General features: G+C 38.7%; 3 long non-coding RNA genes across 3 annotated transcripts in view; 1 reads left to right on the forward strand and 2 right to left on the reverse strand.

Annotated features, from left to right (window-relative positions):
* LOC116599642 overlaps nucleotides 1-5,265 on the reverse strand; it is a 16,010-nt gene extending 10,745 nt beyond the window's left edge. Inside the window, exon 1 of the long non-coding RNA XR_004289437.1 lies at nucleotides 5,189-5,265. This is a non-coding gene — a long non-coding RNA (uncharacterized LOC116599642). The remainder of the gene's footprint in view (nucleotides 1-5,188) is intronic.
* A 3,088-nt stretch (nucleotides 5,266-8,353) lies between these two features.
* Nucleotides 8,354-25,693, forward strand: LOC116599641. Its single transcript, XR_004289436.1, has 3 exons — nucleotides 8,354-8,451; nucleotides 18,185-18,516; nucleotides 25,606-25,693. It is a non-coding gene; the product is annotated as an uncharacterized LOC116599641 (long non-coding RNA).
* LOC116599640 lies at nucleotides 22,360-55,679 on the reverse strand. The gene is made up of 4 exons (XR_004289435.1): nucleotides 55,467-55,679; nucleotides 54,840-54,928; nucleotides 32,054-32,146; nucleotides 22,360-24,226 (listed from the first exon to the last, which is right to left on the reverse strand). It is a non-coding gene; the product is annotated as an uncharacterized LOC116599640 (long non-coding RNA).
* Between the last annotated feature and the right edge of the window lie 16,410 nt (nucleotides 55,680-72,089).

Raw genomic sequence — 72,089 nt, forward strand, 5'->3', positions numbered from 1 at the left:
GCTTCCAAGTATTGGAATTTCTTCCAAACTTTTTCTTGTGATTGAGTCCAGTTTCAAAACATTGTGGTCTGAGAATATGTAGGGAATAATCTTAATCTTTCGCTATTAGTTGAGACCTGATTTGTGAGTCTCTACTGTATTCAGTATGTGGGGTCTATTCTGGAGAAAGTTCCATGTGTACTCAAGAACAATGAGTATGCTTTTGTTTTAGGGTACATATCTATGAGGTCCATCTTGACCAGTGCGTCATTCAAAGATCTTGTTTCTTTGCTGACTTTCTGCTTATATAATCTGTCTATTGCTGAAAGTGGAGTGTTGAGCTCTTCTAGTATTAAAGTATTATCAGCATGGGCACCTGGGTGGCTCAGTGGGTTAAGCCGCTGCCTTCAGCTCAGGTCATGATCTCAGGGTCCTGGGATGGAGGCCCACATCGGGCTCTCTGCTCAGCAGGGAGCCTGATTCCCTCTCCCTCTCTCTCTGCCTGCCTGCCTACTTGTGATCTCTCTCTGTCAAATAAATAAATAAAATCTTTAAAAAAAAAAGTATTATCAGCACTATGTCTCTCTATTTTGGTTATCAGTTGGCTTATGTAGTTGGTGTTCCCATGTTGGGGGCATAGAAATTTATGATTGTTAGATATTCTTGTTGGATATAGCCTTTAAGAATGATACAGTGTCCTTCTGTATCTCTAACTACAGTCTTTAGCTTAAAAGCTAATTTGTCTGATATGAGAATTGTTACCCCAGCTTTCTTTTGAGGTCTGTTGGCATGAAAGATGGTTCTCCATCTCTACACTTTTCAGTCTGGATATATCTTTAGGTTCAAAATGAGTCTTTTGTAGACAGCATATGGATGGGTCCTGTCTTTTTATCCAATCTAGAACCCTGTGCATTTTATGGGAGCATTTAGGCTGTTCATGTTGAGAGTGATCATTGAAAGATAAGATTTTATTGTCATAATGTTGCCTGTGAAGTCCTTGTTTCTATAGATTGTCTCTGTATATTTCTGTTCTGTATCACTCTTGGAGTCTTTCTTCTTTTATAGAATATTCCCTTAATATTTCTTCCAGGGTTAGTGGCCTCAAATTCTTTTAGTCTCTGCCAGTTCTGGAAGCTCCTTATCACTACATCAATTCTGAATGACAGCCTTGATAGATAAAGAATTCTTGTCTGCATTTTCTTCTCATTTATTACCCTGAATATGTTTTGCCAGCCCTTCCTGGCTTGTCTCTGTGGACAGGTGTGACATTATTCTGATGTTCCTCCCTCTGTATGTAAGTAATCTCTTCCCTCTAACTGCCCTTAACATGGTTTCCTTGTTCTAAGATTTGTGAGTTTTACTATTACATGCCTGGGAATTGGTCTGGTCTCCTTGATCTTGGGAGGGGCCTCTCTGCCTCTAGGACATGAATGCTTGTTTCATTCCCCAGACTAGGGAAATTCTCAGCTATGATTTGCTCAACCATATATTCTAGTCCTCTTTCTCTCTTCACTCCCTCAGGGATCCCAATAATTCTGACATTGGAACTTTCATGGCATCATTTATTACTCTAATTCTGTTTTCATGGATTTTAAGCTGTTTGTTCCAGGCCTCCTTCTGCTCCTTCTTTTCTATCAGTTTGTCTTCAAGATCAATAATTCATTACTCTGCCTCATTTACCCTGTTAGAGTATCTAGATTAGATTGGATCTCATTGATAGAATTTTTAAGTTCTTTAGATCCACTCTCATTTCTGCCCTTAGTGACTCTATGTTGCAATTGATAGGTTTCTCCAGCCTGACTATTGTCTTCATAACTCCTATCCTGAATTCTATTTCTGACATCTTGCTTAGATCCATATCCATTAGATCTACAGGATAGGCCATTGTCTTTGGGTCTCTTCTTTGTTGGGAGTTCCTCCTCCTAGTCATTCTGTTGAGTTGTGGTTGAGGGAATATACTACCAAAAATACCAACCACAATCCAGGCAAAGTGTACCTTGTGAAGATTCAGCAGAATTAGAAGTTACCACCAAAAACAAAACAAAACAAGCAAATAAAAAAACAGCCAAAATGAAAACAAAGAGTAAGATTTATAAAGTAGAAAAACAAAATAAGCAAAAAGATCAAAAACAACAACAAAAAAGGAACCCAGAATAAAAGGGGTGAGGGGTGATGAGAAGGTGGTTATAATCTCTTGATGTGGGCGAGGAAGTTCTGCCTGTGTGTATTTTGTTCTTTTTGCTAGAGAACGCTACTTCCCAGAGATACAGGGAAATTAAAACTGGCATATATATAAAGTTAGTATTAAATAGGAAAGAAAGGACTGCCTTGAAACTTATATATATTTAAAAAAATGAGAAAGTTCAAGTTAAAAAGTTACTGTGGAATTTGTTTTATTAAACATCTAGTTGAAATGATAAAGTTAAAAAAAAAAAAAAGAATTTAAAAAAAGAGAAAAGTTGTATCTATGAAACATACAGGCCGTGAGGCAACACCAGGAGTTTAATATACCGTTTTCTCCTGGTTTGGGGGTTTTACAGTTTTATGGGGACCCTGTGGTTGTCGTCCTCTTGTTCTTTCAGATTGTCTTCTGGGGGAGGGGCCTGCTGCATTGTTTTTTAGTCAGTCCTGCTTGGACAGAGTTGTGCTTTTGTTCTCTGGAGTTTGGGCTTTTGTTCTCTGGAGGCTTTTGTTCTTTGGCAACTTTTCATGCCTTTTTGGAGGGTCAGAGCAAGATAACCTGTCCACACCGAGATCTCTGCCTGAGAGATCTGCCAAATCCTCCAGAACATATAGACTCCCCATCTGTAATCACCGAGACCTCTGCTTGTCTCTGTACCCCTGTGCCACCAAAACCACGAGTGATACTGGTCTCAGTGAGCCCAGCCCCCATGGCTGTCATTCCCGGGACCATGGGCTCCAGTCCAAGCTGGGTCTTCTCTGGTGCAGGTGGTGGTGACAGTGGCTCCAGCAGTGGCAGCGGCTGCCACCAGGCCCAAGGACTGCTGACTCAAGTCTGTGCCAGGTCATTTCGGGCATGGGCATTAAAGGAATCCAAAATGCATCTTCTTGTAGTTATTGATAATCAACTGTTTAAAAATAATTGGAATCATCACATTTTTATCTTACTCCCCTGGGACTAGGCAGTGTGATAAAAATCTCTAGTGACCTGGCATTCTGACCTCTTCCTTTATGTTCAAGAAAGCCTGGGATAATGCCAAGGAATGAGTGTGAACTTGTTTTAGGGTATAATTTTGAATTGGCTGTAGTCAAGGAAAATAAGTGAACTATGTATAAGCTAGCACGTTTTAAGTTGTTTTTAATAGAAATGATTTGTAACAGCCTTAACTCCCTGCCCCATTGCTCCCCAAACTGCTGTATTTTAACATCATGACTGTACTGTGATCTGAGAAGTATGTGATTGGAGTAGGAGTCTCTAACAGCTATACGTTGTAGGATAATAATAAAAGCCAAAAATTATTACCTTAATTGCCCCAAATCATAGAGTACTTAAAATATTTTTATTCCATTCCCAAGAACTTGAAAATATTTTTACACTTTTTATTTGTAGCAGGTTTGAATTTTGCAGACCTCCTCTTGGTCAGACTGCCTTTAGAGAGATGTTTAGCTGCAGAACACATTGCGTTTTGTTGCTAGTTCAAATTGATCTCCCTACCTTGGTAAAAAAAAGTCACCAGTCCAGCAATTAGGAACTGCTGTGCTCTTCTGTTTTTAGCTGATGTCCCATATTGAGAAAATTGCACTTTACTTTGCTTGAGTTCTATTCTTGAGTGATGCTCAAGTTAAGAGGCAAGTGTGGCTGGTAGCACTTAATTTTTTCAGTGAATAAAGTACTGTAAATGAGATGGCCCATATAGTCAGACTTCCAGTAAACACAGAATCATTAATTTTAATTTTCTCTTCCCCCACTTTCAATGACCTTTGGCTTTTACCTGGACTCTTTCAGTAGCCTCCTAACTGATCTCCCTGATCCAACTCAAGTGCTCAAATCAATGACTGTAGTGCTGCAGTAGTGATTCCTCAATAGACAGCATCCTCTCACTTCCCTTTCATAAAACCTTTAAACAACAGTCCTGTTTTTGAGAAATTAAAGTTGAAAGTTCATGATTCAGTCCTAAGAATTCTTTCAAATCTGTTAACTTGAGCTTTTGCTCTTCCTTCAACACACCAATCTAAATCTCTCCCCGTCCTATGCCTTCAACTATGTTCTCTGAAATAAGTTGCTTCCTTAAATGCCCTCCTATCCCTATTGGCTTTATCCTTCAGGATAAATTAAGGTTTTGTGACACCATTCAGTCTCCTCTTTGTCTTTGAAATCTTCTCATTCATTCATATTGCCAATATTTACTGTTTTCCTTGTGCCAGGCACTGTTCTCATTGCTGGGAATACAGAGATGGACCAAGGTTCTTATCCTCATTCATCTTCTATTCCAGTGTAAGTTATATAATAAAGACAATAATTAAATGCTTGAATGTGTAATTCCAAGTAGGAATAAGTGCATTATAAATAACAAACCAGAATATATAATAGAACTATTTTTGATGGTAGTGGGGAGGCTTTTATATATTCTTTAGCTATAGACAATATATACTACTTTGGGAAATTGTTTTGCATGTTTTTTTCTTTGTTATAGCTCCTTAAGGTGATAAATCCTTTTTACCTTTGTCACCTTTAATCCCTTCTGCAAAACGGTCAGTAAGTACATGCTGACCACATAAATGTAAATATGTATGGAAAGGTAAACAAATGAATTATTCTCAGCCATGTTTTATCTTGAATTCATTGGAAAGGAAATCCTTTGTGAAGTAATAAGTAATACTCCCAAGATGACAAATTGATTTCTTAACAAATACTGGGCCTCTAGCCAAAGACCAAATTATCTTCAGCACATGGATTAGAGTAATAAGATATTCTTAGAACTAGGCATCTGGGTCATTTAATGTTCAAGGTATCTTTAAAGAGAGATGGAGTTTCTATTAGCTAATCTATGTTCTGTAATTTTATAAATGAAGAAATCATTTTATTTCCTCAAAAACAATACATCCACTGTACCGGTTTTAAGAATTAGTTTAAACTAAGATTTTTGTTGTAAAACAATTTTCTGGGGGCAAAAATGCAAATTTTGCCTAAAGGTTTGGAAGAATCTATATTGTAGAGTCATTTAAAATGTTGTAATTATAGACGTACCTGTGTGGTGCAGTTGGATAAGCGTCTGACTCTTGGTCTCAGCAAAGGTCGTGATCTCAGGGTCATGAGATCAAGCCCCACAATGGGCTCTATGCTCAGCATGGAGTCTGCTTGAGATTCTCTCTCCCTCTGCCCTCCCACTCATGCTTGCTCTCTCTCTCTAAAATAAATAAATAAATCTTTTAAAAATTGATGTAATTATATTGCCTAAGCACTATATAAAAGGCCACCCTTTTTAAAAAAAATTATTTTTACCATATTAAGTGTCTCTTTAATCCCCATCGCCTTTTTCACCCATCCCCCCACCCACCACCCCTCTGGTAACCATCAATTTTTTCTTTATAGTTAAGAGTCTCTTTCCTGGTTTGTGCCTTTCCCCAACTTTTTCCCCTTAAAAGTCCATCTTTATAGTGGATAGCTGGTGCCTTGTTCCAGGTTGTCCGTTAATTCACTCTAATTTTAATTAAATCTTTTACTTCATCTATTTCTTAGCTTCCATGTCTATATCATGGGCGTCTGCAATCCTGCAGTGTATCTCAGAGCCCCCAGGGTCCTCTGCTCTCTTTATAGATCTATGTAATTATACTGAAGTCCCCTACCCTCACCAGCGGCATGTTCTAAAACAAGAAGAAATCAGAGTAAAAAGTACAGCATAGAAGGAAGCAAGTGTTCCCATAAGGATTAGTTGGTAATTTTTGTTTCCTTTGTCTTAAAAAAACAAAAAAGCACAGTGTATGGCAATGTTTGTTGAAGTTCTTTGGTTATGGTCCGTAGATATCCTGTTATCAACTCTTGTTAATTTATGCTAAAAAGCAAGTTATGGAAAATCTGTGGAATAGCTTCAGAATTAAATAAAACTCTGAACAGGCCTATGAAAGGACCAGGACTATGCCAATTCTGAAATTAACATAAACGAATGAAGATTCTCCTTAGGGCTTCACCATGAGGATGAATAAATCCCATCAATAACCATGACATTCTATTCTGCTCAAAATTTAAAATCTAGGGATGGAGAATTTGATTGGCTTTTCTTGGATCACCCCTATGTCAGGACAGCTGGGTGGTGAGGCATTTTGATTGAAAGATTCACTATGAATGTATCTAATGGAAAAGATGCAGTTCCCCAATGGAGAAATCTGATGCTTTTCATAAAGGAAATGAAAACAGATGTTCAACAAACAAAATGTTTACCTCACACAAGGTTTCAGATCTAGTAAAGGGTCGTCATAATGGAAAGAGAAATGATTTCGGCATTAAATGACTTGGAGTTCAAATCTGAGGTTCCCTACTTAGTAGCTATTATATGGAGATTATTTTGCATTCCCCAGAGGTTTGTTCTCAGTATAAATGAATCTATACAAATTAATGTCTAACTCAAAATGGGTACTTAACCAATTGCATCTATTATTCTTGCTATTTTCAAAGAATGCATGTGTCTAGGGTATTTAGGGACAAGAATGCAAACATTACTGAAGAGCCCTGAATGCCACCTAAGAAGACACAGCTGAAAGACATTCAGGAAGCAGCCTCGGGATGTGTGCCTTTCCTGATATCTGATTGCAAAAGTCACTATCCTAAATTAATCTTAGAGTTGCCGACTGCTGTGTCCTCATTGCTGAGCTGGCCTCCTCCTTTCATTATCTTTGGCCCAAAGATACAGTGTTCAAATAATGGAATAGAGGGAGTAAATTGAAATGTTTGATTAAAATATGAGATGCTACTGTTTTCTCTCACTCTATTATTTGATACTTTCCAAACATAATCCTATTAAAACCAGGATTTTTGTATGTGCAGAGCATACTAAGATGTGTGATGGGCAGGAGGAATCTGTGAGGGTGTAGGTCTTATCGGCAATGGATACGTTTCCTATAGGGAATTTAAAAATAATAATAAAAATCTGGGTGGCTCAGTGGTTTAAGCCTCTGCCTTCAGCTCAGGTCATGATCTTAGGGTCCTGGGATCCAGCCCCGCATGGGGATCTCTGCTTGTCAGGGAGCCTGCTTCCCCCTCTCTCTCTGTCTGCCTCTCTGCCTACTTGTGTTCTCTCTCACTGTCAAATAAATAAATAAAATCTTAAAAAAAAAAAAAAGACTATCTGCTCTTTACTACTACTATGTGTTGGCACTTCTAAACAATGTTCATGTTAAAATAATCTTCTTTCGGTAAAATCTCTCTCTTTTCCTCTTCTTGATTCATCCTTCTAAGTGTGTACTACCTTTCCTGTCCTATTACTAATTTTTGGATAATAATCTCCATATCTTGTTCAATTTCGTAGCCTTAATAATAACAGGCATTGACCTTATGCTCATGTGAGTGAAATGAACCTGGGAACTTACCATAGTGATTTACTTGGTCTATGTTACTCTCTTTAATAAAGATTTTTGACTCAATGAATTTAAATCTCAGGTTTCTTGTCTGAAAAATAGGATAATAACGCTCACCTGTGACCCTGAACACTGTGATGTGGATCAGCAACAAAATGTGTAAAGTCCCTGGCACAATGCCTACCACTCAGTCTTTCAAAAATGCAATTGCCCTACTGGGTATTTACCCCAAAGATACAGATGTTGCGAAAAGAACATCTGTACCCCAATGTTTATAGCAGCAATGGCCACGGTCGCCAAACTGTGGAAAGAACCAAGATGTCCTTCAATGGACGAAAGGAAAAGGAAGATGTGGTCCATATACACTTTGGAGTATTATGCCTCCATCAGAAAGGATGAATACCCAACTTTTGTAGCAACATGGTCAGGACTGGAAGAGATTATGCTGAGTGAAATAAGTCAAGCAGAGAGAGTCAATTATCCTATGGTTTCACTTATTTGTGGAGCATAACAAATAGCATGGAGGACAAGGGGAGATGGAGAAGAGAAGGGAAATTGGAAGGGGAGGTGAACCATGAGAGACTATGGACTCTGAAAAACAATCTGAGGGTTTTGAAGGGGCGGGGCATGGGAGGTTGGGGGAACCAGGTGGCAGGTAATGGAGAGGGCACGGATTGCATGGAGCACTGGGGGTGCAAAAACAATGAACACTGTTACGCTGAAAAGAAATAAAAATTTTTTAAAAAATGGAAGCTACTTATCGTGACATCACTGAAATCATTATTAGGTCAGCAGATGCATAATAAAATTCTATCATATGTCAGACTAAGCTATGGGGAAACAGAGGTTAACAAGACATTTCTCTTGCCCTGGAGCAATCATCAGCAGACATACACTTCAAGGTGGTCTAAAGTCTCTTCTGTCCTCTGGAAAGAACTGGTAAAGAATATAGGGCAAGGCATAGATTGCAAGTTTAAATCCTATGGGGAAAGAAGGCATTCAGGAGAGGTTTCCAAGTAAAAGTACCAATGAAACAGAGTATATACTACCTAGAGATATCATGTGATGGAAAAAAATCAAGTTAATCATTCAAAGTCAGAAGATAATATGAGTTAGAAAATCCTTCTGTAAAGATGTTAAGTAAAAAAATAATAAGACACAAACTATAAATTTCAACGTGGAAAATCACCTAGAATAATTAGTGGAAGAAATCTGTCACATTGTTAAAACTGGTTGTCTCTGAGTGCTGGGATTATAGGCAGTTTTCATTTTCTTTCCTTTATGTATGCAGTTTTTCATTTCAAAAATCAAAAGGTATAACTGTAAAATTAGAAGGAGAATCATGGTCCCTGAGATGTTGAAAACTAAAGGCTGCAATTGTTAAAAATAAAATTTTATTTACTAGGCCCTAGAGCAAATAGCAGTTTCAGCTGAGAAACTTAGAAGAATCTTTGGTTCTATGGATGTCTCTTGAGTGAGATGTGACATGTGTGATTTACTTTTAGATAAAATGGTGCTGAAGGTTACCTTGCAGAAGAGAGTGAAGGGAAGTTGCAGAGAGTTGTGGCAAACTTGTTGGAACTTTAGAATGTGTTTTATAAATACTCAATTCTTTCATAAAAAATGTTGGACCATCAGATAATGAGTCACTGATTTTGAAATAAGCCCTTTCTGACCTCTGACCCTTGCCCTGAATACCTTTCTGCTTTTCTACTAGTGAGAGCCTATTTACCTCCCAGTCCAAGGGAGTCCAGCTCCAAGAAGACAAGACTGGCTCCCCCAACTCCGTTTCCCCCAGCACTGTGTGTGTGTGTGTGTGTGTGTGTGTGTGTGTGCGCGCGCGCACGCGCGCATGCAGGTGCCTTCAAAGCTCTTATCACACAGCCCAAAAATATTCTTTGTGTTTCTCCCTTAGTGGACTGTGTTTACCATTATTCTGCTTAAAATATCTCCACAGAGTGTTTGGAATATGAGAGAAGACTAATAAATTTCTTGTCACCACATGTCATATCCAAGTACCATCTCAGTCCTTATCTTATTTGGCCACTAATGCTGATAATTTCTGTCCTCCTCTACCAGCTACTGAGGATTGCTCCTCAGTGTTTTTCACTGCTGATATCCTGAGTACATATGTTTTCTAGAATTTAGTCTGTAACCCCTTTCTCTTCTGTATAGCTACTCTCCCTGACCAGGCTCATTTCCTTCTCTCAATTTGTCTCCACACATATGACAATGATATCCACATACCTTTTTTACAGCCAGACCTCACTGCTAAAATCCAGAGCCACCCTGCATGTCCTGACCATTTTTACCCATACGCCCTATGGGCGTTCATACTCATCATGGTCACTTAAGGACTCCGTAGTTTCTGGGTACCTCCCTCACCCAGGATCAACCTCCTCTTCCCGAGTTTTGTATCTCAATGAACCTCACTCTTTTTCACCCTCTTTTCTTTCTTTATCTAGAATATGTTGATGACCAATTTCTTCTTATTTTGTATCTTGTAGCAATCCTTCTTTTCCCCTTCTCTATTCTCCTTCTCTATTCCCCCATTTCCTTCCAGTTTTTCACACCTTTATCAACTCTTAATATGGACTATGGCAATAGTCTAATAACTGATCAACTAAATATTATCTTCAAATTATTCTAAGGTAACATTTCTAAAAGCACAGTTGTTACTATGTTACTCTCTTGGTTCATGTCTCCTCATCACCTACAGAAACAGTCCTCAGGTAGGAGGTTCTCTTCTCCATGAAGCAAACTCTGAATGGAGTTAAACATACAGAATCTTCATTAAGAAAGATCTTTGAGGTCAACAGCTGTTGAAGGGAGGAGAAGAAAGCAGGAGAGGGCAGAGGGAAAGGTCAAACTGTGGTGTCAACCTGTAGCAGCCTCTGCTCATCTTCTTTTCCTAATGCTCTAACCTCCAACCAGACTGACTGATTTGCAGCTCCTCAGTTGCTCAGCTCAAGCTTTTCGGTCTTTTCCTTTAGATAATATTGGCCATTCTCTCTTTTATGTCCCACAGTGCTTGGTACTACAGAGTATTACACTTTTGATTTTTATGCCTCTCTTTAGTAGATACTAAGCTTCTTGAAGTCAGGCATTCAACTTACTCATTGTTTATCCTAGGCACAAAACATATATAACGTGTATCTGGCATGTAATACCCACTTAAAAGAACAGTATGGAAAGATGGATGGATAGAAAGAAGGATAAAAGCATTATCGTCATTGTAAGACACTGAATCACTCTTCAATTCTAGTGTAACTTTTCCTGAGAAGATGCCATTCTCTGATTTTCTGGGAGAGGAACAAGGATGAGTGGAGACAGTGTGACTTAAATAGATGAGGCCCAAGACCCAGACAAGTCAGCAAAGCCAAGAATGAGCAGTAAAATTCAATAGACAAGAGTATTCAACCTTCAGGTGGTGTTGGCAGAAGGGATCAGGAATCTGGGCTGAGGGAGAAGAAAAAAAATCTAAGAATACAGAAGCATAGTTTTGTCATAGTATCTCAGAATGCTAGGAAAGATCTTTGAGGTGTTCATCAAACCTTCATTTTTCAGAGGAGAAATGTTAAGGTCCTAGGAAATAAGAGATCAATTCACCTGTCTATCCATCCATGCAATTATCAGTGCATTCAATATTCATTTGCAGTTAATGAGAACCTACCATGTTTAGATAGTGCGCTAGTCACTGGGAATGTAAATATGAATAGTCATGTTCTTTTCTATAAAGTAGTCCTCAATGTGCTAGAAAAGAAAATGATATAATCAAAAGACTGCAATTCAATGTGATAAGTGCATGAATGTAAGATTGTGAATTAGAGATGCCAGGAATGAAGTTCTAATCTTTTGGTGGGGGAATTGTCAAGTGTTATGGTAACTGATAATGAGTATGAGCCCCAAGAAAGAAATCAGGTTTGGAGTCAAAGGTTTTGAGAACCAGCATCTCTCTACATTTTTCTCTGCATTCAGAACAGGTAACAGATACAAGAATCTGGCAGAATCAAGAAGATAGATTAGTCTGAAGTAAAGGAGGAAGAGGAGTTGATTTCTTGCATGACACTATCTGTACTTTCACTTCTGCCTTCTTCCATTCCAGAAGTTGCCAAGGGCCATGACATAAGCAGCACTACACTCATTCTAGATTTTCTTAGTTGAACTTATTTATCCAGAGTCCCTTTATTTGTCTTTCTCTAAGAAAAAGGAAAGAAGGAAGGGGAGAGGGGAGGAAGGAAAGAAAGCCCCTAGAAACAAAGATTGAAAACTAGTACCTCTTTTTCTGAGGCTCCATTTTGAACATGGCTTCATGATAGCTTTGGTAGCCTGGTGATTCCACAAGCCCTTCAGGGACCAGGCATGAAAACTTCTCCTATGAATTACTTCAGTGAATCAGGTCAGACTGCCACAACATTTCTCAGACTTAACCTTAGGAAATAAATTGAGAAGAGGTGTTTGGTATATATTTAATCAGATGAAAATTTGCCTTATAAATAATTAATAATGTTCTATGCAGTCATTTGGATTTGTGACTCTTAAATTTATATCAGCAGCTATTATTTTCCCCCCCCAAAGATACATTTTATTTCTTTTTTTATTTTCAGCATAATGGTATTCCTTGTTTTTGCACCACACCCAGTGCTCCATGCAATCCATGCCCTAATACCCACCACCTGGTTCCCCCAACCTCCCACGCCCCGCCCCTTCAAAACCCTCAGATTGTTTTTCAGAGTCCATAGTCTCTCATGGTTCACCTCCCCTTCCAATTTCCCCCAACTCCCTTCTCTTCTCCATCTCCCCTTGTCTTCCATGCTATTTGTTATGCTCCACAAATAAGTGAAACCATAGGATAATTGACTCTCTCTGCTTGACTATTTCACTCAGCATAATCTCTTCCAGTCCTGACCATGTTGCTATGAAAGTTGGGTATTCATCCTTTCAGATGGAGGCATAATACTCTATAGTGTGTATGGACCACATCTTCCTTATCCATTCATCCGTTGAAGGGCATCTTGGTTCTTTCCACAGTTTGGCGACCATGGCCATTTATCAGCAGCTATTCTAACACTGAAATGCTCTTGCCAGAAAAAGGAGCAGGGTGTGGAAAATATTAAAAGAAAAAGTTTGAAAATTTAAAAATTAAGAAAATAAAATATGCTACATTGTCTAATCTCTGCTATTCAGATATAAATTGAGAATTTAAATGGCCTGTGCCCACGTTAAGCTCAAACTGTACTCAACCAGTTGCACCATAAATGTGTGTACCCTAAAATGCCAAGCAGTTTCCCATATTTCTTTCCTAGTATTTTGTTCTCATTTTGAAACAGAAAAACAATATAATGAGGACATTATTGGGAAAGCAACTACTATTTGTCCTTGGGTCAGTTAGCAGTTAGTTAAATCCCATTGCTAGGACCAGACGCCAAAACTTACTGTTACAACACAAATGTTACCATACTTTGAACATTAGACCACTCTTCCTTCATTTGAACATTATCTTTTCTTAAAAAATTTGCGCTAAGTTGAAAAAAATTATAGATACTCAAAGGATAAGATGTGAGTCTTTATAATATCTTACCATGGACTTCACTTATGACCAGCCATTAGCATGCCCACTGGTAAATCCTTAGTTGACTACAGTGAAAACAAGGTCAGTGAATCACTGAAGGATATTCCACCAACAATGAAGTTTTGCTAATATTCACCATCCTTGCTAAGGCAGGGCCAGTAGGTTCATAGAGACCATTAAAAGGTTTTTTTAAATTATTTTAATTAACATAGAATGTAGTATTTGCCCCAGGGGCACAGGTCTGTGAATCATCAGGTTTATACATTTCAGAGCACTCACCATAGCACTTATGCTCCCCAGTATCCATAACCCAGCTACCCTATCCCTAACCCCCAACGCCCCCAGGAACCCTCTGTGTGTTTCTTGAGATTATGAATCTCTTATGGTTTGTCTACCTCCCAATCCCATCTTGTTTCATTTTTTCCTTCCCTAACCCCCACAATCACCCACCTTGCCTCTCAAATTCCTCATATCAGAAAGAGCATATAATTGTCTTTCTCTGATTGACTTATTTTGCTCAGCATAATACCCTCTAGTTCCATCTATGTCATTGCAAATGGCAAGATTTCATTTCTTTTGATGGATGCATAGTATTCCATTGTGTGTGTGTATACCATATCTTCTTTATCTATTCATCTGTTGATGGACATCTAGACTCTTTCCATAGTTTGGCTGTTGTGGACATTGCTGCTATAAACATTCAGGTGTGCGTGCCCCTTCAGATCCCTATTATCTTTAGGGTAAATACCCAGTAGTATGATTGCTGGTGACCATTCAAAGATTTTAACAAGAATAGAAATTACTTTCTGTCTAATCCCATGTCAAATCCAAAAATAAACTAACCAGCATTTTGACTTCTTCAGTCTTTTAGTTTCAAAAACAAAAACTACTCTAGTTCAAACATCCTCCAAAGAAAATTTAAGGTAAAAACATCATCAGGAACATAAAATAGAAATGACTGGACATTTCACCAAAGATTCCACGACTTCTGAAACTTTCTAGTATCATGTAATGATTCCAGAAAAGACACAAGCTTTCTCAAGTCTAATCTAAATTCCTTTGTACAGATAAAAATTTAGTCTTTTCTGACCTAATTCCAGATATCCTGGGGAATAACTTCCTCCTCTTCATATGAAATACTATGTCTTGATTTAAGATTTAGGGAGTTTACTTTCTGGCTTTTCTTTCTACATCTATGGCTCTACTAATAAAAAGAACATGCCCATGTACACGTTGCTGTCAGAAATAGTTTTGATAGAACTAACATTTAGGCTCCTATGTAAGTAAAACATTACCTGCCTTTCTCCAGACACTTTTTACATTGTTAGGATGGCCTTCAGTCTCTCAGGATGGCTTCTTACATTGGATCATAAATAAGGCCTCTCTGACCACCAACTGCCTGTAATAACACAAGACATTCCTTCTTCCTGAATCCTAAAATCCTTCCAGTCTTTGCTGAGTTCTAGCTAAGATTCTAGCCAGAATATTTCAGACACCCCAGGATTATGGCTCATGGAACCCTGCTGGTGTTATATCTTTCCTCTCATATTCCCAGATGAGGCAATAATAGGGTACAAACATGATTTCTCCATCAGATATAAAGACCTGTCCAGTGGATTCGGCAAGGCCAATTTCCTACTTCCTAAGATCTAAATTCCACAGGGTCCAGGAGATCTATTTATGGGACAACAAAGCTGGGAACCCATTCTGAATGATAGACAACCTGGGATGAGTTGCTATGGTTGGACAGAGGTACTGAGAGATGGAGGAGCCAGGGAAAGAGGAGAGAATAATATACAAATTGATGCCTTTGTTGAACAACAAAGCTATGACTTCTAAGATGTTATTCCTAGGTACTTTGATTATATTTGAGATGAGGATCTTAAGCTCCTTGTGACAGGTCGGGTGATTGTATAACTTGCAAGGGCAAACTCTCAGTCAGCCTGTGTCAAGCCCTATGCAGCTCCCAAAAGGGTCTCTGTGAGTATACTAGTGTTCTCACCCACCACTTGGGGGACCAGTGACTGGGAAGATCCAAGTGCCTTCATCCTTCGTGTTGCCTGGGGTAGCTTTCACAAAGATACTGTTCTCAGAAGAGCTGTTAGTGGCAGCATGGTAAAAACTCCATTTCCTTTCATCTTTCTAAAATCACTAAATACTCCATTTTGCTGCAATTTTTCAGTGATGATATTCTAAGCATTTGAAAGCAAGAATAGTTTCTGCTTCTGATAGATGAAGCCAGATGGACTCAATAATAATTCTTTTAAATATACTCTAATTTGGGATCCTGCCTTTAAGCCACATATCACAATATCTCTTCCAAAATCTTAAAGCTGTGAAACAAATACTTTGTTAGGCTCTCTCAAAAAAAAATTAAAAAAAAAAAAAACGGAAATGATGTCAGTTCTTTAGAATAAGTAAGAAGGAATGAAAGGGTGGTGAGGGTAAAGCTTGGCTTTCAGAACAGAAAGCCACAAAAGGAGCCATGAATAAAATGGAATATTTTTGAAATGAGACAAATGGCTTTATGCTTCTTATATTAGCTATTAACTGCTGGGACTCATTAGATATACTATGCAAAAGGCAATAATTGAATGTGCAAACACTCTGCGGTGCCACAATGGCATTCCTATTTCTAGCGTCCACTATAATTATGAATCCTCCTCAATATATGGAACTCAGAAAAGAAATGCTGCCCTTGAATCAAGTTTGCCTGGTTTAAGGCATTTTTATTCTAACTCTAACTCATGGAGGTAGACATTCCAACTTACTGGATACAGAAAACCTCTTTGGTATTTCTGAGCACAGCACAGGGGATCTTCCCAAAGGGGTTTGAGGAGGGAAGGAAGATGAGAGACTTCTCGTTCTACCAGAGCTCCAGTGCTCCCATCCTTTACCAGGCCTAATAACTGTTCCTCATTGAATCCCACATGGTTTCTAAGTGCCCCACCCTGTCCTGCAGGGTGTTCTCTCACACAGAGTCCCTTCCTCCATCAGGCCCGTTCCCAGGACTTAAAGCTACTTATCAGTCTTTTCAGCCATCGCTGAGCATAACCTCAGCCTGATGGCCTTTTCTGCCTGTATTTAAATTTAACCTACCAACTTCCATCAACTAAACCATTCCTATAACTCTCCATCTTTCAAAAAAAAAAAATTTTTCTCTCCATGAATAGCACAATAGAACTAGCTGTCAAGTCCTGAGTCTCCATTCAAAACAGTCCTATGTGTGCAGGATGCTGAGGTTTCAGTCAAAACGTTCTCAGATTTCGGTTAACAATAAGCTTGGAATAAACCTGGGTAAATGGGCAGCAACTGCTAAACACTTCTCTTAGTCCTAGGTTGCACTGGGAAAAGTATAATGGCCTAACAGAAATAACAGTCCTTGTACATGTGGCATCAATCATGTGTCAGTCAGCATATAACATCTGGAAAGTGTGTTCACATCAGGAATATTGACAAAACAGAGTATATACCAAGAGAGGCAAGCAAAGTACTTAGTGACTTAAGAAATGTGTCCAAATAACAATAGAAACATGTAGGGATATAGAAGACCAGTGGGCCATTTTCCCATCCAGATTGTTCCCCTTCCTATCTTATTTTCTCTTCTGTCCCCATCGTATACCATGCCCTGTCATAGGCACTGAGGAAACCAAGATGATAAGGCTCATCTCTGGTCCATTCCCTGAGGCTGCCAGCCACTCGTCCTCAGAATCTAAACACTGGATGCAATAGTACAACTCTGTCACAAATACCTCATGCTAGTTTAATTGTGAGGGCTGCACTTAACCACACTTGAGTTAATACTGTTAGTTGAATAGACTTTATTGCATAATGGAAAGAACACGGGCTTTCCAGTCAGATAAGACTGGGTTAAAATTCCATTTTGACCAATCCTATCTGTGAAATGTATATTTGGAGAGAGTTTGGCGTACGTGGCGATGATCACGATTCAAAAGACACTGGTGAATGCACCCAGTAAAAGGTCGGGTGCATTGTAGTGACTCAAAAATGTTAGTTTCTAAATCTCTCTATTCTTACTAGTCTTTTTTTTTAATTTTTTATTTTTTATAAACATATATTTTTATCCCCAGGGGTACAGGTCTGTGAATCGCCAGGCTCACACACTTCACAGCACTCACCAAAGCACATACCCTCCCCAATGTCCATAAACCCACCCTACCTTCTCCCAACCCCCCTCCCCCCAGCAACCCTCAGTTTGTTTTGTGAGATTAAGAGTCACTTATGGTTTGTCTCCCTCCCAATCCCATCTTGTTTCATTGTATTCTTACTAGTCTTAAAGCTCCTCTGAATTTTTTGAATTTAGCTTGACCTATTAATCCAGGGCCTAATGCACCTGACAAACTCTTGTTGGGTTCCATGTTTCACTAGATGAGTAATAGTTCTTTGTCTTAGAGGACTGTTGGAAAGATGAGCTACATTAAGGAATAGGCTTGCTTTCTAAGAACTATAAAGCATCACACGTATATGAGACGGGGATAATGATCATGACCACAATAAAAAGGGTACCATATACAATTGTCAAATCCAGTGCCACAGACAGGAAGTCTAAAGAATGAATAACTGTTAATGATAATGACGGTAGCTTGCCTCATTAGGTTTAACAACTGGTTTAATCCTCACAGCAACTCTTTGAGAGAAGTACTATAATTTCTCCCATTAAAACAAAGAAATTGTGGTACCAAGGGATTCAGGAATAAGAGAACACATCTAATAAGTCAGAAAACTGTGATTCATGGTCTGACTTCAGAATCTAGGCTAAGTATAAAAATCCCTTTTTCAGATCAAAACCAGGGTGGCACCACACCTTTGGTCAATGGTCTCTGCATGTTCCATTCATATACATCAAAACAAGCTGCATTATTTTTCACAAATCCTGAGACTGTTTCCAGCTCATTCCGTACATCCTTTGCCATGCAAAAAATAGGTCTCTTTGCACCGTGAGAATAATGGACTGAGCTTGGCAGAGACTATCATGATGAAAGCCACTCCAGCTGACTGTGGTTCTATTCACAGACTTTCAATTCTTCTGTCAAATCCACTTGTTCTGCGCACTTGAAAATGGCTGTGCTTTTTCCCCAGGCAACTCCTCAAGCAAACACTGGTGCTCTTTCCTGTCACCAGGCTTCGTGGATAATTGGAAGGTGTCCGTGAGTGTTGGCATTTCCACAGCAGCCGTTGACTCACTCTCATGCACAACAGGAGAAAATGCCTTCATTTCTAAAGAAATAAATCTTCACTACAGTCCACTCAAATGGATACGGATTGTGACAGTCCGCCAGGAAATGACAAACATACTTACGAAATCTTCCTTCAGCTGTATGGATTCAAATGATCCTGAAAACAGAGCCAGGTTCTGGAGAGGCAGGCTGAGTGTACCTAAAATGACTGCAATATGGCATGTCAGAAAAAAGGTAAAATAGAATTTCCAAGGGTTTTCATAAAAATTGCATTGAACTATTGGAGAAACTATAGTAGTTACTGTTGATGAACTTGTTCTATGGCAGGAACTGAGCTAGGCACTTGCCTCGTTTGTTCTTGCATCCATTGATTCATTCTTTTGAGAAAATGATAAACCACCTACATACAGTGTGCCGGGAGCTGTGGTAGGGGCTTGGAATAAAACAGTAATATACATGGTCCCTACCATCATAGAGCTCATAATCTAGTGGAGGAAACAAATGTTAGACATGTTGTTAAAAAGTAATTTTTTAAAAATGAAATATGATTAACATATAATGTTATATTAGTTTTAGGTGTATAAGGTAGTGATTTGACAATTCTATATATTATTCAAAGCTGACCACAGTAAGTGTAGTCACCATCTGTCCCCATATAACATTATTAAAATATTATTGACCATATTCCCTCTGCTGTACTTTTCATCTGGGACTTATTTTATAAATGTAAGTCTGTACCTTTTAGTTCCTTTTATCTATTTTTCCCAACTCCCCTAACTCCCCTCTGGAAAAATGTCCAGTCTCTGTATTTACGAGTCTGTTGTTTTTAGATTTCTTTACTGGACTCTTTGTTTTTTAGATTCCACGTATAAGTGAAATCATAAGGTGTTTGTCATTCTCTAACTTATTTTATTTTATATACAACCCTCTAGCTCCATCCATGTTATCACAAATAGCAAGACCTTGTTCTTTTTTATGGCTAATATTACATTGCAGATATATGCCACTTCCTCTTTATCTATTCATCTGTAGATGGACATGGCTTATTTCCACATCTTGGCTATTGTACATATAGCTGCAATAAACATACGGGTGCATATATCTTACCAAATTAGTGTTTTCATTTTCTTTGGGTAAATACCCAGTAGTGGAATTACTGGACCATAGGTTATTTCTAGTTTTATTTCTTATAGGATAAAAGTAATTATTTAAATTAAAATTATGAAGTCTGAAAAGGAGAATTATTAGGCCCTCTCTATAATTCTCACTGGAGAAGATAGTTGAATTAAGATGAGAAGTGTAAGTGGAGATCAGAAGGAAAAGCAAGATAGTGAGGAACAGAAAAAATTACCTGGGAGAAATCATTTAAATAACTTTGAAAGGCAAGTGCTATTCTTTCATTGTAGAGCTAAGGACACTGAAGTGCAGAGTGAATTAGTAACTTGCTTAAGATTACACACTAGTAAATACTAAGTCTACTAATTTGAACCCAAGTAAACATTTTTTCCCTAATAATTTCTTTTCCATAGAAATTACATACCAGAAGATCTTTCTACCCATCATTAATACTTCCCCTTTAAAAAGAGACACTCTTTCTGTTGCCAAGGATTTTTTTTTTCTCCATATCCATGGACGATAATAGATGAACGTGACTTTTAACTTCAAAAATGACACCTGTGGGGCACCTGCGTGGCTCAGTGGGTTAAAGCATCTGCCTTCAGCTCAGGTCATGATCCAGGGTCCTGGGATGGAGCCCGGCATCGGGCTCCCTGCTCAGCGGGGAGCCTGCTTTCACCTCTCTCTCTGCCTGCCTCTATCTGCCTACTTGTGATCTCTGTCTGTCAAATAAATAAATAAAATCTTTTTTAAAAATGATACCTGTATTGCTCAAGATATATAACCAAAAGGAACTAATGATATTTGGTTTCTTTTCCATCTCTAAGAAAAGGAAAAGATCTCTTTTGTCCTTTTTAGAATTCTCGTCACTGATAAGGATTTAATTCTGATATATTAAAGATAAAATTTTATTAAAAGCCAGATATCATAGTTGATAGTTGTGTGAGGTCTCGATATCACAAAGATGGAGATACCAATGGTTTGAGTTGTGAGTACCTGAACGTATCAAGGAAATAATTTGCCTTCCATGTTTTAAAGCATCTTATTCCTGGAACTCTTCCCTGTGCCAAAATTTTTTGGCTTACAAAGAGATGACAATGGTAGTAATAACACCAATCACAACAGTAGTTATCATTCAGTGGGAGCCTGTGTATAGGCACTTAACATTTTATTGATGTTTAAGACACACATTTTTTGGTCTTCATAATCAATGACAACTTAAAATTGCAATTTTCTTAGTTGTAAGTGAAACAATGCATGCTTCTTATAATCAATGATTTCTTCAAATCAACATTTGACAACATATTTCTATTTGATCTTCACACCAACCTATGAGGAAGTCCCAATACATTTTATTTTTATAAATGAAGAAACTGAGTCTTCAAAGGTTCAGGTAACATGTCTCAGTTTTGCACAGCCAGTAAGTGGGGAGAATGATTCTGACGCAGATTTGTTTGACTAAAGTTTGTGTTTTCTTTAGTCTTTGAAACACAATTGTGTCTTCGAGGTTTGCCTTAAAATGGCCTAGTTACGCAAATGGTCATAACTGGATCAAATATTGTTTTCTGTGGCCATGTCACTGCATGTGCAAATTTATTACATGTGCCTGATTTCAGATGTGACCTCTTCAGTCACATAACACGAGAACATTTTGGATGGTACACTAGAAAGAAACCTAAAGTTCCAGTTGAATTTACAAAGCAAATGCATAAATCTCTAATTAAGCAGTCTGTATCTCATAACAATTTGAACTAGAGGCTTTTTTTTTTTTTCACGCAATTTGGGTTCAAATTTTGTTTCTTCAACTTTGGAAGTTTGAGCAAATCATGCGCCTTTTTTGAGTCCCATCTCATAGTCCGTTGTATGCTGCATTCAGTGTTTATACAAACTTTTATGATGTCAGCCAGTACAGACTGGACCCAGAGTCAGAAAAATGAGCAGATGCACAAGCGCCCTCCCTTACAACACTGTGAAGAGCACGCTTGAGTTGACCCACAGCTGGACACACCATGGAGCTACAGTCCAGGAAAGGATCCTCTCTCCACACAGTGACAAGGAAAGGGAGTCTCTGTGTCACTGCTAACACTTCTGCCATGAGTTCTAGGCACTGAGGTATTAAGTGATTTGTGTTTGCACAACTGCTGGGATAATGGCACCTCCTCTACCAAAGCAAGGGCACAGAGCCACAAGCTTTACTTAGTACATGCTGGAAAACCAGGATAAAAGGGTCAGCAGTTGCATGAGAAATTAAAATATCAATACTGAAGCTCAGGACTATTTTGAGAATTTAATTAGAAAATACAATTGCTTAGCAGCACGTAGGATATGGTAAGGTTTCTGTTAATGATATCAGTGATAGTAATGATGATGATCGTATTTGAAAAAGACCACTTCATCTTAGATTCTGTTAAAGCACTGATTCTTCACTCTGTGTTAGGCACTATGCTAGTGCTAGGCAAATTATCTTATTTAGACTTCATAAAAACCATAAGGCTATTTCTATCTCCATTTTTTAGATGAAAAAAATGAGAGCTCAGAGAGAACACCAAGGTTTTCTGATTCCAAGTATGCCATGACACTGTCAAGTCTTATTAAAAAGAGTCCTTTCCATAAAAATATTTGTCATAGGATCACTTTTCATTATAAGATTTTCTATATTTTAAAGTATTTTATGCACATTTCCTCAGTATTTATTTGTCACCCTATGGAAACTAATTGTTCAAAATACAATATGTGAATCAGAAACCAGATTTTATTTTTCCCCTTTGAAAACCCAACAAGCCCATTAGAAGAACTTCTATTGAAAAGTCTGCCAATAGCTTATATTGTTGAGGATTTAGAGCAACTGATATTTGTAAATTGCTGGTTGGAAAACCAGCAATTTCTTACGAACATAATATACATCAACCCTGGGACCCATTAATTCCACTCCTAGATATTTATCCAAGATAAATGAAATAAATGTCCAGAAAATATTTATACATGAATATTCATAGTCACTTTGTTCATAGCTGTACAAATTTGTAAATGGCCCAAATGCTCATTAATCACAGAATGGGCCAAGAAAATGTGGTAAACTCATATTATGGATTACTACTCACAACAACACAAATGACTCTTAAAACTCATTTTTTCCAGTGAATCATTTCTATAATAATGGTATTCAGAACAGTGGCTGCGGGGTGTGGGGGATTGACTTAGAAGGGGCATAAAGAAGTGTTCTTAGATGATGGAAGTGCTCACTCTCTTAGTAGAGTGTGGGTTAGGTCAGTGTAGATACTTAAACCTCATTGAACTGCAATAGTTAAAATCTGTACCTTGGACTGTATATAAATTTTGTGTCGTACCAAAAAGAAAACACAGCAGATGCCAGAAGTAGATTCTAGTATTTTACTTCATCTCTTCAGATTGAAGATTGTTTTTAAAGGATATCCATAAGGAGAAACACTGAGATGATTTTTATTAAGTTCCAAGCCTAAGTGCTTTTACCACTATGGCAGAGATTGGTAATTACCCCCTCCTTTATCCAATCACCCCTTCTGCTTGTATAATTCCCAAGTTTAGGTAGACACATGGATCACCAGCTAAAGACCACACTCCTCAGCCTTTCCTGAAGATGGGTGTGGACATGCACGCTTAGGATCTGCCTAATTGAACCTAATGTGTGTAGCTTCTATATTATGACCTTAAAAGGGAGAGAATGTACTTTCTCCTTCCCTTCACACTTTTCTGCTGTGAAAGATATACTTCCAGCAGAAGGATACGGAACCAACCTCAAGCATGTGCCTATGACAAAGATGGAGCATTGATAGAGGAATTTGGATTCTCTCTCATAGTCCTGGAATGCCTACGGAGACTTCTAAAGCAGAAAGAAACTTCTCTCTCATTTAAGCTACTGTATTTGAGGAGATTGTTATCTAGCCACCTAATCCATATCTTAGCATAACCATTCTTTGTTTAGGCAACCTCCTTAGGACCCTGCTTCAGGGATCCACTAACATCTGCTTGAGGAGAGGATTGCAGAAAGGTCTGGAGGGTCTGCCAGATCATTGGTTCTTACACTGGATTCTTGGCCCTCGAATGAACCTCCACTCCAAATGAAGCAGAATCTCTGAGAGAGATACAGCCTACCCCTGTTCTCCAGTTACTCCATGGCTCACAAGCTGCTTCAGAAACCTTCTGTGCCAGGTGCAGGGAACTCAAACAGCCAGCAGATGAACCTTCGTAGTAAACCTCTCAGGCTGCATTTCTCCAGAGGAAAGACTATGGAGCAAATGCAGAATCTTTCCTCAAAGTTTTTTCCTGTGGCTGCCCAGAGATTACTTCCTGTCAGTCAGACCTGGCTTTCAAGGTTTCATTCCATCTCACCAGTTTAGAGTTTGTTTATTTTAGCTTCATTTGCTCCTGGTTTTGACACAGCAAACTTGTTCTCTCTCACTGCTTTTTAATCTGCCTACATGATCACCTCTAGGTCGATGTTGACTTTCCTGAAGTGAACGAGCCCAAGAGACTTAATTAACCTCTTTAGATATTTCCTTTCACTTGGCAAGTTCCAAAGTCAATTATTTTTTCTTCAGTACATTTTATCTTCAAGGAAGCCTTGAGTTAGGCAGAAAGTTCTAGCCTCACCATTTGAAAGATGAGATACTTGAGGCACAGTGAAGAAAATAAATATGTCCAAGATTACATAAAGAGGTGGTACGAAACAGGGTGTCCTGGTTACAAGTCTAATACTTATCTTCATGAAACTATGATCTCTCTCCTTTGTATCTCATTTGGAAGGCAAGATTGTAGATATGAGTGGAGTACCCACTCTCTAGGTGATGACCTGATGAGTAAGGACAAAAAAAAAAGAAGAGTTTTACATTCCAATAATTTAATCCTCTTTCCCTGTTTTGGTAAATGGCACCACCATGAATCCAGCTGTCTGAGACAGAAAAAAATAGACTTGATCCAAAACATTTCCCTTTTAAGCATTTCCCACAACAATCATCTGCCAAGTTTTATTCTTGTGACCTTTTTATTATTTCAAAAGATATGTCCCACTCCTTTATCCTGACCATTACTGAATAAGGCCTTTATGATGTTCAGTCTGATTTAATCAATAACATTAGAACTTTTATCCTTATCTCTATTTTTTATCTCCTCCAATCCATCCTGCATCCTGCTACTTCATGATCTTTTTATAATCTGACACTGACACTTCCTGCTTGAGCTGCTGTAATTACTTCCTTGAATTTTCTGGATGAGATTCAGATTCTCTGTCCTTGCATGCAGGACTCTTCCTATTCAGAAGCCTCTGCAATAGTGCAGGTTCCTTTCTTTCCCTTTGCTGTATTATTCACCCTTCATTCTGCCCCTACCGAGCTACTTGAGGTTTCTCGAATGTGTCATTCTATTTGCTATCTTTCTGCTGACATCTGAAAACTCAATATATTTGGAGACCAAGAGAGTCATAAGTGTGTAAAATCACCTAGGTGTAAGATGATAGGGAGCAGTAGAAAGTGTGACACGTGTGCCAAAAAGCATGGAAAGTCAGATTTCAACCCTGTACTGAGATCACACAGAACTGCTGTGAAACACCATTCCAACTACAGCTGCCAGATTGTTACCCTTGATGCCTCCATGCTTGCTGAGGCAAGTACCAGCAGTGTCTGTCCCCTGTGACTTTGCCTCATTTGGTCCAATGGAGTCTTACAGACTCAACTTCTCATCCTTTCCTCTGATCCCAGGCCTCCTCTTTTGGCATCAGTCTTCTCATGTGTGCCCTTTTACGCGTCTTTGCCATCTCTATGGCCAGCCGAGAGCCATGACAGTAGAGGCTGCTTACGTCTTGTTTTACCTCCACTTCCAGTGCTTACCACACAACTCGTGCTCAATAAACATCTGAGTGGATGGTTGTGTGAGTAAATTAGTCTTTCTGAATGGGAGGAATGCCAAGGAATAAATGGCCTGGATTTAGTGTTCCGGGCTACCAACAGGAATGTCTGTGTTCACAGGGAATGAGTTTTCCTCCGTCATACCTACCCCATTTTCATGGTAGAAGGAATGTTTTCCAGAGCTCTGAGGGGTACCATTTCTCTTTAAGGTCCCCATGTTCCACTTCTCATTTTAAATAGCTAAATGTCAGCAATCTCGGTTTATACAGAAATGCCCTTCTTTTCCTCAAAAATCACAACTAAAATTTTGGTTTGTTTTCTTTTGCAGTTAATTGACTGTCACTGAATGGTATGTAACAGAGAAATGCCCCCTCATCAGAGTTTCATTTCCAAACAAATACCACGTTAGGAAAAGCAATTAAATATTAAGATCGTAATCTCTTCATCTTCAATAATCTATGGGTGTATAATGTAGCAAGTTAGAGAGATAATGGGATCATAATTGGCTGAGAAAATGAGGTTGGAGGAATTCTGACACGAGATGGGCTTCAGGAGGAATGAAGGAGGCAAACGTTCAGTGTCCCTGGACATGAGGAGAAAGAAAGTGGCGACTGGAAAGAATCCTCGTAGGAGGTGGTGGGCCTTATTGAGGTTGGTAAGAAATTGGGGAGGGGGGACATAAGAAAAAACTTACTAATTGCTCCTAGAAGAAAGGAAAGGGCTCACTTTTTCCCTGGAAATTTGAGTGTTTCATAAAAACTGGGTGCCTAATAACTAGAAAATCACAGCCCTCCTGAATAACAAGAAAGCAGAAATAGAAGAGACATCCAGGATTGAAGTTGCAACAGAGCAAGGCAGATTGTGAAGGGAATAGGGGGCATCAAGCTGCTGCCTAGTTAGAATGAGATCATTAAGGGAATGTGATTGTAATCAAGCTACTTCTGTGCATGACACCAGGATCCCACATCTGCCTGAGACAACAAGCTCTGAAGATATCACTGATTGAAGTTGGAAAAAATGGTAATAGGAAATCGGAGCCAGACAAACTGTTTTTCTCTGAATTAAGTGATGAGGGTACCTCAGAACACAGAAAGGCCTGTTATAGAAAGAGTCAAGAGAGACTGTCAAAAATCTTTTGTTCTAATCCCCTGCCTTCAGGAGGGATGACCTCTAAGCTAACATGGGTAGAAGTGAAGATCTGCTTAACTTGCAGCAAAAGAGCTCCTTCCACTAAACCCTCTAAGGAAGGAATTATAGGAGTCTTTACTTAATTGGAGTATTCCTTTTTCCATTTATTGGGGCAAATTCTGAAGACCAGAGAAGTAGCATTTGCTACTTCTCTGTTGTCTATCACTTTCTGAGACATTCAACAGGGATCTAGCTGGCAGAGCACTGGACTCTAGGAGATAGACCATAGTCCTTGGGCACTGAGACTTTTAAGCTGCATGGTTGGGGAAGCACCAGCCCCTGTATTGGCACAACCAAAGACTCGGCTCCAAGCCTTGAGGTTAATCATGTAGTTATTATGACTTGGAAAGAACTTTGGCCCCCAGCCCTTTTCCATGACCTGAGCATTTACAGTTGGAAAAGACACCCACCTCTAGTGTGGTTAGACAGCTGAGGTCCTAAGCCATTCACTCATTTAAAACACTTCAGTGGCCTTCCACTGCCAATAGAATAAAATCTAGACTCTGCCTCATGACATGCATGGCCTTTCAGGGTCTGAGGCCCACCCACCTGGTCAAACGGATCTATTCCACTCTCTCACATACTCATTCTATTTGGGCACAACTTGAAGGCCCACCTTTTCCATGTCCCTTCACCTTTGCACATATATTCATTTTACCTTTAATATTCCCATTCAAACATACCTTGCAAATTCATATCTACACTTTAGCACCTGTTCTAACACATGCTTTTCTTACAATGATGAAATAGATTCCCTCAAAAGATCTACCTCTCCCCTTTCTCTGGCCACCATGCACCTCATGCATTCCTCTATCATTGTACGTGTGATTCAGTGCAAGAAATCACTTAGAACAGCACTTTACAAATAGAAGCATTAGTAGATGTTAAATGGTAGTACTTTTTAATCATTTTGCAATTATCAGTTTATATATGCATCTGTCTCTACTATTAGACGATAGATGCCTTGTTTATCTTCTCTTAGCGCTGTCTCTCCAGCTCTGTCTCTATTTAGAATACAAGTAACTTTTATTTTTATTCTCAGGTGAAAAAAAGCTATTGTGGTATGAAAAGTTTTAAAGGGAAGAAATACTTGAGTTCAAATCCTAACTCTTCCATTTACTCCCTGGAATTTGCTATATAAATCTTAACTACTTAAGTCTTTAGCTTCCTCATTTTTAAAATAGGGGGAAAAAACAGCTACATCATAAATGTTTTCTTAGGCTTATATGGAGTCATATATATTTTCTGGCCCATCATAAGATAACACGTGTGTCTGACTCTGACCTGGAAATAAAAATGAAAATCATGAGGATGCTGGAGATGGGAATGTGTGAACACGAGAAATTTATTAGAAGAGAAAGTTTTTCTAAACTTCAGAGATCATATATTTTTTTAAAATGAGTCATATAAACTTTCTTAAACAACTTTGTTCTTTTACTGTGAAATACAAAAGGATGTAATTGTGTGCAGTTGGCAAAGATTCTTACCGTTAATGTGAAATTTGAGGAAATCCAAGCTGCAATCTAGATTTTTAAAAAATCTGATCCAAAAGAAAAGTATTCATTGCCTTTAGAAAGTGACTCAGTGAAGAAGTACTTGAGCTCGAGGGGAAAGAATTTAGGACATTTAAACTTAAAAGAATAATACTTCTCTTTGAACCTGATGCTGGAGGAATCAGGAAGAATTAATTTTTTGGATAAGTCTGGTACTCCCTCTCTCTCCTATTCCTCCCTGCCTCCCATTCTCTTCTCTTTGCAGAGCAGTAATTATCAGAAAGAATCAGCTTTTTAAGCATAAAATACCAAAGACTTTAATTTACTGTAGAATCACTCCAGGTAAAATCATATTCTTTTGTTACCCATGTCTATCTTTCTGATTGAAGAATAACAGGAGAAAAGAGCTTTATGAAGGAAAGAAAGGAGAATGGCTTCTGGTTATTTAAGAGTCATTACCGGGGGAGGGTAAGAGTCTCTGCGGAGCTGCATGGTACAAAGCATGGGGGTGCTTTGTAATCTTTTAAATCTGTGCATTTGAAATCTTTTCTTCCTTCTGTCAGATTTCCTATGTTTTTAGGCACAGCGTTCAGCCTCATGTATTATTGCCTTGTCATACATTTGTTTGTTTTGTTTCTTAAGGATAACAACCAGATTTTACATTATTCTACCAATTAAGAAGTTTTATTTACTTTGCATTATTTTTATTGATACTCACCATACAAACTTGGTGAGGAAAGGGAGACGAACACAATGCCTTGCACTTAAAAGGAAATTGGAAGGGGAGGTGAACCATGAGAGACTATGGACTCTGAAAAACAATCTGAGGGATTTGAAGGGGCAGTGGGGGTGGGAGGTTTGGGGAACCAGGTGGTGGGTATTAGGGAGGGCACAGAAAATGCAAATGCGGATTCAAGCAGTCAAGTCATTTTGCCCAAGGTGACACAATACACGACTCAAACTAGCATGTCTAAGCTCTGGACGTGGTTGGTGGTGCTAGCAGATATTAACTGTGGGCAGGGCAGGAGCAGCTATGCGAGTGGTGTAGGTTCTTAACTCCAGACCCATCTCACCAAATGTTACAGCTGCTTCATTGATGCAAAAGCACCCTCTCTTGTCTCCGTTGTTTTTCTGCTCAGATGGAAGGAAAGAAGTTTGCTTCTGGAAGGATTCAGAACTCATAAACTGCTCCCCTGCTTCCCCCACCCCAAACAGCAAAATTGCTACTAGTTTTCCTGATCGTAATTTGTATTCCTTTCTTAGCAAGTCTCAATTTCTATCATGCATGCAATGATGGAGTGTGGGGAAAGAGAACTAGGGATATGAAGCTCAGTTGTCTAGATTGAAAAGAGGCATAGCTCACATCCAGACGATCTTTTTTGCTTTTGGATGAATGAATCTGTTTGGTTAAGGTTGGGTCGGTCCCTACAATTAGTCCAATTGCCTTTGGTCAAAACCTGAGTCAGCCAAAACAAATAGTCACTTAGGTAGAAACCTTGAGCGAGTACTGGCAGACAATCCCAGAGAGGGAGTCGAGGGCCGTGAGAGGCCAAACACTAGAAATACTCAGATAAAGGAAGGAGAGATAGTGCTTCCAGTGCAGGATAGTGGGATGTATGTGGGTGTGTAGGGCACAGCGAATCTGCTTGGTACACTGCAGAAAGGACATTTTTCCATTGGCACCTTATTTTTAAGACCTGGAAATACAAGCATGTATGAGATACAGGTTTCAGAAATCTCAAAGACTAGAGAGCATAGTGGCGATGTACATAATTAAATGCAACACACTTGAATATATACAATATGCCTTCCAGATGCAACAGAAAAAAATGGATTCCATCTAGATGGTTAGCAGAGACTTTAGAAAGAAGCTGAAAAAACCTTGGGAAGAAATTTAACTTGATTTATTCAACAATTATTTGATACTCTGTTAAGCTCTAATGAATAAAATAATTTGATTCCTTTACAAAGGATTATTACATTAAATAGGGCAGCTATGGAAGGACTCTGAGAAGAAGATGTTTATGTTGGTATCTAAAGGATAAGAGAGATCAGCTACGTGAAGGGAGGACATAAAGACCATTCCAGGTAGATAGAATAGCGCATATAAATGTCTTGCAGATAGAGGAGACTTAAACTGTAATTAAAATAGGGAGCTGGCAGAAAGCAGTAGGAGATGAGGCTGGAGAGTGTGGCCAGATCATGCAAGGTCTGCCACACAGAATAAGTTCAGGATTTACTTCAAGTGCTGTGGGCAGCCAGTAAGACAGTTTCAAGCAGACCCAAGACATGATCTCAGGCATGCTTTGTGCCAGGGAGCCACACATTGAAGTTCTTATGTCTGAACATAGCATAAGAGCAAAAGAGCTGCCAAACTCTTGCTGGAGAGGGGTACAAAGGCCAGCACTCAGCTGAGTGTGCTCCCTTTTCACCCTGATAATGGAGGGGACACAGCAAAGCTTTTTTTTAAGAAAGCTTAGCTACCTGAGGGGATTTATATTTTAGATTGTTCTTTTTTTTTTTTTTTCAGTGTTCCAAAATTCATCATTTATGCACCACACCCAGTGTTCCATGCAATACATGCCCTCCTTAATACCCACCACCAGGCTCACCCAACCCTCCATCCCCCTCCCCTCCAAGCCCTCAGTTTGTTTCTCAGAGTCCACAATCTCTCATGGTTTGTCTCCCCCTCCAACTTACCCAACTCATTTCTCTCCATATCCCAATGTCCTCCATATTATTCCTTATGCTCCACAAGTAAGTAAAACCATATGATAATTGACTCTCTCTTCTTGACTTATTTCACTCAGCATAATTTCTTCCAGTCCTGTCCATGTTGATACAAACGTTGGGTATTCATCCTTTCTGATGGAGGCATAATACTCCATAGTGTATATGGACAACATCTAACTTATCCATTCAACCGTTGAAGGGCATCTTGGCTCTTTCCACAGTTTGGCAACCGTGGCCATTGCTGCTATAAACATTGGGGTACAGATGGCCCTTCTTTTCACTACATCTGTATCTTTGGGGTAAGTACCCAATAGTGCAATTGCAGGGTCATAGGGAAGCTTTATTTTTAATTTCTTAAGGAATATCCACACTATTTTTGAAAGTGGCTGCACGCACTCACATTCTCACCAACAGTATAAGAGGGTCCCCCTTTCTCGCCACATCCTCCCTAACACATGTTGTTTACTGCCTTGTTAATTTTGGCTATTCTAACTGTTGTAAGGTGGTATCTCAATGTGGTTTCGATATATTGTTCTTTGGTAGAGATGGACTAGAGAGAGACGAGAGCAGATAGGCCCCTGAGGACACCAGGTGTGAAAGTCCCAACAGCAACAGCATGGGCTTGAGCAGCATCTTAGCCTCAGCAACATGGTGATGGACTGATTCTGGTGAATCCAAACATGGGGGATTTTTTCTTTCTCCCTCAATTCCAATCTATTGCTTTCTTGCACTAACACAAAATTTTAATGGTGTGAATTAGTAATAGTAATATGTGTCCAGATTTTTAACATATCCAAGATTCTGGGAGTGATACAATTTTTAAAATTTGGTATAGGTAGGCTTCTCTTAGGACATGTTTATATGTCCTGCTATCCTTCTGAAAGGGAGTTTATCGGAGCGCTTTAGGATGGGAACATGAGAACTTTGGAGGTATCTGCTAGTATAAGAGATGCATTCAGCAGCTGCAGAAAAAATAGATGAAACAGATTCATTCATCCAATAGCAAACAAACCAAGGTTAAAATGGAAGAGAATAGGGGATACAGGGGCATAGGAGGTATTGCATACATATTTGGGGAATTATTTTGTCTTGAGAATTGAGAAAGTACTTGAGATTTCAATTTGCTTTTATAAACTAGATGACCCTGCAGTTAAACTTAATAAAGCAAGGTTGGAGTGCAGAGAGGAAAATCTCTAGCAGTGTAGCCTAAAATACACTCACCGGTCAACTCACGTTACCATTTAAGGGCCTGTTTGTTCAAACTCATTTGATGACTACCACTACTACTACTACTATTACTACTACTACTACTACTACTACTAATAATAATAATAATAATAATAAAAGATATAGTGACATTACCTGTCATACCTTTGTAATATCTCATGTTTGTCCCCCAGCAGGGAACTCCCATGGTTCATGTGTTTCCCTTTTATAGGTATATGACTGGAAATTCTAAGTAAAACATGGCTTGGTTATTTCTAAAATAAATTTAAAAAAATATGTAAAATGATACAGAATAAATAGAATAGAAAAAGGTAAGAATAATAATGTATATTTATATTAAAGGATTACATGAATGATTGGGTTAAAGGCACTTTGTAGAATGCCATATAAGAATATTACTTCCAAAACTTCCAGATAATGTATATTTTGTAACATAATGCAGGAATAATTATGATAGTGGTCATGATACCAGAACTGAAAAATTTCCAAATCAGCATTTGGCAGTCTAGATTTTTCTAATTTGGTTGCCTCGTCATCACCTTATCAATGTGAGGACTTCAGCTATCATTCAACTATAGGGAACTTGGCTTTGCAATTTCTTAAGCATAACGTAATGTTGTAATCAGACATATTCAAATTTGGTATTTCAAGAGTCATTGTCTTCTCATAGAATAAATGGAATCTGATACTGTCTTGAATATCTTGACAGATGGGCTCATCATTTCAGAGCAGATGGCAAGATGATTAGGCTAAACTCTGAAATCTTAAATACTAGACATATGAGCAGCTATACAAGAGCTAAAGACACTGAAAATACCTCTTTAGACAGCCTGCATTTTAGGGGGATATTTGTTTAAAACTCACATATTCTTTTGCTCTGAGGAAACTTAGAGCAAATACATTCTGTTGTTGAAAGAGTAGAGACATTTTGTCAGGTTGCATTAGGTTTGAATCCAGGTTTGCTTTTTGCTAACGTGTGATGAGATACTTTGGCTCAGTTTCCACATCCATGAAGGCTGGGTCAATAGTAACAGCCTCATGGAACTGGGGGAGGAATTTACTGAGATCACGCATGTAAAATATCACAGATATCTACCTCCCACAAATACTTTCCTATATTGACAAACAATTCAATTGTTCTGTATTTATAACTGAAGAAAAAATGTTTTCATAAACATCATTTTCTGGCATTTTAAAAACATTTCACTGAAAAGTATTCTAAGAAACAGAAAACAACAAATGGATAAGTGCATATAAAAATATACCAACATGTAGACATATGTGTGGGAGATACACAGGCACCTTATCTTTATTTAACACTAATTACAGATTTTAAAGCACTTTTGCAATCTTTGCTTCATTTGATCCACACAGTCATTCAGTAAAGCAGCAACATATCCACCTAAATAAGTTCTTAAGGCTAAAACTCAGAAATTAATTGAATTTTCCAACACAACTAAAATTAAAATCAGACCTAAAACTGATATTTACAGATTCTGGGCCCAGATCCAAAGCAAAGGGATTCTGAAGTCCTGCCCAGACACAATTTCTGCTTCCTCCCTCCCCCATATTGATGCAATGAGCATTGTTGGTTATGTTCTCAGCACCCACATCATCTTCCACCCATAAGTATACCCAAAATTTGCATTGGAGGGATCATTACCCTCACATTCTCAGCCACTTAATTTGAATACTATTGATTCTCACCCTCAGATCCAGGAGTGGTTCATGCTCTGCTAAAGCTAATTTGTCTATTTAATCCTCCTGGCTATAATGATAGATTTTGGGAATAGGCGTAGTACTTGGGGTCAAAGAAATGCGAAGTGACTTTTGCTGGAGAACCCAAAATAAAACAGATTCCTCTCTCTTCTTTGAAAACTATTTCTCTGGAGACTGTGGTATACAAATGTCAGAAATGGGACCAGAGCAGACATTTATGATAATTAGGGGAGCACAGGAGTGACCAGGACACTGTAAAACCTGTGGCAGAACCTAACCTTGTAGAGATCAGAAAGTCAGATCTTTGTTGGCACTTAACCCCTAGATCAAGCTTTACTAAACTGAATTACTCCTAAACTTTCAGTTAGATTAGTCAAGGAATTCACTTTATTATTCAAGTCCATCAAGGATTTTCTTTCCTAGCAATAGAAAGACATGCGTAAAATGCTATGGCTAAAATTTTGGCAATAAAAAAGCAATACTACTTGTGATAAACATTTGGATTCATTGGAAAATTTATCTCTGGAATGCCATTTGAGCCAATTTTGAGGAGAGTTTACTTTTGTAAATTTTACAAACAACTTTCTGGGATTTTTTTTTCATGTCTTTAATTTTTATTTAAATACAATTAGCCAACATATAGCACATCATTACTTTCAGATGTAGAGTTCAGTAATTCATCACTTGCATATAACACACAGTTCTCATCACATCACATGCCCTCCTTAATGTCTGTCACCCCCAAATTGCTGGAACTCATACAGGAATTCAGCAACGTGGCAGGATATAAAATCAATGCACAGAAATCAGTTGCATTTCTATACACTAACCATGAGACAGGAAAAATAGAAATCAAGGAATCAATCCCATCTACAATTGTGCCAAAAACTATAAGATACCTAGGTATAAACCTAACTAAAGAGGTAAAGGATCTGTACTCTAAAAACTACAGAACATTTGTGAAGGAAATTGAGGATGACACAAAGAAATGGAAAAACATTCCATATTCATGGATTGGAAGAATAAATGTTGTTAAAATGTCTATGCTACCCAGAGCAATCTACACATACAATACAATCAATATCAAAATGCCGTCAACATTTTTCACAGAGCTGGAACAAATAATCCTAAAATTTGTATGGAACCGGAAAAGACCCCAAATAGCCAGAAGAATGTTGAAAAAGAAAACCAAAGTTGGTGGTCTTCAAGCTCTATTACAAAGCTGTAATCATCAAGACAATATGGTACTGTCACAAAAACACACACATAGATCAGTGGAACAGAATAGAAAACCCCAAAATGGACCCTCAGCTCTATGATCAATTTTTGACAATGCAGGAAGATTATCCAATAGAAAAATGACAGTCTGTTCAACAAATGGTGTTGGGAAAATTGGACAGCTACATGAAGAAAAATGAAACTGGACCATTTCCTTACCCCATACACAAAGATAAAATGGATGAAAGACACCTAACTGTGAGACGGGAATCCACCAAAATCCTAGATTTTGGAGAACATAGGCAGCAACTTCTTCAACCTCGGCCACAGGAACTTCTTGCTAGACACTTCTCCAAAAGCAAGGGAAACAAAAGCAAAAATGACCTATTGGGACTTCATCAAGATGAAAAGCTTCTGCACAGCAAAGGGGTAAACAAAACTGAAAGGCAATCTATGGGATGGGAGAAGGTATTTGCAAATGACATATCAGATAAAGGACTAGTATCCAAGATCTATAAAGAGCTCAAACTCAATACCCAAAAAAACAAGAATCCAGTCAAGAAATGGACAGAAGACATGAAAAGACATTTCTCCAAGGAAGATATACAAATGGCCAACAGACATATGAAAAATGCTGAACATCACTTGGCATCAGGGAAATACAAATCAAAACCATAATGAGGTATCACCTCACACCAATCAGAATAGCTGAAATTAACAAGACAGGGAACAACAAATGTTGGAATGCGAAGAAAAGAGAACCCTCTTACACTGTTGGTGGTAATGCAAGCTGGTACAGCCACCCTGGAAAAAAGTATGGAGGTTCCTCAAGAAGTTAAAAAGAGAGCTACCCTATGACCCAGCAATTCCCCTACTAGGTATTTACCACAAATATACAAATGTAGTGATTCAGGGGGGCACCTGCACACCAGTGTTTATAGCAGCAATGTCCACAATAACCAAACTATGAAAAGGGCTGAGATACCCATCAAAAGATGATGGGATAAAGAAGATGTGATTATATATACATACACACACACACACACACACACAGTGCAGTATTACTCAGCCATCAGAAAGGATGAAATCTTACCATTACATCAACATGGATGGAACTAAAGTGTATTACGCTAAGTGAAGTCAAAGAAAGACAATTATCATACAGCTTTCACTTGTATGAGGAATATAAGAAATTGTGCAAAGGATCATAGGGGAAGGGAGGGAAAATAGAATGGAAAGAAATCAGACAAAAAGACAAACAATGAGATACTCTTAACTATGGGATACAAACAACTTTCTAATAAATGCACTTGACCATCATTCCATCAGTCTACAGGTGATTTAACATGTGCTCTGAGCCAGGTGTACAGAGGAAAAAAATATAAGCCTTGTGACTGATCTTAAGAGGCTTACAAACTAGTTAGGTAAATAGGATAGCAAATATGACCCAGTGAAAAGCACTAGGCTGCATGTGACCATATTAAATACTGTGGGGGCAACTATAGTCTACAGAAATTCTGAACGCCATTGTGGGGCTGGCAGAATTAGGAATGCCCTCATGGAATAGTTGAGTCCAGGTGAGCTCTGACCTGAAACTATAATGTAATAAGTAAAGAAATGTTGACAGAGATGTCAGGACACTTTGAAAAAGAGAAGTAGCATTTAAGATATGTAGAATGTTCTGTATCCCTAATGTTTTATCATTGGCTATTTCCTTCTCTGTATTACATGACTATTGAAAGCTGAGCTGGGACACAAGAGAGATGATGTCTTGTTGTGGTTCTAATATTTACTGCATTATTAAAAGAAACTTTGTTTTGAGATAGAGGTCCACAGGAAATAGTGAGATTTTTCCAGGAGGTCCATATACCCTTCACCCAGGTTCCTCCAATGGTATATACTTCTGTGATGTATTTTCATGTGTAGATGAGGTAACTATCACTTCAAATGAGAGGCAGACCTATTCCATCACCACTAAGGCTTCCCTTAGGCTTCTCCCTCTTATCACCTCCAACCCCCAGCAACCACAATTTGTTCTCCAGCTCTAAAACATGGTCATCTTAAGAATATTATATAAATGGAATCCATTTTTTTTCTCTTTGTTCATTTCTGTTTTCTTTTGCCTGCTTTCCTTTGGGTTATTTGAACATCTTCTAGAACTCCATCCATTTGTAATGTTTTGGAATATATCTCTTCTCATAGCTTTTTTTAGTGGTTCCTCTAGGTATTATGCATACATAACACAGTCTGCTGGTGTTGACATTACATCTCTTCAGAGAAGGACAGAAACCTCACCTCCCTCTATGCCCTTATGACCCTTCCCCATTTATAATTTAAATGTCTTAAATTTTCCTCTACAAAATTCAGCCCTTGTCATGATGAGTACTGGGTGATGTATAGAATTGTTGAATCACTATATTGTACGACTAAAACTAATATAACACTGTCGGTAACTACTGGAAAAAATTAAACTTAAATTTAAATTTTAAAAAAATCAATAACCACATCAGTGTCATAATTTTTGGACCAACTGTCAAGCATAATTTAGAAAAATGCAAGAGAAGAAAAGTCTATTGTCATTATCCAAACAATTTTATTCCTTATAGTGCTCTAGTGCTTTTTTTTTCTTCCTTCCTAGTATTTCTGGAGTCTTTTATCATTTCTAGGTAGAGCATTTCCTTTTTAGCTATTCTTTTATGGTAGGACTTATGGTGACAGATTTTCCTAGTTTCCTCCTTTTAAACTGTCCTGTGTTTTTCTTTCATTTCTGAAGGATATTTTTGCTGGATGTAAGATTCTAAGTTGACAGTTTTTTTTTCTTTTAGTCCTGGGAAAATGTTGTGCCATTTCACTGATACTCCCCTCTTCACCCTCCATCCTGCTGTTGAATCTGTTTACTGAGTTTTCTACCACAGTTACTGAATTTTTCAGTTCTAAAATTCCATTTAGAAAACAAAATTTAAAAATCCATTTGGTCATTCTTTAGATCTTCCACTTCTTTCCTGAAACCTTTTATTTTGATAGTTTGTTTCAAATATATACATGATTATTCACTGAAGAATTTTAATAGTGGCTGCTTTAAAATCTCAGTCAGATAATTCCAACATCTGTGTTACCTCAGCCTTAGTGTCCATTAATATCTTTCTCATTCGAGTTGAGATTTTCCTGATTCTTTGTATAAGTGAGTTTCTATTGAAACTAGACATTTTAAAAACTATGAGATGCTGGGTCTTATTTAAATATTGTTTCAGTGAGACTTTTTTGACACTGCGCCAGCAGGGGAAGGTTCTGCCATGTCATTACTGTCAGATTGAGTAGAAGTCCAGATGCCCCACTTGGTTTCTGTTGGCATATCAAAAAGAAGAAGTAGCTCAGTACTGCTGGGTATGGATGGTAGCTCCTTCTCTCCATTAGAATTCTGGTGATTCCATTCTGGCTGGGAGGAAGAATGGTGCCTTACTGTTCTCCACCTGGCTTCCACTAAACCTACAGAGGTATGGCCTCATTACTATCGGGTGGTGATAAATTCTTGACTCTCCACCAGATACCCTCTGCTACAACCCCAAAAGGGAGGGGAAAGAGCCCTTCATTGCTGTCAGCTGGGTGTGGAAGTCCAGCTCACTAGGTGGTCTCCATTGATAGCAAAGTGGCCTGGGAAGGCTCACTATCACTTACCAGGCTGAAAGCACCGGCTTCCCAGAAGGCCTCTGCTCACCTTGTCATTGGGGCTGGGAGATACAGTTCAATGGTGGAAATATAGGCTTTTCACTTAGTCTGTGCTACTTGGAGTTTCATGTGGAGCCTCAGTTCTTTACTGTGGTGTTTGGCCAGAGCAGCATGGTGTTGTCTACAAAGCTTTTTTTGCTTGTTTGTTTTCTTGCTAGGCTGACCCCTTCCTAGTTCTATGGTGAGAGAGACTGGGTTTTTCTTGGGATATTTTTAAAATCTATACCCCTTGGTGTTTCTGACTTGCTGATTTCTCTAGCATCCAGTCCAGGATATATGAGGCAAAAGAAACCCCAAGAAATTTATTCTAGAAGAGTATTTCTTACTACCTCTGTGTCACTGGGCAGTCACATAAATTCTCTGAAATGATTTTCTCATTTACATAAGCTTGGAAGCTACCACAAGTCTAGTACTGACGCTAAAACTAAGACTAGACAGTAATCCAGAGTTATGGTAAAGATAAAATTAAATAATAGGTAAGTATTCTCCAAATTGTAAAATGATACATAGAAAAGTGATTGTACATATATCTTTCCATATATGTATGTGGATGGTGTGTATATAAAAATATGTGTGTATAAACACACAATTACATCTTTAAAAAGCCCCTAGAGTTTCTCAGGGGTGTTTAAAAAATTGTAAGAAATACCTTAAATAACTAGTCCTGTGGTTAATTCTTTACTATAATGCTTCAAAATTTTTAGTTTCTCATTATGTGATGTGAAAATCATTTCAAAACTAGAAAAATAATGACTCTGGTTATTTAATGGCCATTTGAAAGGGACAAGCTCTTCAGCATTATCTGCTTAGACAGCCAGTGATTCCACAAACAATATAATGGCTACATTTCCAAATTTGCTTTGCTGAGAAATCATAGTCTAAAGAGCAGCACAGGATATAATTTATCTCATCAACTTTACCAAAATTAGTAGGATTCTTTGAAATATAAGGGATAGAAAATTTGACTCCAAAATGTTTTAAACCAAGAGAGAAAATTTATAGACTCCTATAACTGAACAGTTCAGTTAACAGTCTCTAAATAGGGCTTGAAGCAGTGGCCAAAATATCTACAAAAGTCCAAATTTTCCCCATCTCTACTTCAATTTCATGTTCTTAGCTTTGTTCCAATAATATCCATCATTACTCTTGACATCCCTAACACATTCCAACAGCCTTAGCCTTTCTTCTTTGTTGGGGTGAAATATCTTATCACCTTTTTAAAGAAAAATAATGAAGTTTCCAGTAACTTTTTTCACATAGTCTATAATTTATTGTCCCTTATTGGACTGAATTGGTTCTCATGGAACTTCTCTCTGCTAGGCCTGAGATCTAATTAAGTTCTATCTCAAATCCAATACCTCTTGTCAGAGAGCTGAAACACAATGATTGGCATTTTCATCTGTTCATGTTTCATACAGAAATATTTTGAGATAGAAAAGCCAAATTTCCATTTTAGTATGATTTCCATTTTAAGGATGAGCTGGTAGAGCTGGGACTCAAACATGGGTGTTCTAACTTTCAAGACTTGTTGCACTGCATGGCCCTCTGTGCCTAAGGATAAGCTCTCATGGTACCTACAGTTAACTGTACACAGTTTTGTAAAACTGCATGAGGTGATGATGAGCCAACTCTTTCCTATTTTTATCATATAATGCTGTCAAGAATTTGATATGACTCAATAATTATATAGTGGTTTGACAACATGAGACACAAGCAAACAAACCCATATGAAAATAAACCTGGTACTTGTGCAGAATTAGAACCAGGTCCAGAAATAAGAGGAAGAGAGGGTAATATTCCCTAACTCTGGCTGCTGAGAGTACAATGAAAAATCTGTTGTGTTTTAGTTATTATTTTTCCAAAAATTACTCAGGTAGTCATGGGAACAGAGCAGTTTTCTAAAAATCCAGGGTTTGCAGCAGACTTAAAGAAAACCACCAACTAATACTCTGGGAAATTTAATAAAGACCCTGAAGTTTTTCATTTGGCAGACATTATTGAAATGAATAGAGCTCCAAATCCTACCCTGAGTAGTTATACCCATATGCAATTTCTTTTATAATTCCCTGTGAACTAAAATAAGAGTACAAATTCAGATGATAACCCTCCTAATATCCCTACCATGACTGTTCCTTGCAACTTAACCTCCCTTAGTACATCCCCACATCTTCCCTTACCTTAAAAATCCAAAGAGCAAAAACATGCATATGAAAAATGGTGAACTAAAAATTGAGTGATCCTTGAAATACCTCTCCTATGCATCAGCCTGCCTAGCAAATCTTCTATGACCCCTCATTGCCCACACACCACATGGTTTAAATGCTGATTCTTCTATACAGCTCCTTTTAAAAGTCTATCATGTTTACCTGTTGTCATCTCTTGACCATCCATGTTTAATTACCCCTTGCTCGTGCCTCTTGGATCATTCACTGTTCCTTTAGCACATCTGTACCGCTACAGCTCTCTTTGGTTATGCTATGCACTCTGACTTCATGTCCATGATCTTTTCCTCCTCCTTCACCATTCTTTTCAGCTTTACATTATTTTACTTAACTATCCCTTCTTCTCTCTCAAGAATAAGTTCCTCTGAGAATCTCCCATCTCTTTCATCATGCTCCCACTGAAGCTCTACATTACTCCATTTCTAGCACATTTTCTATGTGACCTAATTACCCAAATATTTATAACCACAAACACAGAGCAGGCATGGGATAAAGAGAAGAGAAAATCCCTGCCAGTGAGTAGCATACTTTCCATCTGGGAGATAAAAATATAACCGGAAAATTTCCATATTCTATGGCTAAATGCTGACAAAGCATTATGCAGGTTATGTTATCATAACACAAAATGTGAGCAAGGTAACTCAGGAGGACTTCTAGTGATGACAACATCTTGGCAGAGCTTCGTAGCATGAGTACCTTAAATATCTGTTTAAACGAATGTATCCCCTATTTGAGCAAAATCCTTTCTTGAAATCCTATTCTTATTTTCATAACATTGAATGATGCCCAGCCAAGTCTAAAACAAGACATCAATAAATGTTTATGTGTTAAACAAATGATTAAAGTAATGAAAGGGTAGATTTCTTATTAGGCACATTGCCTCTTGGATCCTGGTAGGTCAAATGGATCATTTCTTATTTTCTCTGATCAGCTCACAACACTGACAAGTGAAGATATAATCAATCAAAAAAAGAAAAGAAAGGAATTTAGCCAAATTAGAGCTGTGTTGTACAGTGTAGTATCACCCTATCTCCTACACATTTGCCCTGGAGGAATAATCTATGTGCCACCTTGCACTGGGATAAAGGGAATTGACAATATTACACAGATTGGAAGTTTTAAGGCAGAATAATGCTATTTAAAAAAAAAAAAAGACTTCAAGTCAAATTTGGCCCTAATATTTTTTTCCTGTATGATTATATTTCACCTCTGAAGCACAATCCCTTCTCTTGTAAAATAGGAACAATAATATCTTCCTCCAGGTTTACCTTGGGATCAAATGAAACAATGCTTTTGAAAGCATTTATCTCAATGGTTAACACACTATAGGTACTCCTAAACAAGTATTTGTTAGCACTTTAGCCAATATTTATTTTTTATAATTTTGAGCAGTCCTTGACTTATACTTGATATTGGAATAGGACATATAGAAGTCTGCATGCAACCCATAATCACTCTCTACTGATACTGCAGACAAAGGCTTTAAAAGAAGATGGGGTGCTGTAATCCCATTAATTGATCTGCCAGGAACAGTGGTCCAGGTTTCACGCAAGAACACCAACCTGGGAAGAGCCAGAATGGAGCCGGCACTCTGATCATCACATAGCTGGCCTGCTTCCATCCAGAGAGAGTACTTTGTAACAAGGCTTCCAGTGGGCTAGCTCAGTCTTGCCTTTTATTTTCACCAAGGGCACAAACATGGACTGTGACAAAATAAGATTGCACATCTCCTGCTTGATTTGAGGCAAATTCTATGAGCAAGACACTCTATTTTTTCAAACAGAAAGCAAATACAGCTTTTGGACAAAGACAGTTCTCACAGTATCTTGAAATCGTTACATATTCTAGTCTCTTACAGAATTCTGTATTATTAATTCATTCGGGATGAGATTTTAGTTCTTAGGGTAAATTAAGTACACTAGGTAACAGTTCTAAAGCTACAGGAGAATGTGGAAAATTGTTAATTACTTGGTCATTTCCAGGTAGTCTTCAGACCTGTAAAGAGTAATTTGACCAACTGTAGCCCAGAAGAGCAGAAAATGCCAGAATTTTCCTTAGCGGCTAAGGAAAGAGTTTAGAGATATTTATTCATAGACAGTTTGGGGGTCCACCAGTACAGTCATTTGCTTTCGCATCTTAAGTGACCCCTACTCACTTCTTCCTATCAGTCATCTGAGACCAGTCCCCATCAAAATCCACTGGGATGGGGTGGGGAGAATCTTCAACTTGTCATTTAAAGACAGGAAAAAATAAGAAATGTCTCATGTTTTAGAGTTTCCCATAAGTGAAATTGTATGTAATCATCAAAACAACCCTTCTGCAGGTATTTTATCTCCATTTACAGATAATAAGCTAGAGCTTGGAAATGGCCCTATAACTGCCAAGAGGCCAAGCTGCAGTCAGAACTGCATTTTCTAAAGTCAAATTCTGTGTTCTTTCCACTTTATCATAGCTTCTGCTGATAGTTCTGACCTGGAGTGTATCCTCAAGGTTTGCTTCAGCTATGCCAGCATCACAAGAGGATTTAAAAAGCCCCGAGGCTATAAAAACCTCTCTTGAGCCCAAAGACATGTTCAGATGAGAGGTGGGGTATGAGCCAACTGACCAGCCTTGTTCATTAGCACAAACCCCCTTCCCTTACCTTATTACAGTGGCCGATGTGGAACAGCTGCCAAATTCTGCCAAACCCAGTGCAGCTCATTTTCCCCACACACAGGCAAGCTTCCTCCCTGTAACTCTGTCCCCTTAATGCCTTGCAGCTGGAGAAGAATGAGAAGTCCTCTCTCAGCAGAGAGAACAAAGTAAGGCAAGCTGGATTCGCCAGGGAAGGGGGGAACTTGGGAAGCTCTCGGGAGAGCGACCATCTCCCTCCCCTGGAATTGTCACCCCTGGTCCTATTTATTTGATTGGTCACATGGGACAGAGAACATAATGTGATCCCATCTAGATAACTGCAAGGGCTCCATTTCCAGCCATTTCAGGTCAACATTCAGTATTCATCACCCTCATCTGTCCCAACACCTTGCATGTGCCTGGTGCTTGTGGCTTCTCTGGAATGACTAATAAGACTTTCATCAATTCAGTTTCAACATCTCTCATTTTAAAGGAAAAGAAAAATGTTGGAATGGGGCCTCTTCCAAAGATTTATGAAATCCTAGCAGAAGAGGAACCACCAACAGAGAAAAAGGTACATTCATTCATTCATCACTAACTCACTGGTGTGTGAAGATTTGGAGGTGAATAAGGCATAGGTCTTGGAATCACACACATGGGCTTCTAATCCTGGCCCCTCCACCTAATAGGGGTTGGGTGAGTTGTTTGATACTGCTATGTAAAATAGAGATCTTACGAATGCATCAGTCATGCTTATTACATTGTGGAAATCAATAGCGAGAATGTGTATGAAGCTTCCAGGACGGCACCTCTCAGAGAACAGGTGACTGGCGACTGCTCGCTCTTGGACGTGCTGCTGTGGTCTGGCACAGACTGGGATGTCAGGAGCCAGAAGTAAGACACATCTCTGACTTGAGGGGTGAGGAATAATTATGAAAGAGAGTAGAAGTGAAATTATAATACCGGAAGTGTTGAGCAACAGATAGAGAACTGGTCCAAAATAGGAAGCACAAGATTTAGGCGTTCCTCCTCTGAGTTCCTTCTGTATCTTACCCGTCCCGTCTGGCAGCACATTCACTAAGAAGGAGCTTCTTCATATCCCTAGGGTACCGAGCCACTTGGAGGTAGGAGGCATGTCTTTTCAAGTTCTTTTTCTGAATACCCATGAATGAATACAAGCAGCTTACATGGAAGGTTCTCAGGATATATTGGACAAAAGAATAAATAGTAGGAGGCGATGTGCAAAACATGTTCTGGTTACAATAAAGAGACCACTCGGGTTTGAGTAGGTTTATATAAAGAGGAAATAGGAAGGCCCCACTGTGGGAGGCCTGGTGTGCTAGAATAAGAAATTGGAGCTTCATCATGTACAGCTATTACAAGTTTTGGAAGACAGAAGAAAAAACAAAAGACATGTTTAAATTTTAGTTTGAATACGGTGCTCAAGGTGGAATGGAAGGATATGGAGAAGACAAACCAGCTAATGCATTCAGGTGACAGCCCAGAAATTAGGTGCTAAGGGTCTTGTTGCTTTAGTAACTGGGATAGAAATGGAAGTGAGGGGACATTTTTTAAATGCCCCCCTGCCCCCCGGAGAGGGACGCGTGACAGGATGTGGTGACTACCTGGATATGGTAGAAAGGAAGGGGGGATGGGGTCATCATTGAGCCTGATCATGACAGTATTTGTGGCAAACACAGTGGGTCTTGAATGCCTCTCCCTTAGAAAGGAGATTTCCAAACTAAAGGCTGCCCTTAATTTCAAGATTTTTCACCTGTTCTTGTCTTCCTTTCAAATAAGAACTGGGATTAGAAACCCATGGAAGTCAGTGACAAGGAGCTCATTCCTAACAAATAGCCAAAGCCAGGATGTTGAGAAAAGGTCACCATTTCTCACTTTGACAACCACCATCTTTCCATTTACCGTCTCGTCCATCCATTCACTTGTCCATCCATCCGTCCTTCCAGCCCAGAATCTGAGCACCTACTGAGGCCGAGCATTTTCCTGCTTTCTAAATATTCCATAATGACAGGCAGTTTGCTGCTCCCCAGGACTCACACAACTGCAATAGCAACTGTACTAAGTACAGAATGATCTCAAAATTTTTTTTATTACATTGATTGGTTCTGTTTCTTCATGGGGATAGCAGTAAATTGCTCTTTTAAATTTAGCTTTGAGACACTATAATTTCAGCTCTAAGTGCAGAAATTGAACTGCTTTTAAGGATAGCAAAATGATGGCAGTATCCTGGTGCTAAAATACAATGACCAGCAAAAATACAATGAACCATTTCATTGCACGATGGGAGCTACGTATCCACACTGAGAAGGGCAACAGGCTTTGTGAGCGCTGTACGTCAGCACACTCCCTGAGTGTCCCCTTTCTCTCTCTCAAGCAGGGATGATAATGCGTGCCCACTGTCTCACTGCCAGGGTTGATGGAAGGATCACGTGTTATAAGGTCTGGGAATGTGCCTTGTGAAATGTACTAATGTAAGGGAATATTATTTTGTCCTTACAGCTTTTGGGGGGGTGGAGAGGACTATTTGTCAAAAATGTTCCCTGAGTCTCTCTTAGAACTTTGCATTCTATTGGAAAAGGCAACAGTATTTATCCAGAAAATAGTTCCATTGACAGGTTAATTTTGTTGCTATCTAACTAAGTGACCCTGAGCTGAATGTTTAACCTTGCAGTTTCTTTATCCTTAAAAGAGAAATGATCATAATACATGTTCAGAAATACTCCAGAAGCTCTCACAGCTCCCCACCCACTCCCTAAATCCATCAGCCTGAAAAATACCAAGTCTCAGCAGCAGCACAGAGCCTTGTTTCCGCTTCAAGCTCCCAGGGGCTCCACCCTGACCTGGGATCCTACACCTTCTGCACACATCTCAGGAGACATCGGCCACATTTCTAAATGGTGCCTGTCATAGACTCTCTCCTGCTTCATCTCCCCTCACACTCTAGGCCCCTTGCGAAGTTGTCCCACTTGAACTTGTGGCTCTAGCGACTGGCCTGGTGCCTATGCAAAGCAGATGTTTAATGGCTGTTTGCTGCAGCGAGTGAGTAAAAGATGTGGAAGACAATGCTTTGCAGACTGGAGGAGAGTTAGCAATTAGTGATAATTCTGAATCTCATTTGTTAAATGTTACAATGTATGAGTGAATTTGTGCCCAAACAAAAATGAGTATAATAGCCCCACCCAGGAAGGACTGGAATTGTCCAGTCTCTATAACTCAGGGTTTCTCAGCCTGGGAGATTTTGCTTGTCACTTTTTGTTGACAAAACTGGAGGGGAATGCTACCAGTGTCTAGTGAAGAGGGGCCAGGGTTGTTGCAGCTAAACACACTACAAGTCACAGGACAGACCCACGATAAAGAACAATTTGGCCCAAAATGTTAGTTGCCAACATTGAGGAACACTACCCTAAGACCCTTTCCTCAATTAGAGGATAGGCTGTCTTTTTTTTTAAATTAATACATTCAGTTAGCTACTGTATAGTACATTAGTTTTGATGTAGTGGTCAATGAATCATTAGCTGCACATAACACCCAGTGCTCATCCTTAATACCCATCACTGGGCTCACCCATCCCCCCCCCTCCGAAACCCTCAGTTTGTTTCCTGGGTTCCATAGTCTCTCAGGGTTCATCTCCCTCTCTGATTTCTCCCCCTTTGGATTTCACTCCCTTCCCCTATAGTCCTCTGTGCTATTGCTTATGTTCCACTAATGAGTGAAACCATATGATAAGTGTCTTTCTCTGCTTGACTTATTTCACTGAGCATAATCCCCTCCAGTCCCATCCATGTTGATGCAAAACTTGGCTATTCATCCTTTCTGATGGCTGAGTAATATCCCATTGCATATACAGACCACATCTTCTTTATCCATTCGTCTATTGAAGGGCATCTTGGCTCTTTCCACAGTTTGGCGACCGTGGCCATTGCTGCTATGAACATTGGGGTGCATGTGTTCCTTCTTTTCACTACATCTGTATCTTTGGGGTAAATACCTAGTAGTACAATTGCTGGGTCATAGGGTAGGCTGTCTTTTAGATTGTGCTGGCGATTTGACATTTCATCAATCAGTTTGGCACTCATCATTCTTGGATTTCACAAAAGGGACTATGTGATTGTTCCACAGACAACAACTTTTACAAAATATGCTGAGGTTTGCTCAAGACAACACTAAGGAGAACTGTCGGCTTTCCGGGGTTTAGCATCCTACGGCAGACTGCCCTGGTTAGTCTTTGACTAGGGCTACAAACTCTGTCAAGAAATCTAAAGAAGAAGCTAGACTTAACTTCTTCTATGAGGAAATGTTCTTTCTAAAACACATTAACTGTTACAATGCTATCTTCTCAAGGACTATGATAGTATATCCATGGGAACAATCCTGGTTTCCAAGGGGGAGGCGGGATATAGATACAGAGATAGAGATAGATAGTAATAGTAGATACTTGAATAGTTGGTCTGTTTTTATTTTTTTTCAAAGTGACTTTTGTTTTCCTCTTAAGGTGAAAACGCTTCTTCTGACTTACCTAATGTCACGTCCCACCTCACTCCCCATTTCTGCTTCACAGTCACAGAGATCTTATCTTGATTTCCTTGAACATCTTACATTCGGGCTCACCCCTCTGTCAGGTGTTCCCATGGGTTGCCTGGTTAATTCCTACATCTGTCAGAGCTCAGCTCAAATTGCATCTCCTATAGATTGCTTGCTGTGGCCCCAGGCGAGACCCTCATCTTGGGCCCCAGCCATTCTCCCTCATTTTTATCATAACTGGGATTAAATCAATTCTCTATGTCCACTCTGTACCAGGAACTACTTCTGTCTTGCAGGTAAGCACTACATGCCGCTGGGATGCAATAAAAATTTGTTTACTTTAAAAAAAAAATAACTTTTGGGGCGCCTGGGTGGCTCAGTGGTTTAAAGCCTCTGCTTTCAGCTCAGGTGATGATCCCAGAGTCCTGGGATCGAGTCCCGCATCCGGCTCTCTCCTTGGTGGGGAGCCTGCTTCACTTCCTCTCTCTCTGCCTGCCTCTGCCTACTTGTGATCTCTCTCTGTCAAATAAATAAAATCTTTAAAAAAATAATAATAACTTTAGAGGTGTAGTCCCCATTTCAGAATTCAAACAATCTTAGGAAAAGAACACACAGAGATAATGTGAATTTAAAAAGTGAGGTTGAGTTGAGAACTAGGACTATAACTTGTCTTTTTCTACATCTCGTTATACCAGGGGATAAAGTCCTTTCTACAATTGGGGGGGGGAAGTTAACTGCTAAAAATATTAAGAAATGTATGGAAAGCTTTGTGAAAATGCTAAAAAAATCTATTGAGAGATCCAAAACATTTTGTAAATGAAGAAACTAAATAGCTCAAAAGTGTCAGTTCCCCCTTAATCAATTTATAGATCATTGTAATCCTGTTCAAAATCCCAGGAATATTTTTACTTATTATAATGATTCAGATAATCACCTGGACTACTTACAGCCTAAAATAGCTAAAAGAGTTTTGAAAACAATTCAAACAGAACTGACCTAGTAAATAATAAAACTTCCATTGATTTTTTTCAACATGGCACTACAATAGAAATCAAAGGAGAGAGCAATAGATTATAACAAATAATCAAAAACAGACCCAAGTGTATATTAAAACTTGGTAAGTGATAAAGAAATCATACAAACCAGTGAGAAAGGTCGATTAATTGACAAAAGGCAACATTGAACATTTTGGGGGAAAATCAAGTTACCTTACCTCTTCCCATATACCAAAATAAATTCTCGTGAGCTAAACATAAAAAATGAGTAAATTAATAATGAAAATAAAACAGAATATAAATGAATTCTTTATCACTTTTCTATGGATGTACACTTTCTGAGCTATAGGAGAAATCACAAAGGATATTTTTTACATGATTTTGACTAACTTATTAAATGCTTAGTATGTTCTAGACTTCATTCTCTGTGTTTTATTTACATATTGTTTGGTGAAAATTCATCACCCACCATGAGCTGGGTGCAATTAATATGCCCATTTTATAGAGGAGAAGGGTAAGGCAGAGAGCTGTTGAAGTATTTTGACCAAGATAACACAGCATGGAGGTGGCAGAGTCAGGATTCAAACCCAGGGATGCAAATATTAGAACCTGTGTTCATTACTGTGCTCTCTGGGATGCTATAAACTATAGATCTAAAGTAAAAATCATTAAAAAACCCATAAAGTAAAAAAAACTTAAACCTCCCATTAAGTAAAAGGCAAATAACAAATTAGGAGAAATATTTTCAAGAGGTAAGACCATAAATATATGTCTTTTACTTTAGTCCCTTCTTCTTACCCCACCCTCCCTACGTCAGTCATCATTGTATAAAGAACACTTACTCATGTGTGGGCAAGTGTGCATGTGTGGGGAATATAAAAAGTTTTCATGAAATAAGAAAGACAACACTCAAACAGGAAATAACAGGCAATCACATGATCTGAAACTTCAGGCAGGCTTAGAAATGGCTTTTAAACAAAATGCATTTAATCTAACTAGTAACCAACTAATAGCGAAAAAAAACTATCAACATGTTAGTGCCTGTCAAATCAGAAAATATTTGCTGATAAATTAGTATAAGTTTTCTGGAAGCAATCAGCTTATAAATATCAAGAATATATTAAAATGTCCAATTTTTAAAAATTTAAGGTATTTCTAAATTCTCTTAGCCACTGATTTTCTGAGACATAACAAGTTTCAGAATAGTAAATTCCTGAAAACAGCAACAATGGAAGCAAATTGTTCTGAATATGCTAAGTGTACAATTGACTGGATAGGTGAGTCACGTGATTCCTACAGCATATGTTTCTGAACAACCCTATCATCATGAAATATTTAATAATGTTGGAAAATGTCCCCAATAGAAAATCAATTAAAATGCAACAGTATTCATCCTATAGAGAACTGGCAGATATTTTAAGGAAGACTAATAACAGCCAGAATGAACCTTAAGTTGCTGCCTCTTTCAAGCTGTGCCTAAAACCCTCATGACAAGAGAGCTTGGATGGCTGACAGAGCTAGGGTTGGCATCCGTTAGAGCTTTTCCATATCAGCTCAGCTAATCGACTAGAATCCCGGTTAAGTGTGGGAAGCACTGGGGGAACCAGAAGGGGAAGGAAAAGGGAAGTGCTCCATCCCACCTAGGGACCAGACTGTCCATTCCCATTGCCACTGAGAATACCACTTAGACTGTAATGGAAAGACCTTAATGCTTTCCTCCACCTCCTCCCCCATCTCTTCTCCTCCTCTCCCTCCATCTTAGACTGAGTTCTTAAACAAAGAGATCCTAGTCTTGGATCTCTTTGCAAACAGCTTCCTGAGCATTGCCCTAAAATGGAAAGTAAAAGAGTGCTCAAAATTTCTAACAGGGCCTTGTTGCTAGGCAACCATTTCCTTTGTCTCTAAGTATATGGAATATGACATTGTTTGGAATGTGTTTTCAGGCCGCACCTTCATACAAAAGAACAAGGTTGGGGGCTAGGAAGGAGGTGAGGGAAGAGATGGTAGATAAAAACCTAGGCTGAACAATATAAACATACAATATGAGGGGAAGAAAAACCCAAAAGAACCCACCATGGACATTTCAACTCACCACCACCACATGGAGCCTGAAGCTGAACAATGGAACATTTTGTATTTGGGCACATTTTCTTTGGTGAAAAAAAGCATATGGTTATAAGCATATTCTTACCTTCATTATGATCTACAGATTTCCTCTCTATAGGAAAATTTAAAGGCATTTTTTATATCTTTCTATAGTCACATAAGAAGAAAGCAGGTAAAGAAATGCTGTACAGGTGGGTCTTCATTACCTACCTGCCTTTGTGACCTCGTTGGCCTAAAGATTGCCTATAAATAGGAACAGGCAGTGGTATCGATTGACCAGAACGAGTTCACAACTCACTTTCAACCCCATTCTCAAAAGTATCTTTTTTTTTTCAGGTTTCCCTTTCTTTTATTAAATGTTTTCATACATTTGATTTCCAGAGATGGTTGGATTGCCAAAAGTATCATTTTTTCTTGATTGAGGGCAAGGATTCTGATTGGGCAGCTTTTACAAAGAAATGGATTGTAGCAGGATATGAACAAGCATACACAGACTTCTCGCTCTGCTTGGGGGCTGGCCTGCTGTATTTAAAACTACTGTCGCTATCAGGGTCACACACAATTCAGGACTTGGACGTAGGGAGAATGGGGTGTAAAGGGCCATTCACCTTGCTATGTTCTAGAGTCTGGCCATCTGCAGCCTGAAAAAGAGAACTTCTCTTCCTGGTCCAGTTTACTCACCAGGGATTGCACTGGGTTTAGGGATCAAGGACTCGGTCAGCCCTGAAGATTTGCTTCGTCAGTCAATAGGACATTTTTTTCTATGCATACATTTCCCTTTAGGACCCTGTAGGCAGGGATGGCTGATTGAGGTCAGGAGTTAGGAATTCTCTGGCCAAAAGCATATCAACCTCATTATGGTTCACAACGTTGTCACTGGTGGAGAAATGGACTTGATGGGAATCCAAAGACTTAGCTTTCAACCCTGACTTTAACATAAATAAGTAGTCATATTTTGGATGGTTCTTTATACTCTTGGTGTCACATTTTCTATTATTTAAGGAATCCTACTTATAGAAACAGGTATAAAGCATACACTAGCAGTTTCAAAAATAATACAATATACAACGATTACCCAGTACTCTGATTCAGAAACAGAATATTCTGAACATGTGAAAAATGTCCCTGTGGCCCTCTATACCCTTGGCCCTGAGCATCTCCCTACTTTCCTTTTCCCTCAAGACCTCATCATTATCCTGACTTTTGTTTTAGACATCCTGCCACATTTTCGGTGATTTTATTTTTGAATGCTTTCAAACTTAAAGAAAATGGCAAGAATACTACAAGGAAATCTTGGATACATTTAACCCAGGTTCAATATTTGTTGACATTTTGTTCATTTGATTTATCATCTTATGTATGGACGAACCATCTGACAAAAGGTTGGACACACTTTCCTCATTGATTTCTCAATGTGCCTATTTCCTAAGGACAAGATCAGTGTGTGTTCCCTAAGCACAAAGACACTCTTTTATGTCATCAGATACAGTTACCCAAAACTGAGAGATTTAATATTGCCATAATATGCTTTCTAATCCATTTTTAGATCTTATCAATTGCCCCAATAGTAGTATGTCAGCCTTGGTCGCCCTAGTCCAGGATCCAACCCAGAATCACCCATTTCATTTATGTGTCACATCTCTTGGGTAATCATCTTTACTCTGGAATCATTTCTCAGTCCTTTTTCACCTTTCTTGACCTTGAGAGTTCTCAAGAGAGTGAACTATTATTTGGTAGAATACTCTCAATTTGGATTTATCATATGTTTTCATGGTTACATTTAAGTTAGGCATTTTTGTCAAGATAGCAGAAGAGTGACATTATATCCCCCACAGGATTTGCATAATGACAGTTGGTCCTGATGTTAGTGATGTTAACGTTATCACTTGATTTAGGCAACGCGTACCAGGTTTATCCAGTATAAATGTGCCATTTTCAATTGCTAATGGGTATTTTGTGAGGAAATAACTTGAGACCCTGTAATATCTTATTACCCATCAAACACTAACCTTCTACTTTTATGTCTCTCTTTGTTGAAATTCTGCTAACAGAAATTTTTTTCCTTTTTTCCCATTTATTTATTCATGTTTTATACTGGTATAACTCATGGATTTGTATTTCATTCAATGGTTAAAAATACATTTTTAATATTATGATTATTTATTTTGGGACCTAAATTGCCATAGATTTGGCCAATGAAGTTGCTATAACTTGTATCTGGTGTCCCTTTATAATGTTCTCATCATTCTTTGAATAATTCCATATTTTCTGACAAAATAGCATGTTTCAAGGTCAATTCATAATTTCCCTGCCTTAGTCCTGGGTCTGTCCATTTCCCTAAAGAATCTTGGTTCCTTTTAATAGAAAATGATATTTAGAAATCAAGATCTGGGCTGATGAGTAATGATGTACTGTACTGTGAGTAATGATGTTATACTCATTGATAGGCCATGCCTTTAGACCATCTTAATAAAATATCTAGGGAATATACATATATTTAAACACACACACAAGAATACTCTCAGTACATAATAGCGAGAAACCTGGCTTCCATTTTCTCAACACAATTACTCATTGGCTAAAACTTGGAAAACACAAAAAGTCATTTCAGCATTGGTATCCCATACCACAGCCCCACACAAACCTAGTAACTGCAGTTCAATATGATTTACATTATTTACTCGGATAAAATTTATGTTCAGTGAACAAAAATCTTAGATATAAAATTTCATGAGTGCTTTGGTGAGTGCTGTGAAGTGTGTAAACCTGGTGATTCACAGACCTGTACCCCTGGGGATAAAAATATATGTTTATAAAAAATAAAAAATTTTAAAAAAAAATTTCATGAGTTTTGACAAATGCATACATATGATTCACACTTCTGTTCATAATAGTACATAGAATACTTCCATAACTTCAAAAAATTTCTTCATGTCATTTCCCAAACACTCCTACCTTTTCAGAGTGTTCTGAACATTTTCAACTCTAAATTAATTGTACCTATTCTAGAACTTTAAATAATTAGAAGATAATTTTCTGTGGTATCTCCCAATCCTTGAACATGGTGTATCTTATTTTTATCTAGGTCTACTTAATTTCTCTTTGCAATGTTTAGTACTTTTCAGTGAATGGATATGTATCAAACATTTTGTTAGATTTATAGCCAAGTATTTTACATAAGTTCCTCTTTTAAGCTACTATGAATATTTTTATTTCATTTCCTAAAAGATTGCTGCTAGTCTATAAAACCACAGTTTTTGCACACTGACCTTCTATTCTGCAACCTTGCTAAATTCACTCATTAGTTCTGTTACTTCCTTTGCAGTTTCCTTAGCTCTTTTTGTAGAGACAATCACGTTTCCTGCAATAAGGATACTTGCACTTCTTTTTTTCCAAACTTAGTGATTTTTATTAGCTTTTCATGCTGCATTGCATTGTTAGAACTCCCAGTATCATGAACAATCAAAGTGTGAGAACAGAAACTACCTTGAACTAAAACAAAAAAAGTTGATAGTGGCTGTAGGCCTTTCATAAATAACTTTTGTCAAATTTAAGGTAGTTCTCTTCTTAGTGTAGAGTTTTTTTTTTTTGATTAATCAGTATAGACAGTTGTATTGATTATATATGTGTGTGTGTGTGTGTGTGTGTGTGTGTGTGTGTGTGACTGTGGGAATTGGAACTGATAAGAAAAAAGAGGAAAAGAGAAAAGGGTAAAATCATTCTTACCACTCAGTTGGAACTTTCATGATACTTCCATCTTTCAATTGATTCTTCTCTTACCTGAACTCAGATTGCCTTAGGAGTCCAAGCTTAATTGTTCTCTATTATGTGTGTGTTGATTTTGTCTTTACTTTCAAAGTAGAAAGAACCTTGAGGGCAGAAATACAAAGTTTTACTTCCTTGTACCCCCTCCTGCCCTTGTATTTAGCTGGACTCATAGGGATTGCCTGATCAGGTTCAGTATTGATTTTTGTGAGTAATAAAATACTAAAATTGTTGACTATTTTAGAGTTCTGTGTCTGAGATCTCATCTGCATCCACGATCTCAAAACCAGAGGTGTATGACTTGTAACTTGTAAGTGAAAATGGAACTCATTTAAAACAGAGCCAGAAATAGAATTTGGGTCCTCTGATCCTTCATCCACACCCCATCTCAGTGCACCAAGCTGGCTGATCTCCCTGGTTCCTCTCAAGACTATCTCTGATGCAGGCAGCCTCAAAATTGGGTCAGGTCATGGTGTACAGATATTAAGCCACCAGTGACCTCTTATCCTCCAACACCATGGTATCAGCCCACCAACAAGCTTGGTGCTGAAAATGACCAGTGGCCAAGCAGTATCTTTTCAGACATTCTGGAACTTGACACAGATTAGGTACTAGTTAGGTACCTGTGATTTTATGTTGTACCTGATTCCTGGGCTCTGTTGTAGATCCTCTCTGGTGTGGGTAACTCTTTCCAGAGAAGTGTCCTCCAAAGGTTCACAGTGGGCTGCAGTTAGGGTCACCATATTAGTTTCAGCTGCTGTACATGCTGCATCTCTGTTGCATTACTTGGTAGGGAGAATGGTCTGTACCATGTTCACATTAGACAGATGTCAGCTTCAGTGAGCAATCCTTAAGACCCCGTCACAGGAAAACAGAGATCAATGGAGGGCACTTGACTTCATTTACCATAATACTGAAGCTGGGTCTCTCCTTAGTTTTTCAATTTTATTTCCTGCCACTCTCTCCTTTGCAGGGTATGGTCCAGCAACTCCAAAATATTTGTCATTCCCTACACACAATACTTAGTTATTTTTGCCTCCATAGGCTCATGCTGTTCTCTCTACTGAGAATGTCAAGAACTCCTCCCCTCCCCTCCCCATCCTTCTCTCGCATACAGCTTTTCACCCGGCATCCAACCATTTCCCAGGTCTCTATTAAGCACTACCTGTGTGTCAGGTACTATGTGAGGTGCTGGAGATCTAGAGGGGAGTATCGTAAAGCTCCTGCCCTTCCAGAGCTCCCAGGGTGACATGGGGCTGACAGACAGGTAAATGAGCGTAGACAGCAAAGAAACTAGTAACAGTGATGGGGGGGGGCGGTGCTGTGAGGGCACAAAGAAGCATCACCTATCCTGGCCTTACTGGTCACTGAAGTCTTCCTGGTGGAAGTTATATAAGCTGAGACGGAAGGGATCTGGGTCTTAAGAGTTAGCCAGGCTGAAAAGAAGAAATATGAGAGCCAAGGCTGTAGAGTTTAGACTCTCATCTTCAAGACAGGGCCCAGCTGTTGTATCTTCCAGAAGACTTCACTGACCTGTCCCCAGAATGTCTGTTGTCTGCTGAATTTTCATCACTTCTTGTGCTGATTCCAGTTATGACACTTGTCATTCTCTGCCATTGTCACTCATGGGTCTCTTCTCCAGTAAGCTGGGAGCTCCTTAAGAGTAAGACCTGAGTCTTATCCAGCTCTGCTTGCAGTATCTCGTGCTAAAACTGGTGCTCTAGGATCTTTAATAAATGTTGGGGGTTGTGAATGAATGAGTAAATGGACCAACCAGTACCTCCAGGGATCTTCCAGTGAGGATACACCAGCTGTGTAGCCCACTACACTGCTCTCGGCTCCAGTACTGCTGTGCAAAACCCGTGACCCCAGGCCAAACCAGTCTAAGCCCTCATGGGCTATGTCCTGGTAGGAAAAGCAGAGTGATGAGGTTGTCCTCCCTTGGTGTCATCATTTGTGACTTTTAGAACTACAGGGACCACTGTTCTTTCCTAGTTTCAGGAAAAGATTGTAAAAGATTTACATTCTCAGAATTGTATTCTTCTGTCTAAAACAGTTTCTGTTTCTCCATTGTCACATAGTTTTCATTCTTTTTAAGACTTGTAACAAAGACCTACTGTACATCACCAACTATCACAAATAAAAATGAAATGACAATCCACATTTGATTCAGCTGCCTTTTCCTACAGCCATGATGGGAGTCATTTTACCTACATGTTGTGGGGGGCAGACACCCCAAGCTTCATGTCCCTTCTGATTGGTATTGGGGAAGTAATCTTAAAAAATCTCCTGCCTGGAACCTGAGGCTGGTGGTGGGTATTAAGGAGGGCATATATTGCATGGAGCACTGGGTGAGGTCCATAAACAATGAATTTTGGAATACACAAAAAATAAAGTTAATTTTTTTTTTAAAAAGAACCTTGGAAAAAAAATTTCCTGCTAACCCGAAAGAAATATCTCTACAAAATATAGAAAAGAATGAAACAGTTTTCTTGGTGATTAAGCGTGAAACCAGACTGCAATGCAGATCACAGGCAATTGCTAAAGTGATTGCAAGGACCAAAAGAAACCTTGCCCTTTAGAACAGCTGGACAGATACATTCCATTACACAATGTTAATTATCTTTCTCCAAAGGAAAATAAACTTTAACTTTATGACAAGCGGATGGTTACCACTTGGAGCCAGGTGCCTAAGCTAATGACACTCACACAGGGACAGGGAAATCTGGCACCATCCTCCCCACACTCACATTCCAGAGAGATGCCAGTAGCCTCCCAGAACACCACTCTTAGGAGCCAGAACAGACCAGAGGCTACTTTCACTTTTAAAAAGATTTACATACATCTGAAGCAGTCCCTGAAAGCATTTGCAACTTCTAAAGGAATACTAGAAGAAAACAAAACAGAGGGGGTAGTTCTCTTTCCCTCTTGGCACCAGAGGACATTTTAAATGTTTCTTTTAGTATTTGGATATACCCTAATATGGCCCATTCTTGTTTATCTCATTCCTGCACCTGATTTGTCTCTCACGTAATCTATGATTATTATCTATTTCAACTTCTGATCCTCTCTCTCTGTCCCTATTCTGTGTCTGTCCCCCATTAAACCTGTGATTTCACCACCTGTCCTCACAGCCTGCACACAGTGATTGATTAGCTTCCGATAACCTTGGGCCCCATCTGTCTGTCCTTTCTATTGACAGTGACCAGGCACATCCTTAGAGCAGTTCTTGAGCTTGAATGTATGTACGGTCATCTGGGGAGTGGGGTAAGACTTGGGTTCTGAATTTTCTAATCAGCTCCTTGGTGAGGCCGTTGGTGCTGCCAAGGGACCACCTTTGGATTAAGAAGCCCCGGAAACAAGACTCATTTTTTTCTAGAGCCTGGGACAGGCTTGTTTATCTGCCCCTCCTGTTGCTTGTTTGACCAACATGAACCGTTGTTAGTAATTTATTCATTTATTCAGTAATAAATATTTATTGAATGCTTTCTTTAGGCGATGTCACCCTCATCCTATTATCCTGCTGTGGCTGGCGCTCCCAGCCCTTCAAACATAACCCTGCAACCTGGAACGGACTCCTTCCTAACCGCTGCAGCCAATTCCCTGTCCGCCTGCAGCATGTTCCTGGGACCACATTCCTTTCCCATGGGGATCAGTTCTCCCTTTGTCTTTCCATGAAAATTAATCTCGAGTTGGAATACATCCCTTGGTCAGAGTACATCCCCCCGCTTGTTCACTTGGAAAACAGAATGACAGAGCATAGAGCCTTTGGCACGAGTCTGGGTCCCTTACAGCCTGCAGCTGTCATTGTTGGCTTCCCGGCAACGGGATGAAGCCTTCTCTGCTTTGCCCCCTGTGGCCGTGGTCCTCGATACATAAGAAATGGGGCAACCTGAGGGGTTCTGAGTGCTTTTCAGCACTAGCCTTCCTTCCTCATCTTACTCTTTGTGACAGGCAGAACCAAAGCAGGGTTCTCTGCACCCTGGATGACATTTTAGCCAGTTCCCCTGCTGACTGCGTGCCCCTGAGCAGAGACCTCCATGATCAGCCGGGCCCTGAGGTCATCACCGAGGGGGGTTGGTACTGAATCCAGGGGAAATGGTTCCTCTCCCCCCCCCCCACCCGCTTCAACTGCCATGTGGTCTGATCCTAAAAATTACTTTCAAAATATTTTCTTTGATCTTCCAAATCACTGTAAATGCTCTCCAATTGGCATTAATTAACATCAAAGCGATTCCTTGCCAAGCCCCACAGGAGTCCACGGCGCTATAGAAGATGTCTGCGTTGCCAGCGGCCCCTTTCTGGGTTCACTTATGCGGGCTACTAATCAGGGCTGCGGTCGTGCAGGCCTGCCTACAGATTTGCCGTCAGCCCAGGATTAGGACCGCTTGCCTGCGAGCCCGAAACAGCCAGAGCCCCGAGTCCGCTCCCGCCACTCTCCCTCACAGTAACGCCATGGCGCTTCCTCGCTGGCCCAGGTGTTCACCTATTGTTAGTCAGGTGCACAAACGTGTGGTCGTCCGTGGACTGGGGTGCTGAAAATTCAGGCAGTCAGGTGCCCAGAGAAGAGTGAAAAAAGTTGGAAACAGGCAGTGTTGGTATCGGTATTGATCGATGGGTATAAGGTAGGGAAGCCCTGCTGAGCATCCCAGACCCTGGCCATCCATCATCTCAGGAGCATTAAGATCATCTGAGTTTGTTTGACAGTTGAGGTCCAGAAGACAGACCACGTGCCACCACAGATGCGGCAGTCCCGAGCCCAGGCACATGGGTCCCAGCCTTCCAGGGCAGGGTTCTGTCCGCCTGCCCATCCATCCATCCATAAGGCAGGGCTGCAATGGCTCCTTATTCAGGTTCTTGGGGTTTCAGCCCTTGAACACCAAGGCCCTGCAGTTCTCTGAATCATCCGAAAGCCAGACTCTGTGCACGGTGGATCCAGAGTTCTGGTAGGAGAGCTCAGGTGGCGGCTAGATGGAGTGCCCCCTAAAGGACTCAGTGTTTTATGACAACCCAGGTATGTTTACAACATGCAATAACTCACGCATCTTAGTAATTCGAGAAGGCCTTTTTGGGCTTAGGTATTTTAGAAAATATAAAGGTTTGTTTTCACTGTGAGCTAGTTCATGTTTCCAAAAAAATTTTATTTGGTTTTAAAGTATTTATAATCCATTGTTATGGTTCACTGGAGATGCTGAACCCTGACAAATTACTAATTGTGAAGGGAGCAGATCATTTTTATATTAGAATTTTTTAAAAATCCCACTACATATCCATTTATATATCTTTGATTTATTGGCAGATACAGTATATTTACATAAAATATGCATGGTAAAATAGATTCAGTGTCTTAAGGTGTGCAAAATGCTTTTTCTTACACTTTCACGTTGGCTTCTATATATGAGATAGACATTTTAGATATGTTAAATAATAAAAATTCAACTGAAAAATTTTAAAGATCTATTTGGCTGAATGAATTGGGTAGCATCCCATCTAGCAAGTACAGGGAAGCTCTAAAGGGCTATAGAAAAGGAAAGGTTTTTAAAGGTAAAGAGGGACCAAAAAAAAAAAAAAAAAAGAGAGAGAGAGAGAAAGAAAGAAAGAAAGAAAAATAAATTATTGGCAAACAATAGATTATCTTAAGCAAGTTCACCCTCCCAAGGGAAATGGAAGAAGCCTGTCAGTAAATGTCTCATGCTGACCAGGAATTCTCATGTTGACTGGTTACAGGTTACATTCCTGGGGGATGGAAACTACATTTAGAAGAGGTATTAAGTCCTGGTTTACCAGCTTGGGCCTAAAGGATGCCATTTGGGGTCTGGGCCTGTGACTTTCTATTTTTTTCTTGAGAAAGAGAGAGAGTGAACATGGTAGAGAGGGGCCCGTGAAGAGGGAGAGAGAAAGAATCTTGAGTAGGCTCTCCACCTAGCATGGAGCCAGATGCCAAGTTTGATCTCATGACCCTGAGATCATGATCTGAGCCAAAATCAAGAGTTGAACACTTAACTCAGCCACTCCAGGGCCCCTGTGGTTTTCTTTTTTTAACAGATACACACACACACACACACACACATTTTTAACAGATAGACATACAAAGAAATACTCCTGTGTGTGTGTGTGTGTGTGTGTGTATAGTAAGATACATATTCCAAAATATCTATATATACACTGCTTACCCCAGTGTGTGTTTGTGTGTGTGTGTACACACACTAAGGTATATAGTACCTATATAGATATATGTAGTATGTATATGTATATATGCACAAAGATATATACTCCATGTGATTATGTAATGTACATGACACTTAGGTATACGCATATTTCTATATCACATATGGTATTTACAAAAAGTGTGATTTATACTGACTATATGGTAATTACCATATATAATATTTTGGACACATACTATCTATGCTAACATAATATATAATACATTTAACTATATAGGACATATACTCATATATGCACAGGAAACTGTTCCTCCTCAAATAAGTAATTGGCACTTTCCCTGAACTGACTTACGTTTTAAAGTTTCAAGGGTTGTTCTAGATAGAAAGACTGTGCCTATAGCCTGAGTAATACATCTCTTTTTGAAGTTGACTTTGCATGTGCTTTTATTTGACTAAATTATGCACATTATAATGCATATTTTGCAATCAATTATTCACTGGTGCTTTAACTTACACAAGCTAAATTACTACCTGTGTGAAAAAAGAATTGCTGTTTTGAACCTCTTCATTACTATCTAAGCCAGAAATTTTCATCATTTTCCTGTAAACCTGCAATCAACTAGAAGCCCATTCACTTTAGAGTTCTTGGCAACAATTCATCCTGCTCTCTGATTAAAGGCCACATTTCTAAGCAGAATCATGGACCTGGAACAAATTGCATTTGATCTTCACCAGAACCCTATGAAGTAGGTACTATTATCTCCATTCAACAGATGAGCAAACTGAGACAGGCAATATGTTAGAAGAGCCAGGATTTAAACTCAGCTATTTCAGACACAAATCACATACACTGCTTGTAGAGCTATGCTGCCCAATATAGAAAGAAGGAAAACGTGCTCACAGGCTTTACTGACATTCCTGCAGTGTAGTTGCATGGGGCTGGCGGGGGACAGGGATGAGCATTTGGACCAGTGATACTACTCTTAAAGCTTCTCACAAAACAATTGTATTTCCAAAATAACTTTGCGTGCTCCCTTTTCTATCTATGCAAATAGTACCTTCCCTTTTAATTCACTCAGAAACTCCAGTGTCATTTGCAAGCCTTCCCTCCCTCCCTGTATGTAGTCACTTAGTGTCCTGCTTTAGAAAGATCGCACACATCTGTTTATCGCCTCACACCTATAGTTCCACCTATAGTTCCAACTTTCTTGTTTAAAATTTAAAAAATACTTTATTATTATAGTTGAAATACTTTATTATAAAGTAAAAATACTTTATTATTATAGTTGAAATATTAATTTCAAGTATACAACATAGTGATTCAACACATCTATGCATTACTCTATGTTCACCACAGTAAGTATAGTCACCATCTGTCACTATAAAAGTTATTACAATGCTATTGACTATTTTCCCTATGCCGTACTTTTCCCTCAGTGACTTATTTATTTTATAATTGGAAGTTTGTACCTCTTAATCCCCTTCATCTGTCTTGTTTGACTCACTCACCTCCTCTCAGGCAACCATCAGTTTGTATTTGTTTTTGTCTTTTAGATTCCACATGTAAGTGAAGTTACATGTTATTTATCTTTCTCTGACTTAATTCAGTTAACATTATGCCATCTGGGTTCACCCATGTTGTCACAAATACCAAAACATTCTTTTTATTTTATGACTGAGTAATATTCTATTGTATAATATATACCACATATTCTTTATTCGTCTATCAATGGACACTTGCTTCCTTATCTTGGCTATGGTAGCTAATTATGCAATAAAAAGAGAAGTGCATATATCTTTTCAAATTAATGTTTTTGTATTATTTGGGGTCAATACCCAGTAATGTTTAGCACTGCTGAATCAGGTTATTTCTATTTTAGGTTTTTTGAGGAATCTCCATTGAACCACCTGACCTTCCCATCAACAGTGAGTGAAGGTTCCCTTTTCTCTGGATCCTCACTAACACTTGGTATGTCTTGTCTTTTGATACCAGCCATTCTGACAGGTGTGAGATGATATTTCATTGTGGTTTTGATTTGCATTTCCCTGATGATGAGTAATTTTGAACATCTCTTCATGGGTCTGTTAACCATTTGTATTTTGGGGGGATGGAATATTTATTCAGTTCCTCTGCCTGTTTTTAAATCAGATTATTTGGGGGGTGTTCAGTTTTATAAGTTTTTTTAATGTATTTTGGATATTAACTCTTATCAGATACGTCATTTGCAAGTATCTTCTCCCATTCAGTAGGTTGTGTTTTTTTGTTTTGTTGATGCCTTCCTTCACTGTACAAAAGCTTTTAACTTTGTTGTAGTTCCCATAGTTTATTTTGGCTTTGTTTCCCTCACCTGAGAAGACATATGTTGTCCAAAAATATGTTGTCAAGGCTAATGTCCAAGAGATTACTGCCTATGTTTTCTTACAGAGTTTCAGGTCTCACATTTAGGTTGTTATCCATTTTGGTTTTATTTTTGTGTATTGTGTAAGAAAATAGTCCAGTTTCATTATTTCAATGTAGCGCTCCAGTTTTCCTACCACCATATATTGAAGTGACTGCGCTTCTCGCATTGTATATTCCTGCCTTCTTTGTCACTGATTGACCATATAGGTGTAGATTTATTTCTGAATTCTCTATTCTGTTCCACAGATCTGTGTATCTGTTTTTATGCCAGTACTATTCCATGTTGATTACTATGCTTTTGTAGCGTATCTTGAAATCTAGGACTATGATGCCTCCAGCTTCGTTCTTCCTTCTCAAGAATGGTCTGGCCATTCAGGGTCTTTGGTGTTCTATACAAATTTTAAGATTATTTGGTCTAGTTTTGTGAAAAAATGCTATTGATATTTTAATAGGGACTTCATTGACTCTGTAGATTGCTTTTAGTATGGACATTTTAACAATATAAATTCTTCTAATCCATGCATGGAATATGTTTCCATTGGTTTCTGTTGTCTTCAATTTCTTTCATCAGAGTCTTACAGTTTTCAGAATATAGGTTTCTCAACTCCTAGATTAAACTTATTCCTAAGTATTTTGTTAGTAATTTTTGTTCCAGCTCTGTGAAAAATGCTGGTAGAATTTTGATCAGGTTGGCATTGAAAGTACCCCTGATGAATATGGATGTTAAGATTCTCAAAAGATCCTAGCTAATATGATCAAACAGCACGTTAAAAAGATTATCCACCATGACCAGGTGGGATTTATCCATGGGATGCAAGGGTGGTTCAACATTTGTAAATCAACCACTGTGAGAGAACAAATCAATAAGAGAAGAGAGAAGAACCACATGGTCTTCTCAATTGATGTAGAAAAAGCATTTGATAAGATACAGCATTGTTTCCTGATTAAAACGATTCAAAGTATAGGGCTAGAGGGAACATCCCTCAACGTCATAAAATCTATCTATGAAAAACCCATCTTCAATGGGGAAAAAGCTGACAACCTTCCCTTTGAGATCAGGAACACAACAAGGATGCCCACTCTCACCACTCTTGTTCAATACAGTACTAGAAATCCTAGCAACAGCAATCAGACAACAAAAAGAAATAAAAAGTATTCAAATTAGCAATGAAGACGTCAAACTCTCTCTCTTTGCAGGTTTTCACCATTGAGTATGATGTTAGCTGTGAGTTTGTCATATATGGCCTTTATTGTGTTGAAGTATTTTCCTTCTAAACCTACATTGTGGAGAGTTTCTATCATGAATGGATGTTGCATTTTGTCAAATGATTTTTTTTTCTGCATCTATGGAGATGATCATATTGTTTTTATCCTCTTATGAATGTGATGTATCATGCTGATAGATTTGTGAATATTGAAACATCTTTGCATTCTTGGAATGAATCCCATTTGATCATGATGAATAATCCTTTTAATATATTATTGAATTTGTTTTGCTAGTATTTTGTTGAAGGTGTTTGCATCTACATTCTTCAGGGCTGTTGGCTGATAATCCTTTTTTTGCAGTGTTTGTCTGATATTGGTATCATGATAATGCTGTCCTCATATAACAAACTGGGACATCTTCCTTCCTCTTCTATTTTTCAGAATAGTTTGAGAAGAATAGGTATTAGCTCTTCTTTAATTGTTTGGTAGAATTCACTAGTGAAGGCTTCAAGTTGTAGACTTTTTTTTTGTTGAGAGTTTTTAAATTATTGATTCAATTGTGTTACTAGTAATGAGTCTGCTCACATTTTTTATTTCTTCCTGATTCAGTTTTGAAAATAATACTTCTAGAAATCGTTCCTTTTCTTATAGATTGTCTAGTTTGCTGGCATATTGTTTTTTTTGCAGCAGTCTCCTATATTACTTTGTATTTCTGTGGTGTCAGTTTGTTCTCTTTCGTTTCTTTTTTTTTCCCTTCCCCCCACCCCCGCCTTTCATTTCTGATATTAAGTCCCTTCTCCTTTTTCTTGGTGACTCTGGCTAACGGTTTATCAATTTTGTTAATCTTTTCAAAGAACCAGCTCTTGATTTCACTGATCTTTTCTATTGGTAATTTTTTTTTCTTAGTCTCAATTTATTTCTGCTCTGATATTCATTCTTTCTTTCTGATTTGAGGCTCTTTTTTCTTTTGCTACTTCTGTTAGGTGTAAGGTTAGATTGTCTGAGATTTTTCCTGTTTGTTGAGGTAGGTCTATATTGCTTTAAACTTTCCTCTTAAAACTGTGTTAGCTGCATCCCCAAGATTTGGGACCATTGTGCTCCCATTTTCATTTGTCTCTATGTATTGTTTTTACTTCCTCTTTGATTTTTTTTCATTAAGGTTGTTTAGTGGCATGTTGTTTAGCTTCCATGTGTTTGTGTTTTTCTATTTTTTTCTTAAAATTTATTTCTAGTTTCATACCCTTGGGGTAAAAAATTGTTTTTGAAATCATGATTTCAGTCTTCTTATATTTATTGAGACTTGCTTTGTGACCTTACATGTGATCTGTTTTGAAGAATGATCCATGTGCTGTTGAAAAGAATAGATATTCTGCTGTTTGGGGATGGAATATTATACACACACACACACACACACACACACACATATATACACCGAAATGTAGAGAGAGAGAGAGAGAGAGACAGACAGACAGACAGAAAATCAACAAGTATACGGTGGTTTTGAATGCTATATTAAACCAGATGGACTTTACAGATTTTATATACACACACACACACACACACACACACGCGCGCGCACGCACACACACACACACACACACATTACTTGTTGTTTACTTGTTGATTTTCTGTCTGGATGATGTAAGCAGGATGTTAAAATCCCCTGATGTTGTTTTGCTGTCAGTTTCTCACTTTATTTCTTTTAATAGTTTCTTTGTACATTTAAGTATGCCTCTCTTGGATGCACAGATATTTAAAATTATTATATCATTTTGTTGAATTGATCTCTTTATCATTTTGTAATGTCTTTGTTTGTTTCTTCTTACAGTCTTTGTTTCAAAGTCTATCTTGTCTGAGTATTGCTATTCCAGCTTCCCCCCCCGCCGCCCGCCACTTTTATTTACACAGAATATGTTTTTCCTCCTGTTATTTTCAGTTTGTAAGTCTCCTGTGGACAGCATTTAGATGGGTCTTTTTAAAAATTTTTAAGTTCATCTGGTCATCCTATACCTTTTGATTCAAGCATTTAGTCCATTACATTTAAAGTAATTATTTAATGGTATACATTTTTTGCCATTTTTTTCATTGTTTTCTGATTGTTCTTTAGTTCTCGTCACCCATGGTTTGATAACTCTTTTTGTGTTATGCTTGAATTCCTTTCTCTTTATATTTTGTGTATCTATTGTAGGTTTTAGATTCTTGGCTATATGGCTCATATGCAACATTCTATATATGTAGCAGTTTACCTTAAGTTGATGATTACTTAAATTTGAGCATGTTCTAGAAGCAAGAAATTTTTACTCCTCCCTCCACATTTTGTGTATATGATGTCATATTTTACCTCTTTTTATTTTGTGTACTCTTGGCTCATTTCTATAGATCTAATAGATTTTACTACTTTTGTGTTTTAACCACCATACTGGCTTTATAAGTGATTTATCTATATACTTACTATATATTTGCTCTTACCAATAAAATATTTTTCTTTATATATTCACTATATAAATAAAATATAATTCATATATAAATATATATGTAAATAATAATATAGTAAATCTAATATATATTTGCTCTTACCAGTTAAGTATTTTTCTTCAGGCTATGGTCTTCTCTTTTCAGTAAAAGAATTTCCCTTACCATTTCTTATGAGGCTGGTTTATTGGTGATAAACTCCTTTAATATCTGTTTGTCTGGGAAACTCTATTTCTCCTTCAAGTCTGAGTGATAACCTTGCCAGCTAAAGTATTCTTGGTTGTAATTTTTTAGGTTTGTTTGTGGTGTTCTTGTTGTCGTTGTTTTGATTTTTGGTTTTTTGGGTTTTGTTCCCCTTTCAGCACTTTTAATATGCAATGCCTTCCCATCTGGCCTGCAAAGTTTCTGCTGAAGAAAACAGCTAATAGTATTAGAGAGTTCCCTTTGTATGTCATTGTTTTCTTTTCTCTTACAGCTTTTAAAATTCCCTCTTTATCTTTAGTTTTTGCCACTTTGAATAGTATGTGTCATGGTATGGATCTCCTTGGGTTCATCTTGTTTGGAGCTTTCTGTGTTTCTGGCCATAGATGTCTGTTTCCTTCCCCAGATTAGGGAAATTTCAGCTATTTATATTCAAACGTGTTTTCTGCCCTCTTGTCTCTCTTTTCTCTTTCTGACATGCCCCTGTGAGTATGTTGTTATGCTTGATATTGTCAGTGACATCCCTTAGCCTATTCTCATTTTTTATCATTCTGTTTCCTTTTTGCTGTTCAGCTTGGTTGCTTACTATTACACTGTCTTCCAGATCACTGACCCATTCTTCTGCATCTTCTGACCTCCTGGTGCTTCCATCTAGTGTATTTTTCATTTCAGTTATTGTATCCTGCCACTCTAATTGGTTCTTTTTTAATATATATTTACCTCTCTGTTGAAGTTCTCACTGTATTCATGCACTCCTAAAGTTTGATGAGTATCTTTATGACCATTGTTTTAAACTCTTTTTATTTTATTTTACTTTATTTTACTTATTTGACAGAGATCACAAGTAGGCAGAGAAGCAAGCAGAGGGAGAGGAGAAAGCAGGCCCCCTGCTGAGCAGAGAGCCCAATGCGGGGCTCCATCCCAGGACTCTGGGATCATGACCTGAGTCCAAGGCAGAGGCTTTAACCCACTGAGCCACCCAAGGGCCCCTGTTTTTAAACTCTTTATTGGGCACATTGCTTACAACTCTTTTGTTTATCTCTTTTTCTGTGGTTTTGTCTTTTCTTTTAATTAGGACCTGCTCCTCTGTCTCTTCTTTTTGTCTCACTCTCTGTATTTGTTGCTATGTATTAAGTAGGTCAGCTACATTGCCTGGTCTTGAAAGTAGTGGTCTTGTTTAGTAGAAGTCCTGTCACACCCTGTAGTGCAATAATCCCTGTTCACCAGGGGTGTCCTCTGTGTGGGCTGTGTGTACGCTCCCCCTATGGCTGGCTGATCCATGCTTGCTATGGGCATATTGTTGGGTGGGGCTAGTCCTCAGCTCAGCTGGCTGCAATGACTGTCTTTGCCCACTGTGAGCACACTGGACAGGGTTCGTGCCCTGTGCTGCAGGAGACCTTGTGCATCTATCTTGGAACTTGTTGGTGGGTGGCATCAGTGCTCAGCCTGGCTATCTGCAGGCTCTGTGACAGCTGCAGGCTCACTGAAGGGCAGGGCTTGTTCCCTGTGCAGGCAGCTAAGATGCTTAGTTGCAGGAACTGTGGATGTGCTATTGTAGGGCGTTAACTGCCCCCTACACAAAGGGTTGGAGTCACTTCGGAGGGCTGCTTCCAAATCCCCCCACTGGGGATTTGCCTGGGGTAAAACTGGGGTTGCCTGCCAGTGTGGTAGGCAGGAAGGTGGGTGCATGCTGCAGCAAGCAGACTAGGTGAGGCAGGTCTGCAGGGGAAGAGTTGGTCCAACAAGCATATAGTGATCCAGACTCAGTGGGGAGAAGGAAAATGGTGTCTGCCAGCATTTTTGTTCCTAGAGAAATCTATAGATTCCTGCCACTCAGACACATGTCATAAAATTAATCAGGAAATCTCTTTTACTCTTACCCCAAGAGCTGTTCAAATTGCTGTTCTGTGCTGTATCTGAGACTGAGTTATTTAGCAAGCTGGCCCTTAAAGGATAGAGGTTAGGTTTTCTGTTGCCCTCCAGCTCTCCTGGAGTTAAGCACCACTGATTTTCAAAGCTAGGTATTATGGGCACTTGTGTTCCCAGTGCAGGTCCCCAAAACCACAGGTAGTGGGTGTGGAGTCTGATCTTGCTTAACTCTGCCTGTGATGTCCCTCCCATTAGCGGTTAGTTGTACTGGTGGTTTGGTTCCTGACAATGTCTCTGTGCCTCCTACCATTTTTGATGTATCCTTCTTTTAATGACTAGATGTGGAAGATCTATTCTGCATCCTCAGGTCTTTTTTCACAGTTGCAATACATACCTTGGTGTATCTATGGGATGAGATGAACTTAGGAAACTTTTCCTCCAAACTTTAAACTTACTTTCTCATAAAATATCACCAACAGTTTTTCACTATCTTGAGGAGAAAATGAAGACTTCTCAGGTGTGTGAGACTCTAGGACCAAGCTGTCTTTCACTCATCCTCCATACTCCCTCTTACTTTCCCATGACCATGGCAGTTAAGGGCAGCCTCTGTTGAGGAAGTACTAGGGGCAAGTCTTGTGCTTCAACCTTTCCCATACTACTGATTAAATTTTCAAACAGCCCCATGGAGGGAACACGAGAGTTGGGCCTAGAACCAAGTCTTCTCCATGACTCTGAAGGCCTGTTCTTCACCACTATACCATTCTGTCTCTCTCAGAACATGTGGTTTCTCCCTGACTTCTCCTAGTACCCTACCTATCACCATCTTGGTGGTTTTGCCCTTGTTCAAGTTGTAATTTGAAATTCTTTCCCCCTTGCAACCTGTTAAAATCCCACCCATATTTCAAACCTGTATTATTCATTGTTATATTCACTAAAAAAAAAAAAAAAACAACAACAAAAATTTAGGGTTTCTTTTTAAATTTAAAATGTCTTATTGTGAAACAAATCACTAAGTATTTTATAGGTTAAAAAAGAACTACCAAAAAAGTATGTTACACCCGGTTAATTTTTTGTTAAAACCTAACACGTTGATATAATTGTTCAAGATATTTTTATTAAAAAATAACAAATTTGGTTAAGGTCCCTCTAAATTTTTCTTTCCTGCCTATCCGAGAACATATCCTGAATTTGGTTTTTCTTATTGCCAGGCATGTTTATACACACTCAATATGGAAGCATACTTAATGGAGAACACTGAATAAGTTTTGCACATAATCATGCCATTCTGCAAATTTTTCTTCACTAAACATTGGAACTTTGAAATAAGTTTTTCTATACTAATACATGTAACTCTGGTATACTCATTTTAATTTTCAATATTACATTTTATGCATACTTTCATGTTTACATCTTTCCTTTTTTTATGTGTTATCTTGTAATCATTAGTTTTTGATGTAGTGTTCCAAGAATCATTGTTGACTTATAACACCCAATGCTCCGGCAATACATGCCCTCCTTAATACCCACCACTGGCTCACCTAGCCCCCCACCACCCCTCTGAAATCCTCTAGTTTGTTTCTTGGAGGTAACAGTTTCTCATATTTCATCTCCCCCTCCAATTTCCTCCCTTAGCTTTTCCTTTTCTTCTCCTAATATTCTCCATGTTATTCCTTATGCTTCACAAGTGAAACCATATGATAATTGACTTTCTCTGCTTGACTTATTTCACTCAGCATAATCTCCTCCAGTCCCATCCATGTTGATGCAAAAGTTGGGTATTCGTCATTTCTGATGGCTGAGTAACATTCCACTATATATATACGGACCACATCTTCTCTATCCATTCGTCTGTTGAAGGGCATCTCGGCTCTTCCCGCAGTTTAGCTATTGTGGGCATTGCTGCTATGAACATTGGGGTACATGTGGGCCTTTTTTTCACTACATCAGTATCTTTGGGGTAAATACCCAGTAGCACAATTGCCAGCTCACAAGGTAGGTCTATTTTTTATCTTTTGAGGAATCTCCACACTGTTTTCCGAAGTGTCCAAACCAACTTGCATTCCCACCAACAGTGGAAGAGGGTTCCCCTTTCTCCACATCCTTTCCAACACTTGTTGTTTATTGTCTTGTTAATTTTGGCCATTCTAACTGGTGTAAGGTGGTATCTCAATGTGGTTTTGATTTGAATTTCCCTGATGACTAATGATGATGAACATTTTTTCATGTGTATGTTAGCCACTTGTATTTCTTCATTGGAGAAGTGTCTGTTCATATCTTCTGTCCATTTTTGGACTTATCTGTTTTTTGGGTATTGAGTTTGAGGAGTTCTTTATACATCTTCGATATCAGCCCTGTCTGTAGTGTTATTTGCGAATATTTTCTCCCATTCCATGGGTTGCCTCTTCATTTTGTTGAGTGTTTGTTTTGCTGTGCAGAAACTTTTTATCTTGGTGAAGTCCCAAAGTTCATTTTTACTTTTGTTTCCCTTGCCTTTGGGGATGTGTTCACGTTTTTTTGTTAATGCAAACTTAGATTGCTTCCAATATTTCATTTTTACAATGATGCTGCAATAAATACTCTTATACATGCATAAATACATGTGAAAATGTATACATGCATAAATAGTTCTAATCTGCATTATTGTCACAGAGGAATCACTTCATTGAAGGGTATACACTACTGTGAACTTCTAGTTCTTGTTAAATCCAAAGTGATTGTACATATTTATACTCCCATCAGTAAAGGGTGAGCGTTCCATTCTTCATCTCCTGGGCAACACTTGCTATTTTGAACCTTTTAGTATTTGCCAATCTGTTGGAGTAACATAGTGTACCTTTTTGGTGTTGTTGTTCCCTAATAAGTAATGAATTTGATCTGTTTTCTGTGCATTTATCAGCCATTGGTTTTTCCTCTTTCAGGAATTTTCAATCCCTTTTTCCAATTTTCTTT

The sequence above is a fragment of the Mustela erminea genome, chromosome 9 (genome assembly GCF_009829155.1).
Source record: "Mustela erminea isolate mMusErm1 chromosome 9, mMusErm1.Pri, whole genome shotgun sequence".
In the NCBI taxonomy this organism is placed as follows: Eukaryota; Metazoa; Chordata; class Mammalia; order Carnivora; family Mustelidae; genus Mustela; species Mustela erminea.